Genomic DNA, 72,089 nt, shown 5'->3' on the forward strand with positions numbered 1-72,089 from the left:
CAAAATGTTAATGGAGGTGGATACTGCCATCAAGATTTTAATGACGGACATTTTGTAGGAGAAGTGACCAGAGAGAAATTGGTGGTACTTGACAAGAGAAGATGGCTGAGAAGCAAATGGCATGACCTCAATTACATGAGCGCCTCTGAGTTTGTATCGCACCTAGAGATGCACATTTGCACACCTCACTAAATGCATACTTGCTTGTGCACTTTCACAGACACATTAGTACAGGCCTATTCAAATGGCGGCCCGCGGGCCAGATGCGGCCCAGAACCAACTCCCGAGTGGCCCAGCCTCTTGTGGCCAAATTCCTACACTAGTACAGACCATGAACGCAACACTCCGCGTTGCTAGAAACCACCAAACCACAACGCAGCACGTTTTTTGAAAGTGCATCTAGTGGTGCTAGTAACGATGGTCCTATGATAGCAACTCTAAAACATGTCTCTCTCAACTCTGAAGTGTAAACAAAGACAAAACGGTCATTGATCTTGTGGAGCAGATGCGCGAGTCATTGCCCAAGTCAAGCTGGACCTTTTCGCGACCGACTTGAGTACGGGTCGGATGCTGCATTTTCCGACGCTCCACAAACACATCACATCCCCGGCACAAATCACGGATGTGATGACAGATTTCATTGCGAGGTTGAAAGAGAACTTTGGTCAATTGGATGGACTTGCTCTGCCCACAGAGGTGATGGGCTTTGTCAGAGACCCCTCCACTGTTGCAATGGAGGGGGGCGTATCCACCAGAGCAAAGGAAGTGGTCCCCTCCATCGACGAGGGGAAATGTACACTGAAACTTATTGACATGCATTCATCCGTAACCGGATGCCCCAAGCGCAGCGCACTAACGGGCCAGCGAAGTTTTGGAGTGACGTCAACAAACGGCAGTTCCCTTCGTTCAGAAAGTAGCGATCTGTGTGCTCAGTATGTTTGTATCAACATACAAATGTGAGTCAAGCTTTTCACACATGAACTCAATCAAAAGTAGCACTCGCTGCTCCCTGACTGACAGCACTCTTCACCAATGTCTTAGGATTGCATTGACATCCTATGAGCCAAAAATCACTGCTCTTGTTCAAAACTAAAAATGTCACTTCTCCCATTGAGAAAGTCAGCGATGACAAATCACACATGCGGTGATAGTAAGCACCTAGTTTACCATAGTAGACGTGTAGTGTAGTATTCATTCATGTTAGTTACCCTTATCCCTTGTTATGGGTTTGTGCACTGAAGGGTTTGACAGTTATTTTTGTATTTAAATGCACTTTGTAATGTGTCTGGGTCGAAAAAAATTACCTGAATATTTTTACTTCTAAAGCGAACACATGTAATGCTACAACTGTGCACTTTTTTTTTATGCACTGATGCCTCAGATTCTGTTAAATTAATGCTAATTTGTTGTGTTTTTATGCACTTTTGTTAGATGAACAATGAATACAAATGGCATGTTTTTCATCGCAAGTAATATGTGTTGGTTTAAAATGTGTCATTACCCGCTTTTTACAGGCCGCTGAATGTCTGGCCCAGCTGAATTTTGTAGTTATAAAATCTGGCCCAATTGAATGTGTAATTGAATAGCCCTGCATTAGTACATTAAAGAAAATCAGAGCAGCTTTGTAAGCTTTTTGTCTGTGAGCTGTTTAATTAGTTTATTCTCGTGTTAAAAAAACTATATACATATTTATTTTTAAAGGGAAACAACTGACTCAGGTAAAACGTTTTTTTTTTTTAAATATTTTGTATTCATTTTGTATTTTAATTTTTAAATGTTGGTTTTTTCCTTTTGAAAAACAACGACATTGTAGAGCCTTTTATCAGAATTTTCAAAAATAATGAAATGTTTTCATGATAAACCCAGTGGAGTTTTCTTGTAACAAACCATTTTGTTGCTCGCCAAATACGATGTGTTTCATTGATGTTTAACAAATGGGCCGTTTTCTTCATCATATCAAATATCTTTCAATTTAATTTAATTTGCTTATTTCTAACTGTGAGCGTGCTAGCATTTGGGTCCATCTTGTGTCTGCACGCCACCACATGACAAATTAAAAAAGGACCCACACAAGGGACACTTATCCTTTAAAGTAATAACTTTGCAGGACACCCTTGAGGACTACACTTTTAATTTCTGAAGGACTACCTTTTTTAATAAAATGTCACTTCAACTGATGAGTTTCTATTGATTAACAAACACTTTTTTTTCTTTGTTTACACAGTCTTTACTCGTAGAAATGCAGGATTGGGAAAGTCTTTGTCTGCAATCAAATTTGGAAGTTACAGTATGTAATTTTATAAGACACTGCAACATTATTTATATATTAGGGAAGTCTGTGTGAGCTTTGAACATGTGCTTATCAAATTTAGCACGATTTCCACAAACGAACTAAATGCTCAGCCAGTGAAAACATTAGTGGGGATGATCTTTACAGTATATTGTCTTGAAGAAAAGACCCTAGTGATGTCATCAGGTATCTGCTTCTTCTTCTTCTTCTTATTCTTCTTCTTCTTCTTCTTCTTCTTCTTCTTCTTCTTCTTCTTCTTCTTCTTCTTCTTTCTCTTCTTCTTCTTCTCGTCCATTATCCTCTACAACTTCACCAAAAATACAATACTAACTAACTTGATTCCTCTTTAAACAGACTTGCCTAAACAATTCCAATACAAAGGCTGCAAACATCTACAATGCCTGTGTGTGCTGAAGGAACCAAAGTGAGGACATTCCATCTTCTGTTCACTCGTGGTCACACAAGTGCAGCTACACATTGGAGTAATAATGGAGGTGAACAACTGGTCAAGGTCAGCTAGGCAACTTCTATCCATTACGCACATGAAAGGCGGGGGGGCGTGCTGTTCTGTTCCATATCAGCGAGATCATAACATACGCTCAAATACACAAGCGCACGCCTTCGAAGCACTTACACACTTTGCTGCCGTAATAATTCACGTTCCCTGGCGCATGCTGTGTCAATGTGATGCTCACTGTTGGGAAACACCATTCGAGGTGGTACGACTGCTAGTGGTGCATGTGAAACGTGGCCCCCCCATAGCTACAATCATTACAAATCTATATGTGTGTGTGTGTTGGCACTCAGTGGGAGGGAAAGGGATGCATGTTTGCCCCAAGCGGTCATAAGACGAGTGGCTGTTGTATTGAAAACACACGTCAAGAGTGTACAGGTAAGCATCATGCGTGGATGATGGGGCGGTGGGTGATGCGACTGAAGTTGGGCGGGAAAAGGGTTCGATTTGCCGCGTAAAAAAGAGATTAAAATGGAAAAAATGCACGTAAAGGGTTGTCAATGTCAACGCAATACGCTTGTGATTAAACTAGAAATACCTCAACATGCTAAATAATTATTAGGCAAATTAATCACAATCAGCAAGTTTGACACCCAAATTGCTCCCGTAATACCAGCAAGGATGTTTTCCATGAATTGCATTGCCGTGAAAAGGCAAAGAAGTGAAGCAATCAGCACAAGCTACATGTACTGCAGTGACTGGAGACCCCTGCACATCAGGACGTACCATCACTACCTCGTGTAACTCAACTAATCGATGACAAATGGCAACTGCCACTCGTTCTTTAGGTGTGGGGAAAACAGAGGAAAGGAGAGGATAGCAGCAGAGATGATTAGCCCTGTGTAGCGCCCATAATACAGAGGGTGATCGTAGCAGTCTCGTTGGTCCTGATTGATAGCATATATTAATTAACTAAATCGTAAAATCTCTTATTTATGCACATGTATGTAATCCAGTCTTGATTTGCTTATTATATCACCAACTTCTGCATAATAATTGCTTTTTTACAGACCAATACTTCCTTGATCGGCATAACAATAATTCACCTACACATTTTAGGAATGAATAAGTTTGACGCTAAACGAACAAGAAATTCCAAAAAATCCTCCTATTGCTTGAAATAACTGCAAAGTTAAAACAAACTTCACTCGAAACTCAAACTGAAAAATTCTCTGCCCCAGTTTCTATCACCCTCCTGGCTTTGCCTCTCGGCCGCTGCGACACGAGATGCGAAGCTTGGCCGCCACTTGACAGCTGCAGCCCGGAAAAAAAGACATTTCAGATAAGTCGAGCTCAGTGGGTGAACGCTCCCCCGTGGAGCACCGCGGTTTATTGTCCCAACAACCGGCGGTCATGTCACACCTCAGAGTGTAACTTAGCGTTGACACCTCACACACTGGCTCCATGCCCTGCGGAGGCTTAAGAACGCCGCTGAGCCGTGTTACTGTGTCCTGGCCAATGACACTCACCAGCAAGGTGACTCAGGGCTCGCCTGCTGTAAAATGGCACTGCTTCACATCAGATTGATAGTGTGTTTCGTTGTGTGGGGTGTGTGTGGTGTGTGTGTGTGTGTGTGTGTAGTGTGTGTGTGTGTGTGTGTATGTGTGTCCTAGCATTACTATACTTGTGGGGACCTAAATCTGTTTTCACAGTCACATGTGGGGACTCGCCGCCCTTATGGGGACAAATTGGAGGTCCCCATGAGGGGAATCGTTAATTTTAGGGTGAAGACTTGGTTAGGTTAAGGGTTAGGTTAAGGGTAGGGGTAAGGGTTAGGCATGTGTTGGTTATGGTTAAGGTTAGGATAAGTCTCCAGGAAATGCATGTAAGTCAATGTAATGTCCCTGAAGTGATGTATACATGGTATGTGTGTGTGTGTGTGTGTGTGTGTGTGTGTGTGCGTGTGTGTGTGTGTGTGTGGTGTGTGTGTGTGTGTGTGTGTGTGTGTGTGTATCCTGACCTGCAGTAGCCTCTCTCTCATGTTCCCTCTCTGGTTAACGGGTCAATTGGATGCATGATAGCCTGAGGAAGAGAGAAGGGACATAAATAAGTCTGCAGCAATTAGCCTGTCATTTTTAAAGTACCATCTCATTTAAAAAAAACAAACACCACTTAATGAAACAAAATACGGGGGGATTTTTCTCGTGTCTGAAATGTGGCTTTTATGAGTTGAAGTCTGCTTGAGGTAGGCATTTCAAAAGTGCCACCTCCACCCACTCATCCACCTGTAGGCTCTGAGTCTGTCAGTGCTACCATAACAAAAGCACAAACTAAATTAAGCATTTTTTTTTCTTTATACAAAATAGTCTTTTCGCTTTTGGTGAGTTTAAACGTGGGGCAGGTAAGTTTCTTTGTCAAAGCCCATAACACGTACTCTACTTCAGCAAATTGGACCCACTTAGCAGTCAGTTGAGAATAGTCCTTAGATATAGATGCACTGTAGGCCAGTAGACAGAAGTTAGGTTGAACTATTTACATGATGGGAAAACTAATGCACCTGCTGGTTTGCCACAGCCTCTGAGAGTGGTGGACTTTTATATTCTGTTTTAAAATGTCTGTTACACAGACATCCAGTGCACTGGAAACAAGATACTACTTGCATACTAATTTGCACCGTTAATATCAAAGTGTCTCTAATTCAACAGAACAACACATCCTAATTGCCAGGAGAATGTCCTTAATTTGTTTGGCGGCAGATTGCGAGTACTTTGCTGATTGACTTTGAGAACCCCACAAATCAAATTTTCAGTATTTGTTTTTGTTTTGATGAAGACTAATGAGGTGTCCTAATTATTCATAATGAGGATAGTTTTTTGCATGGATTCCGTTGGTTCCTGTCCAATCGGTGGATGTTTTTCCACCTGAAGCTCTGATCCAACTCAAATCAACTTTTTAGCAAACATCATTTAAATGGTAAATGGACTGTACTTATATAGCGCTTTATCCAGTCTTTAAGACCCCTCAAAGCGCTTTACATACTACATGTCGTTCACCCATTCACACCCATTCATACAGAGAGCAGTGTATGTTAGGACATGCACTAACATGCATACACATTCACACACCGTTGGCCATGCCATCGGGAGCAACTCAGGGTTAAGTATCTTGCCCAAGGATACATCGACATGTTGACTGCATGGGCTGGGATCGAACCCACAACCTTCTGGTTGAAAGACGACCGTACTCCCTCGCAGTCGCCCTGTGTAAATGTGTAAAGAGAACACATTCTGCTCAGATGTCCTGCCCCTCAGGTAGAATGTGCTGGAGTGCCAGCCAATCAAATTGCAAGTGGTACATAATGATGTCACTATGTCACGGACGTAAACAAATGAGTCCAATGGAAACGTTTATGGGGGGAGAGAGACTCCCTCTGGAGGATACTTATGTAACACACTACAAGGAAAAGGAAAACCCTAAAAGCATAATAGGGCCCCTTTAATATAAATCCAAGACAGTGAGCAGTAAGAAACAAATGGCTTGCCAGTAGAGGACATTTAAAGGTGGGCATGCCTTTAAAATGATCGCAAGCACCACTCACTCCGGTGCCAATACGCATATGAAGAAACACAGCCTTTAACTCGTAGATAAACAGAGCTGTATTTGGGATCCAAGCAGCAGAAAATAACACTGGAAATGAGAGCGTTTAAAAGCTTCCCCTCTGGGCGCACCATCATTTGGTTTACTGGGAAATGTAGTACAGTTTGTGTGTACTTCTGTGATTATACAGTATGCATGCATGTGTGTGGCTTGTGTCTAGGTGGGAGAGTGGAGGCATCCTTGGAGATTTAAACCTTGAAAACCCCCCCCCCCCCCGTTGATCCTTTCCTCTTCTTCTCACTCCTCTCTCTCCCGCTCGTTCTCATGGTTTGATTTGAGGCAGAACTCAATTCCTCAATTCCACACCCTGAGTGCTGTTGATAAGGGCCCCGCTCGCTGCAGTCGGGGCCCCAGAGAGGGACACAGCATGCACTCACAACGGCAGAAAATCGAATTCCTCAAGACAATGAGATCCATTTGTAGAGTTAAGCTGGATGAAAGACCCATATTTAGCCAGCCACTGTTTCTGCCAGCATTTCCCTGTTTCCCATTGTCGGCCAGAGGGAAATAAAAAGCTTATTTAAGAGAAAGAAAGTTGTGAAAAAGTGTTGTGACTCCGATAATTAGCCGAGAAGCCAGCTGGAGTGTTTATTCCTGTATTCGCAGTTATTCTATGGATGATTGACAGATACTTTCACCGCTTTTACAGAAATAAAAAACCAATTATCGTACTGTACAGTGGATTGCTGTTTACGAGGCTTAATGCATTGGGTGAATGGAATATAAACTGTGAGTGAGGAATGATGTATGAACGATGCCACAATCGTTATTTTCTTTGTGTCAATCAAATTTAGCTTTTAACAGAGAAAAATATAGCATACAAAATGTGCTATCTCTAAAGAACGACCTAATAAAATGAAACAAAATATACTGTAAATGGAATACATTTTGCTAATTGACAACAAGCAGCTTCATTTAGGATAATGAGCGTAAATGGGATACTACACTGCGGCCCATGAGTGTTCAGTGAAGCAGACAAGCATTAGTTCCAGTTGTTCCTCATTAACTGTATGTCCCATTGATTCCTCCAATGGTGCGGTAAATGGAACAGACCTCAGTCAATGAACTGCCGCAAACAATCTCTTTGATTGGGGGGTGACATCATCTACACACACACTGCCAGCTCTCGCTTCACATATTTTAACATATATCTTCTGGAGCTACACAGGTTTTAGAATGGCATGGTCGTCTTAAAAGGTACATTTGACAAAAAGTGCTAGGGGCAGACGGTTCAGTATTTTCAAAAATGTTTCCAATTACACCCTCGATGCTGCTATACAGTATATAAAACGTTGACACTCACCTGTAAAATGTAGCCATCCCAAAGGTTTATGTTTTGGCCTCCTGTCTCTACTTTGGTTCTATTTCTAACCTTTTTTTCTGAGAAACCATGATTTGTCCGTCATTTTGAGTAGATGACTCTAAACCAGCGATTTTCAAAGTGTGAGGCGCGCCTCCCTGGGGGGGCGCCAGAGAGCTCTTTCGTGAGAAAGAAATAATGAGAAACAGTGACATCTAGCTAGTTAACTTCAGCTAACTTTATGCGAGCGGCAACATGGATCCATTTTTTGTAAAACGGAGGAAGTATGACCACGATTATTTGAAGCTAGGATTTTCATGGACCGGTCCTGGCAGGGGCGGACTGGCCATCTGTGTGTTCTGGAGAATCACAGAACGGCCGGTCGTCAGCGGGCTGTTGACGGCAGGCTCGTTTCGCTGACGGCCGACACCGCCCTTTATTTAATTGAATAATACTTACTTTGATCAAAATCAAGTGCCGGTCAAGGCTGCAGCCAGAGGATGATCTGCGTTTATTCCTGTCTACATTGCATCCCCGCATCAGCCGCCTGTGCGCATCAAAGACGCAGACTCATTGTTCCCACTACAGTAGGGGTGAGTCATCAGGAGGCAAAGTTGACGTTCAGCGTGTTGCCAGGAGCATATAAGGATGTATCCACGATGTTGAAAATGTAAAAGAACACATAAAACACATTTTAAAACATAAAGATAAAAAGGTTTTAAAAAGTTGTTGTTTCGTGTTTTAAGGAGGTGACGCTACTCAGCCAATCAAATCGGTGCAGTCAGTGAGACAGCACTGGAGCCATTTCAAATGGAGTGCTCAAAAAAGAGAAAGGTAAACAGAAAACAGAGCATTTAATGACATTTTCTCTTACTGGACCTCTTTGAAATGCAATTGAATACCCCTGCATTATAGCAACAACAACGATAATAATAATAGCAATACAAATTGGGAGGGGGGGCACGGCTGTTCTTATGTTCTCTGAGGGGAGGCTCACCTTCCCACACTTTGAAAACCCCTGCTCGAAACAATATAAAACCTGTGAGTCTTGGTGGCTGTTGCTATAAAAGAATACATATGTGTCAGGTGTGTCAGTAAATTGACTCACGGCGCAGACTGTAAGCACAGAAACGGCATCTTCTAGTGACAGAACTTTAGGATCTTTGAGTAGATGTTTCTCGGCCACAATACACCTGGGACTTGGAGTCAACTTCTCATGTAACATCTTTATGTCACAAGTACCTTGAATTTAGTTTGAACATCCAGATATTTTCTAATGCAGTTTCAATCTTTTGGACTATGGAGAGGTTCATGATTATCCAAGCTGTGGAAGTGCTTTAACTATCAATCACGTAATACTGTCAATAGGAAGATACTGGGTCTTTTAAAACAAATGGCATAGGAAATAGATCCTCCTGCTTTCAAGTATGTTGACTTGAGCCGTACTGTAGATGTTTGTATTCTACAATTATCATCAGGATTGCTCCGAAGTCAATCCTCTAATCTAATAACTATTATTCTAATGCTGTGTTTACAGGTGGAGACAAAGTGAGTTTGGCGAAGGTTGAAAACATGTGGTCTCACTGATAACATCTGATTGTAAACAGTAAAGTGGTCCAAATTATAACATCAAGCTAAGAGGAATTCACCAGGGAAAGAAATCTACCAAAAGACGGGACGGACATCTAAAACATTGAAAACAAACGGCAGTCTAATGTAAAAACAACACAAAGTCTGTTTTTATATGCGAGTTATGGTGTTTCTTTCTTGCTTGGAGATAAAAGAGGAGGTGAAGAGCAGCAAACAAAGACTTGATGACTTGTGTGTGTTTGGCATGTCCAATGGGAGTAAGGGATGCAGTTTGTATTGGCATTGATTGGAGCAGTGCATTGTGTCAAGATTATTGCATTACCTGGCCTGACTAAATCACATTAGGAATGCGAGAGAAGAGAATGGAGTATGTCATACCCTTGCAGATACACACATCGTAGCCTCTGCCTATCTGCCCCTGTTTGGCAGCGTGCCAGGCAGCTACGAGAACTGCGGGAAGTTTGCTGACTTCACTGACAAATGGACTTTTATTTCTTGAAAGGAGAAGGCAACTTTTCGAGGTGATGATTTATGGTGTGTATCTGTTCTTGATGACTGCAGTGGTCCACCCTAGCTGGGTCTCGTGGATTTCAGATTCAACCTATTGTCCCGATCGTTTGAAGATGACATGCTTTTGTTCTCTAAAACAATGGCAATCGTGAAAATGCTATTTCCGTGGTAACTTTTTGTGCTGCGAGCGATATTCCTTGAAAAGTTCGCCCGGTGACCCCGTTAGAGGAAGTGTTCCTGAGAGGAAGTGACACTGCGGGCCAAAGTGAGGATCCTTTGTAGTTTGTATGCCTCCTATGCCTCATTGCCCCATGACCTACTTCATGCAGGCACCCTCGCAGTTTGCGGAGACAAATTGTGCCTCGTCAGTGTCTATAAAAACCAACGTTCCTCAGAGCCTGGCTCGAGCTGCTCTGGAGGTTAATTGACCCCAGGCAGTCTGCCTCCCTTCGCCCAAGTCAGGGGGCCACTTAGCCGGAGAACTGCAGCTCTCGAAGCTGGGCTCTCGTGTGGGAGTCTGCGCATTTCCCATTTCCTCCTGCCGTCTCTCTTTCCCCTCCATCTCTATTTGTCTGTCTCAGTCTATCTCTCGCTTCAGCTGTGTATACCTCTCCACGCATAATGAGATATTTCACTTCTCAGAGAGAGGTGCTAAAGGCCTGCTGCTAGGACCCCACCTGTTCACCGCGGGGCCCCTAACCTCCTGGCTGCCCTCATTAGAGCCTGGGTGAATGCTGAAGCTCTGCATTGTTCTGATACCATGATGATCGTAGCCAGAGTACATACTTAAGAAAATGCAATTACTTTGACTGATATTGCGATGTGATTGACGATATTGAAGAGTTTGATCATTTTACGGCGGTATTGTCATAACCATTGAAAAATATAATTAAATAATCATGCTTTTTTTAAGAGGATTTTCTACCAAGTCTTTATTTATAATTAACTAACCAATCAGAGCAGATTGGGCTCTGGTTTTAGACAGAGGTTGAAAAGAGGTGGTGCAGCACAGGCAGTATGATGAAAATAAAGGGCTTTTTGAGCATTAAAGCAGGGAGACATGTCCCAGTAGAGACACACAATACAAATATTAACCTGAACATTTGCATAAAAGGGCCTCTTTAAAGATCCTCTAGTATACTCTTTTTCATCAATATATTATAGTTCTCAGCTATATATAAAAAAATCATGTCTCTGAAGTTGTTGGCTCGAAAATACCCCAAATAAATCATGCATTGCAGTATCCCATAATCCCCTCTGTTTCAGCCCTGTTTCAAAAGTGCTGATTCTCTGTCTGTTACTTTAGATGAAAATAAGGAGCCCCTCCCCACGCCCCTCTGATGCGGCTTTCACACCAGCGCTTTTCAGTTTCTAGCTCCGAGCGGGAGCTTTTCTGGTTCAGCTCCGGTTTCCCTTTTCAGCTCCCGCTCTGTGCACACCGCCCACTGGCGCCCCAGAGCTGCCCCTGCTGCGTCATGACGTCACCGTTTACATCGCTGATTTGCTCCTCAACGGCACCCATTACGGCGCTCACAACAACAACAACAGCGTCGGTCGATGATCGTGTTGCTTTTAATCACACGAAGCCAGAATAAATTGAATAACGACTTCTCCAACCTTATGCTTTGCTCCAGAGTGCCGTGGTTCATTGTTTATTAATGTGTTTCTGCAGCATTTACCGACCGCTGCAGTGCTGGCTGCTCTTCCACGGGAGTTTATTCTCCCGTTAGCTCCCGGTTAGCTCACACTGCAGCGGCCGCTCTAAAGTATTCCCTGTCCGACTCACACAAGCAGCTGATGCATATCCCCAGTTCCCCTTAGCCTAAGTGAATGTGTGTCAGTCTGAATTGACACTGTTTGGTATCACAACGCTGTTATGAAAGTTTCTCTGGTATAAAACGGGTGATGTTAGCATAGCAACCGAAGCTAAACTGACTACTTGCATCCGATAGCTGCAATAATACAAAACAACACGTCTGCCTCTCCACAATGATCGATAACAGTGAACGGGTGGTCAAAGTAAGGTACAAATAAACAGAATCACACGAAGCCTGGTTAGTGTTGCCTGACTTTATAAAGTGTGTTTATAGGCACTACTGCTTGTAGGCAGGCATAACAGTCGAGTCGACCCATGTTCAGGGGAGGTGGGTTTAGTTTCCTGCACGCCTCGACGTAAGAGAGACGTAAGAGAGACGTAAGCGACGCCGCCTCTTAGCTCCAAAGCTCTTGCGTCTGGACCGACAATTTTTTGGAGCTGGAAATGAAGCGGATTCCGGAGCTAAGAGCCGGCGCCGCTCCGGTGTGAACTGGAAAACCCGGCGATTTTCAGGCTCTAGCTCCGAGCCGGAGCTGAAAAGGCGCTGGTGTGAAAGGGGCAAGAGAGATATCTGGTTAAAAATAACTCAATGGTGCTCTAGGAGGGGATTCAGGTGATAAGGGGGGGGGGGGGGTTACCTTGGTTGGTGATTGGCTAATGGTTACACAAGCCAACACATCGTTATGACATCATAAAGTGGCCAAAATCTGATCAGCTCATTTTCAGACAGGTTTTTATAGAAATGGATCAGGACAAAAAGAGAGCAAATCTTTTTTCTTGAAACTTTCAGAATCTCTTTCCACAGAGGGGACACATGTTTACATGAAAAGGTGGATTTTGGATAATAGGTGACCTTTAAGTCTGTTGAATATTGCTTGTAGGCTGAATGTCTCTGCAGCACTATTTTACACCTCACTTGTAAAAGCATTTTCCAAAATTAACTTCCTGTGCAGATGGAGCAATTCTACAGAGGATAGAAAAACTAATGAGTAAATATCACAAAAACCTTGGTGGACCACTATGGCCACAATCTCCAAAGCCTCAAGATGTCCAAACATGATAACACACATCACACACAAACCGAAGACCCATGGTTTTCTCTTCAGCAGTCAGAGAATTTCAAAAAGCTTCATTCTCTGCTGTGATAATTACCCATGCTGCTCTCTGATGGAACATTTGCATAATCATCATCAGCCATTCACAGAGGACACACAAAGGATTATAATGAGGCAACAGAGAAACAAGAAGAATTTCAGGGAGCCATTGAAGAGTCACAGCGAGGGGGCAGTCATTGTCGCCTGATATAACGAACAGAACGCCACCAAAAGGGGAACTGAGATGTAATGATCTTCTGTTCAGGGGGAAAAGAAATCACAAAAACGCTTAGGCCAATGTGTCCCCGAGTGATCGTGTTGCTTAACTTTCCATATCCTTTTTAGTTCGCTGAGATAATGTATTTGTGGAGAGTTGCTGGAGAGGTGAGCCGGAGAGTGGGAAGTACAACAAAAAATCCTCTTACACCCTAGCTGCAACAATCACAGTATGATTTGATATACTTTATTATATATATAGTATGCGGAAGCAGCAGGAGCTGTCAGATCCACCTGCCGATCCACAGTTGTTTCTCCAAACTTCGTTCTACTTGCTGAGGCATGAGTTCAAGTGCAATGCAGCAGGAACACTTTATTTTACTACAAAAATAATGTAGATTGGCATTAAAAAGCTTCTGTTTTTCTATACTATAAATATATTTCGTTGTATATTTATTTATCTACTTTTTTTTAATGTTTTGATATTTATTTATTTTTTCCTCGTGGATTCATCTTCCTATTATGTAATTATACACACATGAATTTCCAAACATTTGGACTACCTATGTTGCAAATGTATTATCTTTTCAATTTACACACGGCATCTATTGCACGTCTGTCCATCCTGGGAGAGGGATCCCTCCTCTGTTGCTCTCCCTGAGGTTTCTCCCATGTTCCCCTTCAAACTGTGGGTTTTCTCTGGAAGTTTTTCCTTGTACGATGTGAAGGTGTCACGGATGAGTGAAGGAAGCAGGACCCAAATGCAGATAACTCTAGAGAAACCCTTTATTTCAAGGATAACTGACAAATACAGAACAGAACACTCTCCGGTGAACTCCGTCACCAACAAACAATGACCCAACACTGAACACAGACAGAGACAAGACTAAATACAAGAAGGGGTAATCATGACAACGAGAAACAGCCGGGCAGGGGAGGAGAAACACAAGGACAACAGGTGAACACAATCGGGTAATCAGGGAGGGAAACAGACAGAAAGCAGACAGGCAGGAAATGGGGGTGAACACAATAAGACAGGAAACCCAAAGACAAGAAAAACACCAACACAGACAAAACTACAAGCGTGACATAACATGTGAATTGTGACAGAACCCCCCCCTCAAGGGACGGATTCCAGACGTGCCTAAACAAAAAAAAAAAAAAAAAGTCCAAAACCCCAAGCAGGGTGGGCGGAGGGGGTCCGGAGGACGGGTCTTGGGCTGACAGCCCAGGAACACAGTGGAGGACCAGGAAGGGGTCACGGGCGGACGGCCCGAGGGGCAAGGTACAGTCCAAAAAGGGGGATTCGGGCGGACTGCCCGGGGACAAGGCAGAGAACCAGGAAGGGGTCTCGGGCGGACGGCCCGGGGTCAAAACAGAGTCCAAGGTGGGGACCATGGAGGACCGAAGGCAGCGGTAGGAAGAGTCAGGGACCCGGGTCCGAGGGCGAAGGCAACGGCAGGAAGAGTCAGGGGGTCGGGCCCGAGGGCGAAGACCGCGGCTCTCAGGGGGCCGGGCTCGAGGGCGAAGACCGCGGCTCTCAGGGGGCCGGGCTCGAGGGCGAAGACCGCGGCTCTCAGGGGGCCGGGCTCGAGCCGGTGTCGACCGGACAGGATCAGGAGGCCGGGCAGGAAAGCGCTGATGGGCCAGTTCCGGAGATCGGGCAGAACCCGGTGTCGGCCGGACAGAAACCGGAGCTGGTCGGACAGGCTTCGGCAGGATCCCCCACGGAAAAGGACCAGAGCTGGCAGGACCCCCGGCAGGGGAGTAGACGGCGGGACCTCCAACGGGACAGGAGAAAGGGTTGGCAGGACCCCCGGCAGAAGAGTATTCTGCGGGACCTCCAACGGGACAGGAGAAAGGGTTGGCAGGACCCCCGGCAGGGGAGTAGACGGCGGGACCTCCAACGACACAGGACACAGGGTTGGCAGGACCCCCGGCAGGGGAGTAGACGGCGGGACCTCCAACGGCACAGGACACAGGGTTGGCAGGACCCCCGGCAGGGGAGTAGACGGTGGGACCTCCAACGGCACAGGACACAGAGCTGGTAGGACCCCCGGCAGGGGAGTAGACGGCGGGGCCTCCAACGGGACAGGAGAAAGGGTTGGCAGGACCCCCGGCAGAAGAGTATTCTGCGGGACCTCCAACGGGACAGGAGAAAGGGTTGGCAGGACCCCCGGCAGGGGAGTAGACGGCGGGACCTCCAACGACACAGGACACCGAGCTGGCAGGACCCCCGGCAGGGGAGCAGACGGCGGGACCTCCAACGAGACCGGACCTAGGGTTGGCAGGACCCCCGGCAGGAGAGTATTCTGCGGGACCTCCAACGGCACAGGACACAGGGCTGGCAGGACCCCCGGCAGAAGAGTCTTCTGCGGGACCTCCAACGGGACAGGACATAGGGTTGGCAGGACCCCCGGCAGGGGAGTAGACGGCGGGACCTCCAACGGCACAGGACACAGGGTTGGCAGGACCCCCAGCGGAACCTCCAACAACACTTGCGTAGGGGCTTGAATTGGGAATGGAGAGGGAACTCGAGCGGAGACTCGAGAGGAGACTGGAGAGGGGACTCCAGAGGGGACTAGAGAAGGGAACACGAGAGGGGACTTGAGAGGGGAACTAGAGAGGGGACTCGAGGAGGGACTAGAGGAGGGCCTAAAGGAGGGAACTCGAGAGGGGACTCGAGGGGGAACTGGAGAGGAAACTTGAGATGGAAACAGAGAGGGGACTTGAACAGAGACTAAAGAGGGGACTAGAGGAGAGACTAGAGGAGGGACTAGATGAGTAACTAGAGAAGGGAACTCGAGAGGGAAACTAGAGAGGGGACTCGAGGAGGGACTAGAGAAGGGACTAAAGGAGGGAACTCGAGAGGGAACTGGAGATTGAAACAGAGAGGGGACTCGAGAAGGGACTACAGAGGGGACTAGAGGAGAGACTAGAGGAGGGACTAGAGGAGTAACTAGAGAAGGGAACTCGAGAGGGGAACTAGAGAGGGGACTCGAGGAGGGACTAGAGGAGGGCCTAAAGGAGGGAACTCGAGAGGGGACTCGAGGGGGAACTGGAGAGGGAACTTGAGATGGAAACAGAGAGGGGACTCGAACAGAGACTAAAGAGGGGACTAGAGGAGAGACTAGATGAGTAACTAGAGAAGGGAACTCGAGAGGGAAACCAAAGAGGGGACTCGAGGAGGAACCAGAGGAGGGAACCCGAGATGGGACTGTGGCAGCTGGGATCGGGACCATGGCTGCTGGGGCCAGAACTGGGGCTGAAACCATGGCTGCAGGGACCGGAATTGAAGCCAGAATCATGGCTGTTGAAGCCAGAATCCTGTCTATAAGATCCAGCTCTGAAGTCGGAAACATGACTGTATAGGGCGCTCTTGGAGCCGGGACCATGGCCGCTGGGGCCGGCCCTGGAGCTGGAAACATGGCTGTATGATACAGTTCTGGAGCCTGGATAATGACTGTGTGGGGCGGTCTTGGAGCCGAAAACATGGCTGCGGGAGCCTGTACTGGGGCTGGAACCATGGCTGCTGGGGCCTGTACTGGGACTGGAACCATGGCTGCTGGGGCCCGTACTGGGACTGGGACCATGGCTGCTGGGGCCCGTACTGGGACTGGAACCATGGCTGCTGGGGCCCGTGCTCCTTGTCTGGCCTTGCGACGACTCCTCTTAGCAGCCGCCTGAATACTCCGTGGGCCTCCATAAGCCTGACGACTTCCAGCACATGACTCCAGAACAGGAACAGGAACTGGGACAGAAGCATGGGTTGACCCCAGACGGACCACTCCGAGACGTCTGTAGTCAGCAGGCTGGAAATCACACCTCCAGAGGAAGTCCAACATCCAGTCAGGTAGGAATTCCACCAAGTCGGGCTTCTCCATCGCCAACCGGTGCGCCTCTACCAGGGCGGCCTCCTTCAGCCGAACACTGGACGCTTCCTTCCACCAATCGTGGCAACATTCCAAAGGAAAAGAGAAATGTTGCAGCTCCACCTCAAAAGGATCGTCTGCTGGGTCCATTTCGGGTTGGGTCATTCTGTCACGGATGAGTGAAGGAAGCAGGACCCAAATGCAGATAACTCTAGAGAAACCCTTTATTTCAAGGATAACTGACAAATACAGAACAGAACACTCTCCGGTGAACTCCGTCACCAACAAACAATGACCCAACACTGAACACAGACAGAGACAAGACTAAATACAAGAAGGGGTAATCATGACAACGAGAAACAGCCGGGCAGGGGAGGAGAAACACAAGGACAACAGGTGAACACAATCGGGTAATCAGGGAGGGAAACAGACAGAAAGCAGACAGGCAGGAAATGGGGGTGAACACAATAAGACAGGAAACCCAAAGACAAGAAAAACACCAACACAGACAAAACTACAAGCGTGACATAACATGTGAATTGTGACAGAAGGTCTAAGGACAGAGGGTGTCGTATTGTCATACTGATATTCTGAACACACTGTGAAGACCACTGAGACAAATGTAACATTTGTGATATTGGGCTATATAAATAAACATTGATTGATTGATTGATTGATTGATTATTTTGATATCTGTTTTATTTGTTTCTCAATTTTTCTATATTTATTTATCTTTATAATATTTATGTTGTATATTTATTTATACATTTTTATTTAGTTATTGTTTTGTGTATTCAGGTACACTTTATTTTTACTTCACAATATATTGGCAACCTTTTTAATGCTGGGTCCAGGATGATAGAGAGGACGACTGGATTCGATAAGGTAATCATAAAGTCATAAATTCTTGCTGTGACTTGGCCTGAGATAACACGGCGGACTACACATTGGGCACAAACCAATCATAGCTCCCAGGTTATTCACGGCCTGTGTGAGGTACGAAGGTAACCAATGTTTTTTGGTCAACTGGCAGCAAAAACATCACTTCGTCATGTTTTACTCTTGTATTTGGTGTTAAAACGTTGTATAACATGTCTTAGATGCTGTCAAACGTGAGGAGAAAAACTAAAGTCGAACATGGTTGGTTTTCTTTCATAGTTTTTCTTCCACAGCACGGGATAAACCAGGGAACTGTTACGCAAAACACACATTTTTCTTCCCATTATCCTGCGTATGTCTCTTAAGGCAAGGCAAGGCAAGGCAAGTTTATTTATATAGCACTTTTCAACACAAGGCAATTCAAAGTGCTTTACAAAAAACGAAAGACATTAAGAAAATGTCATTTAAAATCAGTCATTAAAAAGAAAAGCTAATAAAATAAACATAAAAAGAAAAAATACATGGATAAAAGTTAAAGTGCAGTCTAAGATATGAATAGTTCAATTAAAAGCAGCGACAAAAAGAAAAGTATTCAGCCTGGATTTAAAAGTAGTAAGAGTTGCAGCGGACCTGCAGGTTTCTGGGAGTTGGTTCCAGATATTCGGAGCATAATAACTGAACGCTGCTTCTCCATGTTTAGTTCTGACTCTGGGGACAGAAAGCTGACCAGTCCCTGAAGACCTGAGAGATCTGGATGGTTCATAATTTAGCAGTAGGTCGGAAATGTATTTTGGGCCTAAACCATTCAAAGCTTTATAAACCAGCAGCAGTATTTTGAAATCTATTCTTTGACACACAGGAAGCCAGTGTAAAGACTTCAGAACAGGAGTGATGTGATCCACTTTCTTAGTGTTAGTGAGGACTCGAGCAGCGGCGTTCTGAATCAGCTGCAGCTTTCTAATAGTTTTTTTAGTGACACCTGTGAAGACAACATTGCAGTAGTCGAGTCTACTGAAGATAAAAGCATGGACAAGTTTTTCCAAATCCTGCTGTGACATTAGTCTTTTAATCCTAGATATGTTCTTTAGGTGATAGTAGGCTGATTTAGTAACTGTTTTAATGTGACTGTTGAAACTCAGGTCAGAGTCCATGACTACACCTAGATTTCTGGCTTTATCTGTTGGTTTGAACATTGCAGGCTGAAGCTCAGCGCTAACTTTTATACGTTCTGCCTTGGCTCCAAAAACCATTACCTCAGTTTTATCTTTGTTTAATTGGAGAAAGTTCTGACATATCCAGTCATTGATTTGTTCAATGCACTTACTCAGTGTTTGAATTGGAGCATAGTCTCCTGGTGAAATTGTTACGTACATTTGTGTGTCATCCGCATAGCTATGGTAACTTATTTAGTTGTTTTTCATTATCTGAGCCAGTGGTAGCATGTAGACGTTAAAGAGAAGAGGCCCCAAGATGGAGCCTTGAGGTACCCCACATGTCATATTTGTCAACTCAGATGTGTATTTACCTATAGAAACAAAGTTGTTTCTGTCCTTTAAGTAGGATTCAAACCAATTTAGAACTGTTTCCGAAAGTCCCACCCAGTTTTCTAGTCGGTCGAGTAATATGCTGTGGTCAACAGTGTCAAACGCAGCACTGAGATCTAATAATACTAACACTGAAGTTCTGCCACTGTCTGTGTTTAAGTAGATGTCATTAAAGACCTTTACAAGAGCAGTCTCAGTGCTGTGGTTTGGACGAAAGCCTGACTGGAACACATCGAAACAACTATTTAAATGCAAGAAATTACTCAACTGTTGAAAAACAACTTTTTCAATGATTTTACCTAGAAATGGGAGGTTTGATATGGGCCTGTAATTGTTCATTACTGAAGCATCTAGATCATTCTTTTTTAAGAGCGGTTTAATGACTGTAGTTTTCAGGGCCTACGGAAAAATACCTGAGTGAAGAGATTTGTTTACTATATGAAGTAGATCTGAGGCCATGCAAGGCAAAACATCTTTGAAAAATCCTGTTGGAATAATATCAAGGCAGCAGGAGGAGGACTTCAGAAGTTGTATAATGTCCTCTAGGTTTTTATCATTAATCTGATGGAATTGTGTCATGGTGTGTCTTAAGACCATTTTCAGGACGATACTATCGGACCCGAAAAGAAAAATGTTTGTTTGTCTCCATGGAGTGAAAATAAAGTTATTGATCTTTTTGCAAAGCATCTTAGGGACAAATCTTTCTCTGGAGTTTTTTTTATTCTTCACAGTCTGGGATAAACTGCATGGAAAACGTGTGTGGCACATCAAAGAGAATGGCATGAACAGGCCTTACAAACTCCCATGTGGCGTCTTTCAAAATAAATGCATCTGCACTTTGAAGTGAAAGAGCTTTATTTATGGATGGGGAGCTGAAAAGTAGGCAGACCGGTATGACCGACAAGAGTGGGGGGGGGGGGGATTCTATCATTCAGTCTGGTAAATGACTAATTGAAGCTCCATGATGTGCCGCCTCAAACATTTATGTTGTAATAATGACAGAGCACTCTAAATCAATAATTCAGGTTAAGATGATAATGTATGCATGCAGAGTTTGTATCACAACAGAAGCCTTACATGGTTTTTTCACATGTGAATAAAGTAGGTTAAACCATGACATGTGAAGGGAGTGTTTGAAAAAGCCGCCTGATTTGGTCAATTCATATTGTGTAAAGTTAAATGTGCTTCAATTGACGGGTATGCAAATAGTTAATTTATTACATGGCATAGTCAATGCTCAATTCTGATTGGTCGATTTGAGTTCTCTTACATTTTTGCTAACCGCTGCTAAGGAAAATCAAGGGACTATGTGGAATGATATCAGTCCGCAGAAACAACACTGGTCAATTTAACGTCAGCTGTGGACATCAGAAAACCCCTTTGAATACTTTTTGAACATTCACTTTTATATTTGTGGAGAGCACGTAACTTTGCATTCATGGCGGCTAAACTGTCCCCAGTAAGGAAAAGAAAAACAGAGTAAGAGAAGGAAATAGGTTAAAAGACAGAACACTTGGTGTCAGACAAATCAACAGAATAAGACAGACAGGAAGTGGATACGGTAAGTTCTCTGGCAGTGTTGAAAGACTGGTGTGACTACCAGATTTGCGTGTCTGTCCGATTTGAAAAAGTCCTATTTCGGTTGCCGTACGTAGCTGTCCAATATGGAGGACCAACTCGCGCTTGCACAGTGCAAATCGGGCAGTCACAACATGGATAATGGAAAAATGTGCTACCATCAAGTTGCTGTCGCCGTAGAACAGACTATTTATTTTATTGCGAGTCAACTTGTTGGGATATTTAGTAGTAGCCATGTAATACGCAGGATAATGTTCAGCAATGTTTGCTTCAGTGTTACTTCAACGCCTCGCTTCAAGTTGCCCGTTGCATAAACAATAATCAAATTGCCGTGACGCAGACGAATGAAGGAAAACGCAAGTGCCCAAATTGTGCATTCAGCCAATGAGAGCAACATATGCCCATTTCACTGTGCAGCAGGCTAGCTTATTTGAAGACTGCTTGCCAAACAGCCATCTGTGGGGAGAAGTGCCATCACTGAGATTTTTCTCCTCAGAAAAACATCCTGCCTGTGTCCCCCTTCCTTCCCTCCCGTCTCTCTCTCTTCCTGCAGCTTCCTCACCTCACTAAAGTCCCCAATGAAGGCACTTGTCATCTGTACACCTCCTTCTTGTCATGTTTTCTTTCCCCTCCTCTCCCTCCCCCCCTCCTCTCTGTAACTTTCACTTTTCCTGCCTCGTCTTCCTCGGAGCCGGCCCGTAGTGACAGCGCTGCCTCTTCCTCTGGATGCTGGGGGGCTGACAAGGGGAAGGAAGAGAGGCCCCGAAAACACTGAGAGACCTCCCTGCACTCTCACCAAGAGAGGTGTATAGGAGGGAAAACAACTGAATTAGTGGAGGAGAAGGAGAAAAGAGGCAAGTTCAGACAAAGCAAGAAAGAACAAGGGAAATATATGGTAAGATGGAGCGAAAAGGTGAGTGATTAAAAAAAGGAGGGGGTGCAGAGTGTGCAGCCGGGAAGGCTGTGGGGATATGAAACATCCTCAGGCAATATTCCTCAGTCTCAGTTCTCTCACGGTGAAAAGACAAAAACTTAGCTTTTATGCCGCAAACTTTGCTGCGTTGTAGACAAGGCTTAGGAGTAAGTGCAGTGCAGTGAGGATGATGAGGAATACAAATGTTAACTCTCCTTTGACTGCAAAACATAGGGCATTAAGTCGTTACTTGTGAGGTGTGATCTTTTTGACAAGGGCATCAGAGCAACCACCGTGGGCTGCCAGAGAGGTTGAGCAGAATGAACTTGTGGCCGCGCTGACCCGCTGACACACACTTCATCATTCATTACATTCATCTGCATGGTCTTTTCAGCAGACGGGAACATCGATCTTCCTCTAAAACGTCCTTAAACAGCGATTTTCCAATGATACCTTAGCAGCTTTAGCTAGAAACAGCAGGTATGTAAAGCTTTAGAATTCCTAACATGTTGAAGTGATGTGCTGTTTAGAGTCATTTCAAGTTCGTAGGCTCCCTTTAAGACCAGAACAAAAGAGCAAACGTTTAAGGAATGGATTAAAAAGTGTGATTATATGCTCCAACATAAAATGATAATTAGCATGATCGGCTAACTAGCGTACTTAGCATTACATTACATTACATTGCATTTAGCTGACGCTTTTATCCAAAGCGACTTACAATAAGTACATTCGACCAGGAAGACACAACCTTGAAGAAAACAGAATCATATAAGAACATCAAGTTTCAAAGAGCCAATCGTTTCAAGTGCTACTCAACTGGCTATCGATAAGCCAGTCCTTTATTAGCAGTGTTGGGTGTAACGCGTTACAAAAGTAACGTAGTTACAGTAATATATTACTTTTTGCTGTAACGAAGTAATGTAACGCATTACTAATGAAATGTGGGTAATATATTACCCGTTACAATGCTCAGTAACGCAGTTACAACACATTTTAACCCGAAATTAAATGGTGTTTTGTTTTTTAACAATGTACTAACATAGCGAGACATTCCGACACCAGACATACGTGCGAGTAGATTAGTAAACCAGGTGTTTACCCTTCAGGCCTCGCGCCGGGATCTATTCAAAAAAGAGAACGGGGCGAAAAATACTAACAACAAATTGTGTCAGGTGCGCGTGACCTGCTCCGCTGCGCGTGCATCATTTCCAAAGTGCTTCCACAGCAGTGACACACATCTGTGGATAATCATTTATACGAAAATTGTTAAAGCAACCATCACTAAACGCCAGCAACACTGCATCTACTGCAGACCGTAGCAACGGGTCAGATGGGGACATCACGTTACCCTCCGTTGTGGACACTAGCTTACTCCCGCCTGACTCGCCGCCCTCAACCCCGGAGCAGCAGTCTTCATCGCCCGAAACTACGCCGCCCCTCTGCGGCCCGCAGGTGCCAGCCAGGATACCACGGCAAAACAGAGCCTGCCCAGGTATATCTAAACAAGTACCCGCCTGTACAGTGGGGTTAGGTGGTCATTTTGCAGCTCGTGGTATACAAATAGACAAGGGCTAGAATATGTGAAAATAGTGCCATATTCTGCCCTGCCTGTAGAAATGTTGGGTAAAAAATAATGCATACAATAGCACAGATGCCTTCACCACGAATGGCTACACAAAGATCTCATATCCCAAGCTTCTCACCGAGCTAATGTTGCAGCTGAAATGATCTCCAGGTCACAAATTCAACCTCACATGATGATGTGATACCAGTTTTCAAGCACAGTAAATATTCTCTTCCCAGAGTATATGATGGGACCAAGGTGATGTTTAGTAGGCTACATGGTTTTAATAATACTTTTGCTTTTCAATGTTTGCCATTTCAAACCATGAGCTGGTTCAAATAATATTTGCCTTGATTTACAATATGTTCTCATTTGTTTTATCAGTACAGTTTTGAAGCTTTCGTGCTTTTCTTTGCCATAGTCCACTTTGGACTGTATGAGATATTTCAGGATTGCACTTTTAACTCACTTGAAATGTTCTCACTTGCTTGGTTTCAAAACATAACAAATGCCATAATCTGTTCATTGGGGACCATCAATGCTATTTTTCATTGCTGTTGCCGGCCACTATTGCTCATGTAAACCTGCTACTGCTGCGCCCCCTGTAACCTCAGATGCACCCGGAGTCATGTTGTTCTGGAGCCGGGCCTGCACACGGCCATATACTAAACAAAATACAGAGCCCATTCCGTGTCCTGTTAGTGTTTACTTCCTGTCTGCCTTCTTCTGGTGATTTATCTGACGTCCAGCGCTCCGTCTTTTAACCTCTTTTCCTTTCTCTTTCTTGATCCTCCTTAGCAACCTTCATTATAGTCCTTGAGAGTGAGAGTGGTCTGTACTACTCTATTAACAACGTGTCACATGTTAAGAATTTACAATCAGAATCGAGTATTCAACTAAGCCGTGTAATACAAGTTGTTAGTAGCCTTAAGGGCCTACACAGTTGTTATGCTGCTATACCACATTGCCCTTCATTGGATGTATAATGAGCTGCACTAAACTACATTTTAGCATTTAAAATACCTAGCCATTCTTTTGCGGTTATTTTGGTGAAAGTAACTAGAAAAGTAACTAAAGTAGTGTAACTCATTACATTTCAGAGAGAGTAATTTTGTAATGTAACTTATTACTTTCAAAAGAGAGTAATACGTAATATGTAATATATTACATTTTGGAAGTAACTTGCCCAACACTGTTTATTAGTATATAAGTGCTCTGTTAGCAGTTCTTTGTTAGTCATTCTATCACTCGAAGTGGAGTCGAAAGAGATGAGTTTTCAGTCTGCGCTGGAAGGTGTGTAAGCTTTCTGCGGTCCTGATTTCAATGGGGAGCTCATTCCACCATTTTGGAGCCAGGATAGCAAATCCACGTGTTTTTGCTGATGGGAACTTGGGTCCCCCTCGCAGCGAGGGTGCAGCGAGTCGTTTGGCTGATGCTGATTAGCAAATCATTAAATAGCCATAGTAACATTAACGTCTCTATTCACTGTTTGGAAGTGACTCTGTCCTGTGTGCGACAGGTTTTTAAGTTTACAGTAAGTTACCTGAGATAATGTAAGCGTTACATTTGCCAAATACAGTACACTGGCTAGCCCTCATCGCAGAAGCTTTTCCTCTGGTGAGGCTAACAATGAAAACACAATTTGAACAAGCCAAACAATGTAACGTTAGAAGGAAAAAGCTGTGATTTTCTTTTTTCCTTTTTATACTTATAATGCTCGGTGTAACAAGCTCCAAACTCCAAATAAAAACAATGCTGTTTCTTAATCGACATCAGTGGCGGCGCTAGGGGGTGGCTACTTGGGCTCAAGCCCCGGATGTTTTCTGAAAAGCCCCGGATGTTTCACTTTAAAAAAAAAAAATTCAAATTTTTTTTTTTTTTTATAAACGTCTCGGGAGTAATGTGCAGTACCGGAGTCCACCAGAGAGGCAGCCACTGTGGGACATTAGCCTGCGTACTGCGTAGCCTGCCCTGAAGAAGAAGTGATCCTTCCTAGTGCCTGACGAGTTTTAAGCTAATAGCCTATACAGTTATGGATATTAGAAAGTTATTGTCATCGAAACAGGTGCCACAAGCTGCAGCAGCAGCAGTATCAGCAGCAGACAACAATGTCATCACCAGCAGTGAAGAAATGGATGATGTTTCAGGTTTGTTAATCTAATGGTGATATCTGCACTCTGGCTGACTGAGTAAGAAGTGAAAAAGAGTGATGTAACGTTAATGTTATAGCATAAACATGGATTAACCACACAAAGTATACCCTTATATGTTAGTATGTATACAGAACATGACTACACATTATCCTAAGATGTAAAGTTAACCCTTCATACCTCAGTCTACTTTTAAGACACTAAAATAACGTATTCCATTTTGTTTTCGCGCGTGGAATTATACCGGCTCTCGTTTCAGTACACATGACAACAGAACTGACAGGCAACCCTCTGAATCTGATTGGCTGTGACTGCATCCACTCAGAGTGTCCGATTCAGAAACGTGACTCTTACACTCTTTACGTCACAAACAAAGATGGTGGATGAGAATAGATCTATAAAACGATAAGCAATGCGCCAGAATCAAGGTGAGACTATCCGCATCCTTTAAAACTCTACGCACATTCGTTTCACCTTAAAGGAATGGTCCACTCATTAGATAATTAATCAAGACTTCAGTATTTAGTGAAACGTTATGTTTAAACCATACCCTGAAGAAATCAGCGATATTCCCCGGTAAATAATGATTTTATAGCTCTTTTTTATCAAGACCTGTATATTCCGTCTGGCCGCCGCCATGTTTGCCATTTTCACTAGTCACGTGATGGTCATGACATCATCCATGCGTTCACTTTGTCAACACACGGAAATATGGTGGAGTATTTCAGTTCGGACTCGTCAGCAGAGGAACAAGTTTTGACCAATGTGAAGAGATTGGATGGGGGAATTCATCCATACATATCAGTATGACAATACGACACCCACTGTCCTTAGACCCTCACATCGTACAAGGAAAAACTTCAGAAGAAAACCCACAGTTTAAAGGGAACATGGGAGAAACCTCAGGGAGAGCAACAGAGGAGGGATCCCTCTCCCAGGACGGACAGACGTGCAATAGATGCCGTGTGTAAATTGAAAAGATAATACATTTGCAACATAGGTAGTCCAAATGTTTGGAGATGCATGTGTGTATAATGGGAAGATGATATAAGATACTATATGTATGCATGTAGTACCACCCTTGCTAGCGATTCCCTCTCTAGTTTAGCATACTCAGCTTCGTTGTCCCTGGCCATAGAATCATGATTTTATGGGGCCGGAAAAACTGGGGGGAAATACACACTAGCCGGTACTACGCTATAGGGAAAGGCCACCAAAAACTGTCCTGGCCTGGACGTTAAAACGGGGCTAGCCGCTGCAATGGAAATGCGCTATAACATACCTTATTCTTACTCCGAGCACTACTTCTGCTCCTCCGTCGCTTCACACTTGCAGAGGGCGATTTCTCTACTGGCCGAACTGGTGTCCTGGTCGGTGATTACACCAGAAAGACCGATGGTACTGCATCTCCATTGAGTAATGGTTGTTCTTTAAATCCCATGTTATGTTTGATCATACTCTCAGAGTAGTCGTCCGGAAATGTGAAATGTTCGCTGCATACATGAGCCTGTAAATCTCTCGGTTCGGGCCGGCCACATTTCGCTAGCCACTGCCTCCGAATGTACTTCTTATGCTTACCTTTTGGCAACAGATGGAACCGAGCATTCCGTGGATTGTTCCTATCCGAATTATGGCAATATTTCGCGATACAGTGAGGCATATTTGAATAGAGAAACTACAGTAAATAACATGGAGATCAACGTGTCTTCGAAAACCAAACGCATGGATTACGTCACGTCCGGGAAATGGCGGCGCCCACAGTGTTGATGTTATTTCGGTATATAATCAGTTTAAAATCACTGATAATGTCATCGGATTAAAAAAAAAAAAAGAGAGACTGGCAGAGACTGGTCTGTTTTATCGGATGATAATTTTTAAAAAATGAGTGTCATGAGCATACCATTCTTTTAATAAGTAATTGACTATTTGAGTGAGTTAAGGCATTAGTTTGCTTCATTAAAGGGTGTTAATGAGTGTTCTCCAGTGCCTTTTGTCCGCTTTTAGGGTTAATGTTGCTCTCAAAGTGCACCAGATTGATGCTTTCAACTTCAATATTTAAAAAAAAAATCTTTCCAGGGGAACATGCCCCCGGACCCCCCGAGAGGAGGCGACGACCCCCCTAAAGGATGTTCGGTCCACCCCCCACTTATAAAAAATAGCACTGTACCCCTGCACCCCCCCCCCCCCCCAACCCAACAACTCCTGGGCTAAGCCCCGGATCTCCTACAATCCTAAATCCGCCTCTGATCGACATGTATAATAGGAATGATAAATCTGCTTTTCCTACCTCTGTTGGAAATCAAGTAGGCTATATAATATTACAAATGACAAAGATTTTCCTGTGGTTTCACTGCAAACTACGATGCAAGATCTAAAGACAGGCATAGCAACTGTAACCAAGGTGGGCAGGGACTCGTGCATGGTCAATTACCTCAGAAATGTACCACATAAGTGAGTTTTTGAAGAAACTGCTCTACTTTTATGTTAAAGTTGTGCTTACTGTAAAGTGCATTTGGATAAGCGCTTGGAGAACTCTCCAGGCTTCCTTTTTCTGACCACACTTGCAGGTGGAGCCTCAGGCTATGAAGTGTGTGTGTGTGTGTGTGTGTGTGTGTGTGTGTGTGTGTGTGTGTGTGTGTGTGTGTGTGTGTGTGTGTGTGTGTGTGTGTGTGTGTGTGTGTGTGTGTGTGTGTGTGTGTGTGGGTGTGTGTGTGTGTGTGTGTGTGTGTGTGTGTGTGTGTGTGTGTGTGTGTGTGTGTGTGTGTGTGTGTGTGTGTGTGTGAGAGGTTTAGAGAGGTGTGTGGACGCAACTGACACATGTTGACTGCTTTAGAAGAACAAGGTCTGCGTAGCCAGCATGACAAGTTCCCCTCATTCTTTTGCCCCCTGTCACTCTACTCTCATTAGGAATGATTGGCCTGCCACACAACAGCCAGATATTATTCTAATGTGAACTAGGTCATTGGAAACTGTGGCACTATGACTCACTCAGGTTCGAGGATGCGAATTTCAAGCATTTGCCCATTATATCATTCCACATGTCTGCTTCTCTTGCGGACATAATGCAAATTGGTAAAGTATAAGTGAAGTATTCCTGTTTGATCGCTACATGAGGTACTGTACAGCTAGTAGGCATAATCTCTCCTATACATCTCATTATGTAACACTTATTTACAGAAGACATGAAACAGATTTTGTGCAATATCACAGATAGCATGCTGTTTTTGAACCCATTGAGGGTCATTACTCGCGGGGATTTTCGTACAGCACCCATCAGAGATATGATTATAAGGAAGAAAATACAATTTCCCTCAGTTGTTTATAAAGGGCACCGGGTTTAATTCAATCAGACACAGCAGGATACACAAGAACAATAAAGCCGAGCCAATATAGAGATAGGTTGCTTTCTTATTTTATTCTTGGCACATGCGGAGCAAATACGGAGGGGAAAAAAGAACGTAATTGGAATTTTAAGTCCTGAGTTTTGGAGTCTGCCGACGTCCAGGTTTGTCATTTCTTCGGGGGCTTTAACCAAAGCCCAGGCTGCCTGTTCTGTCTTAGACAGATAAACGCTGCAAGCCCAAACCTGCACTGCGAGTCTTAACTATTATTTAAAGAAGCACCCATGAGGGCTAATGTCTGACGTCACGGCTGTAGTGGGTGTGATTAGCTGGAAATAGATTTGGAATCAGAGCTAAGAATGGCGTCTTCAAGGGAACGTGATTGATGTGATCCTGAAAGGCCTCCAGCCCTGGAGAATATTCATAAATTACAACTTAGTGGTGCAATATTTCCATTTCCGCCACCAATAGAAATACAGTAGATATAAGTGAATGTTTGTACATCAAGGTTTTACTTTGCTCTTCTAAACAACCAGCGTCTGTTTCCGCTCTGGCGCAGAGGAAATGAGATTGCTTGAAATACAAAAATAGGTAGGCAGCAGTCGCCACAATGATAACACAGACAGGGAAAAGTCATTAAAAGAAAAAACAAGCTTTCACAGTGCTGACCTCACAGGTGAACTCCTGTCAGGTTAAGAGCAAATGTGACTGCGTGTAGGAATGAAGATTACATCATAGGTTAAAGAAAAAGGAAAGAATGAGCTATAGCTTAGAGAATGCAAATCTTTTAATCGGGAAGTTGTTCATAGAAGTCTGATTTACTTTATTTAACACAGATGTATTTCTTGAGTTCATAATGCAGAAAAAAAATCCTCTTCTTTCTAGATTTGGTTGAAAGATATACAATAAGTTAATACAGTGGCATGTACTTTTATTGTTATACTTTAAGTATTGTTTGCCTATACTTTTACACAAACAATCTAATTCTCAAGTTTTCTGTGAAATAATCCATCTCCACAATGATTTGACTTTACTTTTATGAAGTAAAGTATGTCTGATTCAAAGATTATACCACTTTAGAGTGTCTCGTCCCTGAACCAGCAAGGTGTTTGTTGCTGAAATAAGTTTCCGACTTTGCGGAAAACTATAATTTCAGGAGGAAATTGCTTTATGTCTTAACAGCATGCAACACAGCTGTATTTTCAGACCGCCACAATCAAGACAGACATTAAAGCCTCGGGGTGGTTTTGTGAAGGATATGTTTTGTTTGAGTTATATCGACAGTGGTCTCTTACAGCTTTTCCCGAGAGACCATTATCCCTCTGGAGACCTCCCCCATGGACATTCTTCAGTTAAGAAGAATGGAAGGATTTTGAAAACATATAAAGAAAATGATAGTTAACGTAGCTTGAGTTACGCAGAAAAATGCTAATGCAGGCTGTGCATACAGTGCCTTAGGAGAATGAACATATAGCTTGCAGACTAGAATACATTCAGGGGTTTTCTGGGAAATCATTTAATATTCTTTCAATCTTTGCATTTATCTTCGATTCCATGGCCAAAACCAATATCTATTGAATAAAACGTTGTATAATACATGGCTGCGGGCGGTACACAGAACCGGTTTACAGATCTGCACGGCCTCAGCAGAGCACACTTCATTTTCTTTATGTCACTTGTAAAAGACCTATAACTGTGAAATTCAGTCAATAAATTCTACTGGCCTCTGCGGCCTTTTTCTCCCCCTGCGGACACATCACTATAATGTCACCATGAAACGCTTTCAGAATATTCCCCAATCTCCGCAATAAACAAAAAATGAGCGAAAACATTACTCACACTGTAAACACCTCTGGCTTTTTCGCAGGGAGCTCCCACTTAACTCCAAAGTAATGTTTCATTGCATCAAATTCGATGCATATTTCTCACACTGGGGTATTTCTTTTTCTATATAATAATAATAATACATTTATTTTGGGGGGCGCCTTTCATAACACCCAAAGACACCTTACAGGGTTACAGATTTACAATTTACATTTACAATTTTACCTTACAAAGTGGATTTAGTGAAGTATCAGCCGGGGTAAGACAAGACAAACAACAGGAAATTGACTACAAAAGGACACAAAAGGACACAAAAGGACACAAAAGGACACAAAAGGACACAGGGTACAGATTATAAAGAAAATGCCAGTTTGAACAGGTGGGTTTTGAGTTGGGTTTTGAATGTTGTTATGGAATCAGACTGTCGGATGTGTAGTGGCAGAGTGTTCCAGAGAATATGGAAGATCCTAACTCCTCTTTGACACTGCCAAGCTGTGGAGGAGTTTTATGACGCACCGAGCGCACCCTTGACTGGCTTCATGAGGTGCGAAGTCACCACGGTCAATTTATACAGTGAAGGTTCAGGATACAAATGCAGAATCAGCTCTGGGTACGGTGCCACCTCTGCCCCATTCACCCTGAACATTTAAAATAGTTTCGGTTTCTTAAGAAGAATGGACAAGTAGGAGATCTTTCAGATTTGATTACATATAAGAGCTTAAGCTTTCAGGAAGAATACACTAGACTTAGATGCTTTAAATATTCAGAGGGTGTTTTTGAAGCATTGCAGAAGCTTGTTAAGAAAGGATTTGCTGTTGGAGGTTAAATACACTGACAGCCCACGTGCTAAAGTGTATTTTCATGTCTCTGTCAGTAGCTATATTCTACAGTGGAATAAAACAGAGGGGTGCAAAAATATACTTGGGTTAACTTGTATATACTTATCTATCTTTTTTCTGAAAGGGAGAAGTCAAATGCAAGTTCAAGACATAACTCTACCTACAAAAAAACGGGATGTTGTATTCTGCAACCTCTGGCTGTAGGTTTTATTTAATTAATCTGTTGGTAGTCTTTTACAGATGCAATAGAGACATCTGTTTGGAAAGAAGGATCTTGCATCTAAAAAGCTACATTAACACACCATATATTCCTTGCATTTTTCAAGAAGGCATTTCATAAATAAGAGGCACTCTAGTCTGAGTACAGAAGAGTGTCACTTGGTGAAAACTTCCCTGCCCCACTGCGGTTTGAAAATCACTGACGAGCCTTAGTACTTTGATGAAGTTGCACCTTGTACGCCTACTGATATGTTCATTTTCTATAGCAAATGTATTGTGTGTTTTCTAAATGGCAACATGCTGAGGCAGTTATAGAGAAGGACAATATGCTTCATCTTTTAAATATGGTGTACTGATATGGCAACTTTTTGTTTTTGAAAATATACATAAATGGTCGTATAATGATGCGACTTCCAAGTTTGAGTGCCCTAAAAGTGCATTCTTTCTATAAGCCTGCAGGGGACGACGACACTGGTTGCAAAAATAATTCAAATTGTATAGAAGTCTATGAGAGTATGACCCTACATTTCACTTGATTTATTTCCACGGTAAACATTTTCCCTATGAGTTTATCTTTTTAACCGCTAGTTAAAAGTGTTCTTTAGTACAGCAGAATGTTCTTTTTGTCAAATAGACGACAACGCTGTGAATGTCTTCGGGTGTGGCCACCTTGTGATTGACAGGTTGCTATGACACAATATTTGGGTATTCAGCGTTTTAGTTTTAGAACCTTGACTTTATTCACCTGACTAATCTCCATGCTTGTGTCACTTTTCATAAAAAAGAAAGAAAGACATTTCTAGTGAGTGCTAATCCTGTATGTTTTAGCCACATCATCCTAACTGTACTTTAATGCAGCTTACGTGTATGTCGAATCTTCCTAATTTTGTGGAACAAGGCTTGACATGATGCACAAGAAAATGATTCATGATGATAATGTATAACTGGACTTGTAATCTACGAAAGGGCACATTTAGAGAAATACTGGGCATGTTTAATATCGCAAAAAGGTATCAATGAATAATGCAGAATCTTTGGAAAAGACTCCTAAAAACCACTAAAGGAGATTTAGAAATGACCACAAAAGCATACGACCACTTTAAATAAAGAAAAATAACAGTTTACTTTTTAAAAAAAATTGATTTGTGTGTATTTCGTCTATTTAAAACATATTCTATTAAAACAACAGATGTGTCATGTAGCCTGTCATCCTGTTTGTGAAGCTTAAAAAAAACCTGACATTTTCTTTAATTATGGAGCCAAAAAACTGACCTGTATTTCACCACATATTAAACTAGACAAGGTTAACTCATTAAACTTGACCACATCAGTGAAGATGCTAATATAAAAGCTTCTCGCCAGCTGATTACATTTTCCACCATCATTAAAGCTGGGGTCTGTTTAAAGGGCATGTGTCCCATCATCACTAACAGAAGGCTGTTAGGAACTTAACAGTAAACACAAATCTTAAGTAGGATTACATAACATGCAGAAAACTAAATAAAGGGGAAAAAAGCAGAAAGTATTTGAAAAATAAAAATACTGAAAAACTACTTTAGTTTGAGAGAGCAGCACCTACAGTAGGAGAACATCATCTGCATTTAATTAAAGATAACTGTCTTAAAAGTTATTATATGTATTCATCAAGGTCGTCCACTTATGGGTTCAGTTTACCAAATAAAATATGTTATGCAATTTACATGACATTTCAATAATTACTGGTGATTCAAAGAGGAACTTATTGACCCAGCCACATCTCCTAGAGGCTTTACAGAAATGTGAATGACATCGACTAGATACAAGTAGACTAAGTTGTACAGTAAGGTTGTATATATTAAGACCTCCACCCAGCCTATCAGCACCAGTTAGTACAGTCTTTAGATCAGAACCTTACGGGCTGTCGGATGAGGTACGTTTCGTTTAGAGGCAGCGGATAACCCTGCCCGACCTCCAGGAACATCAGTTTGTAGAACATTGTGTTAGAAAATCCTCCTGGGATCTGAGTCGAGAGCTCTGGCGCTAACAGGTACAGATATCCATTTTCTTTCCTGCCTGCGTCTTCTTCCTCATTCCCCCTGCACTGCAAGAAATGTCCGTCTCAAATGTACTTATACAGGAAGGTGGCAGCTGCTGGTCAGGCGTACGAAGTTAGTAAATGTGCAAGGAAGTAGTGGCAAATCAAAGATAATATATAATTGCTTTTGTCACACATTCTGCTATATTGGTAAAGTCAAACTGCTGTCTTGTTCACAAGCATGTGTTATTTAACTACACTGAAACATTTGGCCTATTGTTATTTAAATTATCTGTTGAGTGTCACAATAATGAAAGTACTGTTTTACACCAAAAGGCTATTTGCCCATTAATCTGACAAAAAACAGAATGCTTTTTTGTGCTCCCAGTGAATCGAGTTTAAGCAGCTACAAGCCTTTTGTGACTTCACAGTAACTTGAAAGCCAACTACAGTGCAGTATGTAATGGACACAAGGAAGATGCTTTGACACCGCAGGCGGACAAATACAGATAGAAAACAGAGAGGTAAAACTTTCATGAATATTTGTATATTCATAGGTTCAGATTAGTTGGAGTGTAGATTTAGTAGAAAAACACAACTGACACTTTAAGGCTGCGGCCCCACGAGGACGAATTTGGTCGTTTGCGTTACTGTTTAGTGTCATATAGACCGTTCGGCCACACGAGGACGACCGAATATGGCACTAAACGACTGAGGAAACGACAACGGGTCCCAAGGTGGATAGAAATGCATACGCCACTCTCTGGGGGGTCAAACAGCTCCGTGCGTGCGCCCTATACGGACATTTTCAGATCACTGATAGTGATTGCGCAATAGCCCCGCCTCTCCCCACCTCCGCTTACCCCGCGCCAGTGCTGAAGTGTTTCGCCACCAACAACAACAACAACGGCGGATCGCAGAGTTGCTATCGTGCTCCGGACGCTATTGACCATGCTACAGTTGTTTGTGCAACATCTACAGCAATAATGATGAGGCAATAGCCCCGCCTCTCCCCACCTCTGCTGCTCACCCCCACGTCAAAGTAAACTGCATCCTGAATTCAGATTATTTATCTTTCTCTCGCGAGTGAAGTCTAATCTGACAGGACGGAGACACGCAGCTCTGCCCACCTACAGCTCCTCCCGCTGCAGCAAAACACACACTTCAAGTCAGATCATCGCCCTTAGCTATTTTAATTACCTCTCAAACTCCCTAAACTAGTTATAAATATGTTTATTTTTTACTGTCGGCCGGGTCACTCATTACTGGATCAGCTGCTGCATGAGACAGACACTGACGCTGTCCGAAGAGAAGGAGGAAAAAGAGAGGCTCCGTGTATTTTATCATTATATTATATAGAGTCGTTATTCATTTGTTTTAAAGCTCAATAAATAACAAAGAAGACCTTTGACCGGCACTTTTATAATTTTGTCCGGAAGATTTCAACTTTAATACACGCTGACTGGCGAAAAACTCTGCCCGGTTCCCTCGGCCCCCACCGCGGAGAATAAACAGAAGGGCAACCATGACAACCATGCTTCTTCGCTGCTTTTGTGGAGGAAGTTACAGCGCCACCTACAGGCTCCTGCATATGTACTGCAGCTTCTCCAGCGGTTGGAGCTAAACGGAGCGGTCTCGTGTGGGCAGACACTATCCGGATAATTATTGCATGTGGACGGAAGCCGTTTGCGATTGCGTTTGCGTTAATCCTATGCGTTTAGCCGTTTTCGTCCTCGTGGGGCCGCAGCCTAAGGCTGTGAGGTAGTTTGATCTTCTAGCAATTGTATGGTTTCAATTCCAGTCCCTGCAGTCAACATGTGGATGTGTCCTTGGGCAAGATAATTGACCCCAAGTTGCTCCTGATGGCATGGACAGCGGTGAATGAATGTGTGTTAGTTTCCCTGTGCAGGTGGCTCCTCTCTATGAATGGGGGAATGCTGACTTGTACAGAAAATGTAAATGTGCTCCAAGGGGTCGTAAATACTGGAAAAAGCTATACAAATGCAATTAATGTACCATTTATCAATCAACACAAATCATTTCTATAAACATATATTAGTCATTAATAGCCACAATTTGCAATGGCAATTCAAGGTGTTTTTTTCTCTATTACACTTTAACTACCATTTAATCATACTGTACACTTAGAACACCAAATAGTGTCTGTTTTCTAGCATCACTGAATGTGTTAAATCCCGATCATGCTAAGCTGCTTACTTGATACATTGTACACAAAACCAAAACCCTAGCTTTCCTATGGGTAATTGAGTTATAGTTAGGTGGAATGTAACAATGTTGATTTCATTTATAAGGTTTATAAGGCTACTGAGGGGGTTAATACGTGTCAACCAATGAGTGTCAGTTTCGATCCCCATTCCTTTAGTCAACATGCTGAAGTTAAACATGTAAGAAATATTTTGCCCAAGTATTATACCTTGGGCAAAATATTTAACCCCAAATCTAATTGCTCCGGTAGGCATGTCCAAGGTATTGCATTGCGTGTTAATAAATGTGTATAAAATAGCAAATTAATTGTAATGTTTAAACACATTTTATATGAATATTTCCATTTGACTTTGACTCCATTACAAATCTGTGGGAAATATTGTACTATTTACTCCACTACATTTATTTGACAGTTAACAAATAAAAGTTCTTAATTGTAGAATGAGATGTCAAATAAGGTACCCAACATCAGGGGCGGACTGGCCATTGGGAATACCGGGAGTTTCCCCGGTGGGCCGGTGCTGTGTGTGGGCCGGAGGGCCAACAAAAAAACAAAAAAAAAGTTTATAAGAAAATATTTGCCTAAATCCTACCGGCCCACATTTGTAAGTGTTCCGGCCCAGCCCAGCCCAGTGGGGTGTGGCCAGGATTGGGTTGTAACGGTGTTACGTAATCAGAATACAAAAATCAAGTAACTGTATTCAGCTCGCGTGATTACAGTTACTTTCGTAAACCTGAAGTGAATACATTTTGGATTACTTATTGGAATTATTGGTGGAAAGATTTCCTCACAACATTTAATATTCATTACTAAAGGTACAGCCGAATCATCACAGCGCACAAAACCGCGCAGATGGACCAAAAAGGACAGAGTTTGAAAAAAATGTGCGGGTCCGCTCAGTGAAACAATAACGACGTAACATGGAGGAACAAAAGTCTGCGTTTAAATCGTGTGTGTGTGTGTGTGTGTGTGGTTAAAACACATCAGCCTGCGGTCGCTCTTAGCCTTTCTATTGATTCTGAAGGTAAACACAGTGAAGGCGGTGCGTGAAAGGCGGTGCGTGAAAGGCGGTGCGTGAAAGGCGCTGCGCGCTCCTCTTCTCAGAGGCTGAGTTAACCCTCCCGCTGCCTCCTGGTGCTGCAGAGATGTCATGAAGTGAAGGAGGTTTTCCTTCTATAAAACAGCTGTGGGCAGCAGATACTGTGAGAGTCACAGACATGAATACATAGATCAAGGCAGACTGGTGCACACACTCTCCTGTTTTGCCAATCCGGTGCTTAAACTATAGCTCTACACCCCTGGCCGAAATGTCCTTAAAATGAAGTCCGAGTTCGACATTTTAATTAATGTCCTGCCAATACTGGCAGGACAGAAGGCGACACGCCCTTTCTAAGCATGTCCTCACATCCCAAGCTGCATCCCCAAAGAGTGTATTATGTTGTTACAACTGGGTTCAGGGGAGTGGCTGTACCCGTAGGATAGAAAAGTGGGAAGTGACGTCTGACTCAGAGGTCGCTCGGCTGTGGAGAAGAACGTGTTGCCCACATTCTGTTACTGAGTTTAGGCTAGTTAGCTAGCAGGTTTATTGTTTTGGGTGCAGTCACTTTTGCCTCCACTTGCTGTCCAAATAAATGTTGAAAGAAAAAGTTAATCTGTTTACAGTTCTGTTTCATATGAGTGTTGAAGAAGAAGAAGTAGAAGAAGAAGAAGAAGAAGAAGAAGAAGAAGAAGAAGAAGAAGAAGAAGAAGAAGAAGAAGAAGAAGAAGAAGAATTGGGAGGGATGAAACCCTCTTTAATGGTCACACATGCAGAGCACACAGCACACAAAAGCAAAAAAGATACCAGAGCCTGTTTTAGATATTGTAACTACGCAAGGAACAAAACTTGAAGTTGTTGCCTGTTACAAATACCTTGGTATTGTCTGATGCCTTGCTCAAGGGCACCACGGCAGGGCAGGAGGTGAACTGGGACCTCTCCAAGTAGAAGTCCACACTCCAAATGTAGGTCTGGTCGGGGACTTGAACCGGCGACCCTACGGCTCACAGTCCAAGCCCCTACTGACTGCCATAGATTTAGTCCCTAATTTTGCTCTCAAAATGGACCAGATTGATGCATTTAACTTCAACATTTAAAAAAATATCTTCCCGGGGGAGCTTGCCCCCGGACCCCCCTAGAGGAGGTGAGGTCCACCACCTGCCTACATCCCCTGTTAAATTGTCTCACCCACATTGAGGATGCTTCCTATGCCCATGTTTTATTCCATGTGTCAAGTCAGGCAAATTGGGTCAAAATGTTATTGCATCAATGATCTGTTAACATTAAAATCGCTAAATATATCTCGTAACTATTTTTCTCTAGGCAACTCAAGGGCTCAGGTAATGTGATTACTATATGAATAATGGTCCAAAAGAACATAAAATGCATAGGGTTTTTTGTTAAGTAACATACTTTCGTCGCCGGCCGATACATGCCGCGCATTAAGTGGGCCTGTCTGTCAATTAATCCCCGGGCCACTTTTTCCCCCCAGTCCGCCCCTGCCCAACATTATATAAAATAGTTACCTTGACCAATGCTAAAGGGATCAAGTATTCCAATGTATCACTTTGATGTTAGAGCCTGTATTAAAATGTATAAAAACAGCTTCCAACAAATGTGCAGCAGACAATTAAATATCGCCCATCATCCACTTAAATATGTCTTAAGTCAGCACTATTCACACCTCAGAAGAATGTTGTAAATATGGATATTTCTTGCAGCGTGCTTCACCTCCAACAGAATAAGACATGGATGAGAACAGACTTCTGTGATATGACTGACAGCTGCTCTCAGCCAACCAGAGGCGGGATGCTGCGAGCTTCTCTGGCGCTATTGGCTGTCCTCAGGAGAGCCGGGGTTTGTTCTCATATTAATGACTGCTGAGGAGACGGTGGTCCGCCTGATCCACTTGATCGAGGGGAGAGATGCGCCGTTAACAGACGCTGAGAGGACGAGAAGAGAAGGGCACGCGGGGAATCTTTCTCCACACACAAGCTGCTTTTTGGACTTCGACCTTTTTCCCCTTTCATGCAAAAGCCGTGCGTTTTGTGGAAGAATCCGAGAACTGATATCTCGCCAACTGCGTAAAATATAAGAAGACCACACATTGTTGCCTGGCTTTATGTCGCACGCTGGAGCTCGCTCGTCATTGGAGCGGCGCACTTGATGGGAATATAGACAGCACACACACAGGGCTATCATGGTTAAATCTGGTAAGTTTACTCTGTTTACTCCTTGAAATTGTTTCTGTCACTTAATAAGCGCGTTAGTATCGGTTCGTATGCGTAATACATTTTCCAAGTTGACGAAAAACGCTGTGGATGTATCCTGGCGGTTTAAATAACCTATCTTTAGCTTTTTTAAACAACAATCACCTATGCAAATGCAGAATTAGGGGATATGATATGACTGGTCTCGAACCCTCACTTGACGCGCTTTTGCGCAACTATGCAGGATGCGCCTTAACCAGACCGGATTTATGATGGACTCGCCAAAGAGCCGAATTCGAGAAAAAGAAAATTCGAGGCGGACTCTCTGTGTGCGTGTGTGTGTGTGTGTGTGTGTGTGTGTGTGTGTGTGTGTGTGTGTGTGTGTGTGTGTGTGTGTGTGTGTGTGTGCGTGCGTGCGTGCGTGTGTGTGGCAGATGTGTGTGGATTGAAGGACTGTCAGTTGTATGTCCCCCGGTTCTGCTTATGAGTTCACCACCACCACCAGACACGTCTCGAAGAAATCCACAGAATAGTGCCCCCCCCCATTTCATAAAACCTTCCTGTTGCAAAGTCCTCATCTACACATGCCACGAAAGTACGTTACGAATCTGGGCTTCTTTTACACCCATTATCACTTAAAGGTGGAGAGAAATGATCATGTATATTCAGCCATCAGCACATGCATGCAGGGCTTTTGTGCAATCAACACAGCCACTGAGAGGCGTCTTTAAATGCATCACCATCATCACTTTCCCATACACCCCCCCCCCCCCTTCCCTCTGTCCTAAATGCATGTCATCCAGCAGATGTATTACTCATGAATATTTCAAAGGCAGATAAACCGATATTGGCCGATAATGACAAATGTGATTTTCACCAACTACTGAATTTGCTGGCAGTAATCCTCATGTGCTTCCGATGCATGCCTGTCCATGTGTGTGTGCTTGTTCCCGGTGATGGATACAATAGATGTTGGCCTCCACAGTGCGAATGACTCACCCCAAAGCAGCTGCTCGATACGAAACAGTGAAATGCCACGAGAGCCATCATGCCCTAACACCAGATACGCTGAGAAAACCTCGGCCCACACACCATGCATTGTTCCCACCTGGAATTATGTGACTACCTGCTGAGCAGCTTATATCGGAATACTCAGCCATAAAAAGTGCACTAGAAATCCTTGAAAGCACATGTTAATGAAGGGTTGTTCCTGTGTACATTGAAAGTTGCACGCAAAACATAGTCCCAAACTGTTAGTGAGGTTACATTTAAAGTATGGATCCATGTTCCTCCCCAAAGGTGATAACAACAGAAAAGCAAAAGCAGTAATGGGTTGCTTTATTAATTTGGTCACATTTGTTCAAAACAAATCGATATTACATGTCCACACTGAGTCATACACTTAAAGCGAGTGGCTTTGCGAATTGCCTATTGATCTGCGTGTGAAGCAGTGTGTGTGTGTGTGTGTGTGTGTGGGGGGGTGGAGAAGGTATTGTGCCTGCAGTGGCCTTGCGGAGGCTTGGAGATCATGATAGGCAGCAGCACAGAGTGGGTGTTCCATATTAATTTCTCTATAGGCAGAGGGCTGCATGTGTTCCTGTGAACTGGAGAGGATGTGTCGGTGGCAAACTGCTACTACCGGTTCAGAGGAGCGTCGTCAGAAATCACATTAGTCTCCAGATCTTTTTTCAATAATAGTGGTAACAAGATACTCCAGGACCTATCCAGGCTCCTCAGTGAAATGCATGTAAACATATTCACAAGACGGCTGCAGGGGATCAGCATGTGCAGCCGAGCATAGGCTCTCTGATAGCATCCAGTTCGCAAGCAAACACAGGCACCCATTAAAATGGAATAAGCACACAGACGGAGGGCAAAAGGAACAAGGGGGACACGTTTTCATATTTTTCAAAATGTACTATCTGGTGGATGGACTGTAGCACACCCACATCATGTGCAAATAGACACAAAGAGAGAGGGAAAAAAAGCCAAGGATCAAAACTGTTTGATGGCAGCATTCGTGACGTTTTGCTGTTCGGTCCATATCAAAAGGTCATAATGGGATGTGACACTTCCTTTGTCTGCAGTGACATTTGTTTAGCATTAGCATTTTAAGTATTTAGCTAGAACACGTTTCTATAGTGTGTGTTGTAAAAAAAAAAGAAAGATCACATGTCGGGTATATTGTAAAAAAAGGCTGTTGTTCACAACAAAATAGCAAAACGAACATCACTAATTAGTCTGCTATAGTGCAGATTCATATCAGAGACGGACAGATAGCGACATATGTTCAGATTGCAGTTTCAAACATGAGCAGAGAAGAAGGAGGACATCTGAGGGCCACTGCTGTGCTGTCCATCTGTTCTGTGTTCAGATTGATACATATAGGCCTTCAGAGCATTAATAAAAACCTGTATCATAAGAATAAGTCTTCATGTATAGATACAGCTGCAGTGACTTATGCGTAAAGAAATGCATGATCCGATAGACATCCAAAGCCGGTTGGAAATATGCATATAAATGCAGATACAAAAAGCAATGTCTGTCTTCAAATCAGCCAATCATTCGCCTGCTGAGCCTTTGAACAGACACAAGGACATTGTGTCATTTGAAAGTGCCACATCTATCATCTGTTGTAGCTGAGGTAGAGTAGCACCGAATGAAAACAGAAGGAGAATGCCCATATCAAACCCCATGAAATCATAATAAGGAGGTCCGAGCCGGCGATAAATGCATTTCAGTGGCATATAATGATTGATTCCGTCTGCCGTAGGAGCTTATTCCCTGCAGGCGTGTGGCCCCTTGACCAGCCATATTTTATTCATATAAATATGGATAGCTGCGCATCACAGAGGCAGCACACATGCCACATTTGCACCTGCAGATTCAATTTGGCTCTGACTTTGAGGGATATGCCGCTGGCTCCATTCCCCTCTGCCGGTCCCAGCCCCCTCCCGTCCCTCACACCTCCATCTTTCATTTTGGCTAGCAGCTATACACGGGACATTATGCAGATTTTTGTCAAAAGTGAGTGCGATTATGTAGGGGGAGAAATGAGTGTTGGAATGTTCGCTACGCCTTTGACCTTATCAGCGCAGCCTTAAGCTGGATACCTTGGCTTAATCGTAATAGATGCAGCACTATGCGAATTAGACAAGGGGACCTAGCTCTGCTCTCTCACTGTGTGCTGCGGGATGCCAATGAGCTGTATGTTTTCACGTGTCGGCGAAGTTACACGTGTCTGCGAAACATGTATCTCTCCATGCTCGACTGTGCAGCTGTTTTGTTCTCCCTCACTCAGCCCAAGGGCATGTCTTGTCCAGAAAAAGAAAAAGGGCTGAAAAACCGGAGATTAAGGTCCTGTGGTTAATTTGGACCATTGATTTTACATTAACAGTCGACGTGCCTCTGATTCATGGCCTTACAAGTGCAGATGTAAGGGGAACGGTTTCCATCCTCTCCCACACGGAAACATACAGGAAGCTTCATTATGCATACACCCTGCATAGAAGGCTCACTTTAATGGACTCTGCTTTACCTTGGAGAAAGTATAATAGTAAATCAATGAGGTGAAGGGCAGGGGGAGGGACGGTAAAGCCTTCCAGAGGCACCCACCCACTATGGGGGCTTACCCAGATTTCTATCGGAAGTGGTATGGTTGCGTCATGGCTTCGTGCCAACTTTTAGGCCATTGTCCACTGGAAGCAATATAGATCAATCTTCTTCTTCTATCTGCTCTCACTTTTGACCTATTACCTCCGGAAACTCTACAAAAACTTATATAGAAACAATATCTTCGAAAAAATACCTGTCTACTTTTTTTTACGAGCAAAAACAACTGATGTGTTTCTTTTTAGACTTAGAAAATTCATAATTGTTTAATTAAATGGGTTTTAAATGGTTTTATTTGTATTGATAAATCTTAACAAGTCAAAACTAACCCTTCCGTTGATCACCTAACAATCTATTTGTTTTGACAGTGATGTTGGATCACCTCTAATGTTGCCAGTCTGCCAAGTGACGGCCCGTCAAAATGGTACTAGAATGTTATCCACAGTGATATATTACATGCAACTGTCTATCACGTGAAAATAATGGATAGTATTCTCATTTCAGCTGTATATGAAATGCTATTATCATATTTATTTGACATCAATGGAGGCCTGTAAAGATGGTGGAGTAGAGTGAAGCACATAAGCTTTGAGTAAAGATTGTTTGTCTTTTTTTTTTTTTTAAAAGAAGGAGCATGCATGAAATACATTAATCTCAAAAAGAGAGGGGATGATTTTTACCAGATTTGGCTATTTCCATCTGCAACCACTGGGCAGGTACACATATAACAAGCATGCCACCCTTAACACATTACTCATACTCTATCACACTAACAGATACAAAGACAGATTGCAGTTCATTTATCAGTACAAAGGTCACCGCTATGTGTCGGGTGGACGTTAGTGAACTGGGTTGTGGGCACTTGGCTCTTGCCTGTGGACTCGTCTGGTGTACTTTAGGGGATACAAAGAACAATACACGAGCCACAAAAAGACTCACACAGACACAATTGTAATTAGGAAAAAGGAGCTACTGAGAAAGTCCGTCTCTGCCGGCATATAGACTAGATTTGGCACAGCTGGGGTGACACGTATTGAGAAGGCAATTAGGCCGACAGCGAAGGAACAACGAGACAGTAGGAGGCCCAGGAGGAAGGACAGGAAGCTGGAGATTCACGGGGACTGAAACAAAAAACGGCTTTCTAAATAATACATGGGTGCATCGTGATGCAACATTAAGATAAATGTTTACTATAAAGGTTCGAAGAAGAGAGACAAATGCGAGATGCGGGGGTAGTAGTCTCATGAGAAAAAGGGAGAAGGAAGAAAGAGCCGGAGAGAGAGGGGGTGACTCGAAGAAGAAAGCCTTACGAGGCTTATTACCAGTGGATCAAAATTCCCAGTGAACCATTTCTACTATACACAGGCTATTCTCCTGAAAGAGGAGGCAATTCTGCTGCGCCCTACTTTCCACTTACATCTGACCTTTATGTTTTCCACCCAGTTACCACGGTGAGAGTAATGTCTACCTCTCAGCAGATGCAATACTGCCTTGTTACAACTTAAACCGTGCAGGCCTCATAATCATTTCCCCGAGGGCCAACACGCTCCCCACATGCATCTCTGTTTCTCACATCTCACAGACCTCCTGTCTGATGCCTGCCGTAACCCTCACAGTGCTTGTGTAATACATGGTTTTATTTTTTACATAAACGGTAGGTCAGCCCGACTCGCCACACGGGACATTCATTGAGCACCCAACCTGCGACAAAGCAATCATCTTTACTTCCCCGCTCCGCTTAACCTCACCCGAGCCCTGTGAAGCGAGGGGGAGGATTTATAACTCATTTCAATAAACAGCTTAAAACAAACAGTGCTGTCCGGCTGTTTGGCGGCCCAGCTGGCCCGAGTCTGGCCTGCCTGAATTAGCACCGTAGACTAGAGCCACCAGGACCAATGCTTTCGGCCCCTACTGTGTACACTCAGTCATTTAAAGTGGTCATATCTCACTGGTCTCTAATCAATCTGTATGTGTGCCATTACTGTCCGAAACTGCGACAGTGTTAGGGTATTGGAGGTGGCCCGATGGGAAAGTTAGTGTGAGGTGTTGCCAAGATATGGATGGAAGAGTTTTTCACCTTGACAACGGCCAAACCTCTTAAATGTTATCCGGCCATGTTGGGCACATATTTCATTAAATCTACTCGACACATATTAATGTCGCTGAGTCTAATTATTATTACTGATATTTTTACCAGACAAGAAGTAGGAAATGGAAATGTGAGACATTTTAATGAGGAGGTGTGCTAGGTTTTTCTGTAATGACAAATGTCACGCTAATTAAGAGTGTAATATGTATCTAACGAGGACTAATGACATAGTGGTTTATAATGGCGATGCAATGACATCATCATTTCCCAAACAGCTTCTGGTGGGAAGTGGGAGTGCTCTAAATGGTGAATAACAATACTTCCATATACAAATCTTTTTTTACAAATTCCCGCTCCAAGGTACAACTATATTATTATCATTCTGAGTCATTTCCTTATTTGGCCACTTCATTTATTTTGTCTTTCGAAACAAAACATTTGTAAAATGCAATATAATTGTAAATACTTAGGCAGTTGTACCATACAGTATACATAAGGAATATAGCATGTTACTTTGATTAAACATATACATATATTCATAATATAATTAAAACCTACCAGGGGCGACATTTATCTTTTTTTTTTAAAAGATGTAGGAAAATATTTCATTTCCTGATCAAATTACTATGCAATGTGGAAAGGGTACCTTGTAGTAACTAGTGATTTGATTTTTGAAATTCCCAACTGTCATATTAGTATCCTGTTTGGCATTTAGAGCGGTAGCAGGCAGCTGAAAACTCATTTTCCACAGCAGATAGCATCTCAAAGCCACATTTATTTCCGTATGAGTGAGTGGGGACCAGAGTTAAAAATGAAGCGAATATTGGATTTGGTGGCCAGAAACACAAATTCAAATAAATGCAAATGTTGCTCCTTATCTGCTGGCTGTGCAGTGTAAAAAGGTCTGTTAATAACTTAAAAAGGTCATATATTGATATTGTGCTACAATTTATTGCAGGTTTTCTTGGTGCAACGGAAAGGTGGTTAGCTGCATATCTCACATTTAACGCAGTCCTGAAACACGCCTGGTATTAGGAGCTTGTTTGCAGTAATGTTCGCAGTCAGGATTGACACTGGTGAAAGGGAAAAGCCCATGGGCCAGACTGTCAGCCTGCTACTGTAATGGTGGTGCTTTGGAGACCATTGCTTGAATGATTGCCCCCATCTTTCCTCTGACACCTGGGAACTCGTGTTAGCTCCATGAGTGAACACCTTAGCCTGACCTATAAAAGGCTTCCATTGGCTGCCCAAACAAATGTCAAAGTTTAGACTAAATGTGTGAGTGCAGTTAGAGGTTAGGTAACAGGAGATCCAATGTCATGCCCTCAAGGTTATATTAACAGCTGTTGATTATGTACTGTATCTCTCTACACAATCTCCAAAGGCTTTTCTGGGCACATATTACCAGCATCCACCCTTTAATTATATTTGCCCCAGCCATATTAACCACATTTATCTTCGGGTAGCCAACGCACGTTATTTCCACTTGATGCCAAATACACATCGATGGAAGTGGTTGTTGTCTCGCAATATTTAACCGGCTAATTCTTCTTCTTCATGGAGCCACTAATATTTCCTGCAATGGCATTAATCTCAGGGTCACCAGGGGTTAATACACTCTTTGACAAGTTCTGACTTTGGCAAGTCATTTTGTCCTCCACATCTCCTCTCTCCCTCCCTTCTCCAGCTCAATTACTGGCAACAGAGTAGCGAATTGTGGGAAATTAGCTCTACATCGCAGCAGTGGGTGGGTGTTGGGGGGAAGGGTAGCTTGACTGGACCTCTTACTAATAGGTTAGTACAAGTGTGTGGACCTAAGTGTGTGGATTGTCACAGCAGTCACGGTGCAAAGCCACAAGAATATAGACTGCCTCTTCACCGGGCTTCACACAAAGCAGTGGTCCAATACCAATTTACCCGTTTAACCGCCTGTGCATGATTCGGATATCACTTTAGATGAGGCAGTTTGGTACAATAATTCAACATCATAACAAAGGGCAATGAATGCAGTGTCTCTACCCTTAACAAGACCAATTTCTCCGAGTGTTCTTAATGGACGCTCCATTGTGGAAAGCTTTTCAATGTTGCTGATGTGTTAACAAATCTTGATTAAGTACGGTGAGCTTGTAAGATGTTTCACCTGTCATTAACATTCAGCTATTCAGAAAGCATGTATTGTATCAACCATTTGTGTAGTTATTTTACATATTCGGCTGGTCTCAATTGTCTCTATTCTAAACTGTCTATTACATAAGCAAGTCGTTGACTCAACACTGTTCGCTCGGACGGCCAGCATGCCTGAAGACTCAGTACATTTGCCACATCAGACACATTGCCACCCAAGTTGTCACCTCTGATTCAGTCGGCAGCCTTTCACTGGGACATCCAGGAGACTGTGCATTGAACCTGATTTACGTAGATGTGTCAACACATTTTATTTTATTTTTGGAACAATGAAAGGCATGTTATGTTTACATTATATACAAATAAGGACGTGCACATAATAATACGTATTATACATAGAGATAAATCTCCATTTCAAATGTCTTACCTAATTGAAAATGTCTCAAGTATAAATCTGCCTCAGAGTGCACTAGCCATTTGGTTTATTAAACATCCATAGTTATTGGATGTAATGGAAGAAAATGCTAAAGGAGAGTCAATGTATTACTTATGTTTACATTTTGTATTTGATTGGATGATTAGTCAAAATTAAACCTGTTATACTATGAATTGATGTCAACAGAAATGACAAGGCAATTTATCACAGATCCATTTAGAGCCACACAAGGTTTTAATAAATGACTTCTTCGTCTTGAGGCCATTTATCCTCATTTTGAACAGAATGAATAATAATTTGATGTTAACTAGAGCTAGTGCAGTTAGTTGAGGAATAGATTAGTTGATCATTTGAATATAAATGGGCCAGAAATTATAGTCAAATAAAATTGGTCCAGCTCTTCAAATGGGAATTAAATGATCTCTTAATCTTCTCTAACAGTTATTATGTTTGTGTCTAGGACAATTGGCTCGAAAACAACAAACAATAGAGACATAATTAAGTCATAATGGGGTCGAGACAGTGTTTTAAATATTTTATATATCAAGCAATATATCAAGTATCAAAGAAAAAATGCGCCCAAATGCTAACCCTAACCCATTTCAAACAGTGGTCCTATTTGGAAAACAACACATATGAATTACAATTGTTGTATTAATGAATATTTTTATGACGCAAATGTTGGATTAGCTTTAACAATATTGTATCCTCATTAATTAGCAGGGACATCTGTCCGGTTTTCTGGCCACACCATCTGGTAAAGCCTTTCTAATCCTAGATGTTCGCCAATGTAGAATAGCAGACAATATTACCATTAAACTGAAGACAATAATTATTTCTCGTCGTCAATCTGTCTCTTAAGTCTATCATCAACCCTTACCAACATTGGATGGTTAGACATCTTATTTATAGCCTTGTGTAAATGGAGCAGCGCAATTTTACAAGCAAGGAAAGCCTTGAAAAGAAAATATTGATCACAAAATGAAAGCCGTAACCTATAAAAACCTCCTCAAAGATACAATCATCGTTAATGGTAAAACAAATAACACACACCCTGCAACCCTGTCGGAGCTAACAGCAGTGACTGCACAATAAAGCAACGCTATAATAGTTAACCTGACCGCATTACACTTCTGGTGGGGATTACTAAAAGAGAGAAAGAGGTGAGAGCCAAACGCTGGCGGCTGAACAACAGACTCCGGCCTCTGTTTCCAGGGCACGGATCAACTGCACGGCCCACAATGAGGAACCAGTGCTCAGGGAATGCTGAACCTTGTTTATCAGAATGCTCTGGGTGTTGCAGCTTATTGAAGTGCCCAGCGAAATACCTCCCCCCTCTATCCCTCCAACAGGCTAGAGGTTGAGGAATGAACCTTCGGCGTGGCTTCGCTGGTGGGGTAAACTGCAGCCTTCCTTCTGAAGTTTTTATTTATTTATTTTTCCCTCATCTCCCGCGGCTACTGAGGTGGAGACGGTGAGGTCGATGAAATTAATCCATTCCTCTCCGTTCGTGTTCTTCCCTTGATGCTTTCCATTTCATCCACTGTCTCTCTCTGACTTTTCTCGTGATTTGCTGCGTGCTCTCACAGGCCCGAAATATCACAAGCACCATCGAACCCATCTGTTCAGTACGAGGCAGTTACATACGACAAATTACACGGTACACTTCAACTGTAGAGTTTCCGCCATAGCGTGGAGAAGTTGGTACATGAACAATGAAAGGGACACTACATAAATAAGAGATATCTCGGTGGGAAACATAAGTCTTTTTGAAATACAGCATGTGATTCCTGTCTTAAACAACTTCATGCTTGTATGAAGACATTTATGGACAGTTAAATCAATAGTGGTTCCTGAAAGCTTTGTGAATCACCTTTGATAATGAAATGACACATCTGGTCATGTGCCACATTTCATTAACATTGTTATTGCCTGAAATATATCCTTTGCCTCCAATACTGGGAACAGTTTCTGGCTCTCTATCAATTGTAACTTAAACAAACCCAAACATTGTCTTAAAAATACTTCTTATATATATCGAAGCAAATATTATCTGTATCTCTAGTTTACAGTGTTGTTCTTAATTGAACTCTGTGTACCTAAACAACTAATGGAATATGTACAATATGTATAGCCCTCCATTTTCACTCAGTTGTGTCCATATTAATAGTGCGGTAATATAACCCACCATATTTGAGTGGACATTATATAATACAGTTTCATTAAAACAGGTTGGAAAAAGTCAATGGCACTTAACCTACTCACTGCAAAGTGTTCTATTCATTTAGTCAATATAATAAATGCAAAAATTGGAATGAAAATGACGACGATTCATAAGTGTTAGAGTAGTGAATGAATAAGACATTTCGGACACAGTTAAAGTGTTTTTTTCTGTCTGTGATGGTTATTTAAAAATGCCACAGTAAGAACGTGTGGTAATCTCATTGTGACCTTTTATTTGTGAATGTGTGTCTAAAACCAGTTGTGTTTGCCTTGAGTCCTTCTTTTGTACACTTTAACATAGCTGTTAGAAATATGTGGCCACTGACTGAATGCAGGACCTGGTTTTTGATCAATGTTAATGTGCAGATTTGTTGATTGCACGGATTAATTATGTCAACACGTTAATGCATTTTCGCTTTGTCGCTGTCGGTTGCTGCGCCCTCTAACAAACAGGTGCAAACTGCATCTGTGTCAAACGCTCCGTTTGTCTGAGTCTCACTGCAGTGTGGGTTATTGCCTGCCCGTTTACTTGTTGCCATAGTGACTGACATATTCCAGTGTCTTGAAGCAGCTTGCCCTAAAGGCTAATGCTTAAACCCTAGGATGTCTGCCATTTAAGAATATTAATAAATCCTTCTCTTTAACCAATAATAGACTCACTCTTCTAACATCTGTGTTGAATGCCATCATTTGTTGGAGCACATTGCTGCGTCCCCAGAATGAAGTCTAGAAGGTCAAGCTGATAAAACTCCACTGTTTTATATCTTGAAGGGATCATGTACAAATGTCAACATGCGTCAGTTTTCCTATACCAAATGTCAATATGCCAGAATCCTTCTCTTATAACATTCCCTGACCACATCTAGTATCTGGTAATACTCACACTGCTTCTGTCTGTTTGTCTTCCACAGGTAGGAATGGACTGGGCTGTGGACTCTGGGAGCTAGTGACGACAATCAGTGAGGACATCCATCTTTAAAGAACCAGAACATTTCTCAGATTTTCCTTCCCCCCCCCCCCCCCCCGTTTTTCCCGCCTCCCGCCTTTTCGGGTCTGCCTGACTGCAGCCTTGGTCCCCCGAACCCTGACACCTGCAGGCAGCGTTGAGTGATTGGCCATTACGTCCAAGGGCGTCTACGCAGCAAGACAAAACAACCCCAGGGAGCCCTGCTGCAGAAGGTGGTGGCGGTGGCAGGGGCGGTGAGTCAATCGCCTCAGCAGCTGCAGCAAATGATTCATTATTTGTGAAGTTAACAGCTCAGAACGCTTAATCTACAAGGACCAATTTCTAACTGGAGGGAATCGGTCCAATATGAAGGACGTGTCATTCGTGGATCGTCTCTTTGTCGGCTTGGCCATGGCCTCTTTTGTTGTGGCCACAGAGGAGAGGCCTGATTGCCCGAAGCTCTGTGTGTGTGAGATTAGACCCTGGTTTTCCCCGAGTTCAGTGTACATGGAGGCTCAGACAGTTGACTGTAATGACCTGGGACTCTTTAGCGTGCCGGAACGATTACCGCTAGGCACACAAGTACTATTACTGCAAACAAACAATGTGGTCAAGATTGACAAACCCTTGGATTACCTGGCCAACATCACAGAGATTGATCTATCGCAAAACAACTTATCCTCCATCAGCGACGTCCACCTGGGGAATCTTCCTCAGCTGATGTCCCTTCACTTGGAGGAAAATTGGATACGAGAGTTACCTGACCGAAGTCTTGTTGAGGTGGCTAACCTCCAGGAGCTATACATGAATCACAACCTCATCGCCGACATTTCCCCAATGGCTTTCCAGGGTCTCAGCAACCTTGTGCGGCTCCACCTCAATTCCAACAAGCTTGAGGCTATTAAAAGAGAGTGGTTCGACCCAATGCGAAATCTTGAGATCCTGATGATTGGCGAGAATCCTATTCTTTCTATTGACGATATGAACTTCCAACCACTCAGTAATCTCCGCAGTCTCGTCCTCACCAGAATGAACCTCTCTCAGCTTCCTGACGATGCGCTGACTGGTCTTGATAACTTAGAGAGCATCTCGTTCTATGATAATATATTCCCAGAGGTGCCTCATTCTGCCCTGAAAAATGCAAAAAATCTCAAGTTTTTGGATCTTAATAAAAACCCAATTTCTAGAATACAGAGAGGGGACTTTGTGGATATGCTGCATCTGAAAGAACTAGGGATTAACAGCATGCCAGAGTTAGTTTCCATTGACAGCTTTGCCCTCAATAACCTCCCCGAACTGACCAAAATAGAAGCCACAAACAATCCTAAACTCTCCTATATCCATCCTAATGCTTTCTACAAACTACCACGGCTGGAAACCCTAATGCTGAATGGCAATGCGCTCAGTGCCCTTCACAGGATTACCGTTGAGTCCCTCCCAAATCTCAGAGAGGTGAGCATGCACAGCAACCCCATCCGCTGTGACTGCGTAGTCCGCTGGATGAACATGAACAAAACCAACCTTCGCTTCATGGAGCCTGACTCACTGTTCTGTGTGGAGCCCCCAGAGTACGAGGGTCAGCATGTCCGACAGGTGCACTTCAGAGAGATGATGGAGATTTGTCTACCACTTATCTCTCCCGAAAGCATGCCCGGGCAAATTAAAGTAAAGAATGGTAGCTCAGTATCCCTCCATTGCAGAGCTTACGCTGAACCAGAGCCGGACATCTACTGGATCACGCCGTCTGGCACCAGGGTCCAGCCTAACACCGTGTCCGAAAAGTTCTACATGCACCCAGAGGGAACTTTTGACATCTATGATATAACAGAAAAAGAAGCTGGTCTTTACACATGTGTCGCCCATAATCTAGTTGGAGCTGATCTTAAATCTGTTTCAGTAGAAGTGAATGGATACTTCCCCAAACCTGCAAATGGGTCTCTGAATGTCATAATTGAAACAGTGGAGACAAACTCCATCTTGATTTCGTGGAAGGCGAATCGTGGTACCCTGGCTCCCAACATTAAATGGTACACAGGGTCCGATCTGAGCCAGCCCACCACCGCGTTTACCACCAGGGTTCCCTCTGACGTCCAGGTGTACAACCTCACACATCTCAGCCCCGCCACCCTGTACAAAGTCTGTGTGGATGTCGGCAGCATCCACTACAACCATGACACCAAATGTGTCAATGTCACCACTAAGGGATTAGAGCTGGCAGCCAAGGACACAAAATGGGACACAGCAGTAATCACCGTGTTTGGTGTGCTCTTGGCTGTGATTTCAGTGGCATGCCTGCTTATTTATGTCTCTCTGAGGAACCACCATTTTTATGGGGATATAAGGAAATGCGAGTCCAAGGCTGCGCTGACACTGGAGGAAGCTACCGGAATGCAGTCTCCTTTCTTTACAAAGCTGTGGGTCTCAGGTAAAGGACTGCCAAGTGGAGTGAACGTGAAAGCCACAGTCATAAATGTATCTGACAATGCATTTTAAGAGGCACAGCTTTGTGGAGCACCACACACCAACTACACTGAATGGACTAGCCCACTGTCAGCGGTGGACACTTCTGTAGTACTGTTTCAAAAGGCATAACCCATTGCTGGTCCCCGGCTCGGACACACTGGCAAATCTTTTATCGGACAGGGATGGAACAGTTTGAAATAAGACTACGTGCTCTCCCAGTTTCAACCCCCAGCTGATGTGGTGGCTTGGTAACATCAAATCAGGCTCACATCAACAGTAGGGGCATTTACTGCAAAACAATATATTTCACTATCATCCATACAGAGATGCAGGCAGAGAAAAGAACGTGAAAATGAAGATGGTCAACTCTCTTGTAATTGACTGTTAAATGTGTTAAGAGTTGTGGAACTGTCCGTGTGGTCCCAAGCAATACCGTCTGTGCTTTGTCGAACATCCATAGACGAGTTAGAGATACAGTAATAACACCTGTCTATTATGGGAAAGGGAGATTTAGTAGAGTAGACAAATTACAGTGACTATGGTGTAAGCCTTTTGATGAAATATAAACCCCCTTTTTCTATTTAAAATGGATTCTTGGTTTTTTCATGGAAATATTGTTATATATTCTCTATTATGTTGATGTAATGACAAATCCTCCTCACCGTTTGAATGGGTTTTAAATTAAGGCAAGGAGCAGACTACTTTTGATTACAACGTCACATTAAGCTTAATGAAATTCAGCTTCAAAAAACGAGTATCCAGGGAGGACATTTGCCAAATGGCTGTTTATGCTGTGTAGTTCTCATTGCAATGGTGACGCGGGGAAAAAATGGAGGAAAACAAATATAAACAGGTTTATTAAAACTGAGGGGATTGATGTGTTGTCTCCTCACGACGCCCTGGTAAGTGCCTACAACAAGAACTACACGAGGTAAACAGAGAAGAAGAAGAAACAGCAGAACATGACCATGTCGTCATTGCAGAATCACAGCTATTCTCCGGTACTTTTAGTGGAAATACTTTCTCAGTATTTTTAGCATACATATTTTAAGAAAACATTTCGTTGTTGCTTTGGGTGTAAAGTTAAAAAGCCATTTTTATATTAACTGTACTATATGTGATCAATGGGCACAACAGGCTACTTAAGAACGTGCTAAGAAAAAAATAAATGTCATTATTTCTTTTACAAACAAGCCTACTTTTCTGCTTTGCTTTTTTGTTCACATGTGGATTATTTCAAACGGAAATGCACGGTTTATAACTATACTCCTTTCCTTTCATTGTCCACCAACCCTGGGGTAATGTGAACTTTTATATGTGACATTTCAACTGCACGCATGTACTACAACATGTTCATTAATGACCGAGTACTACAGAGGGAGCCTTTTGAGTCAGGCCACAGGGGAAACGCCAGGAGACTTCAGCTGAATGGTTGAATGGTCGTCCTAACCCAGGGAAGAAGAAACAAAAAACAGCAACAAAAGAACAGAAGTCATTAGCCGCCTCATTAAGAGCATGTTCGTCCTTCCTGGTCTGAATACAGTCCCTGTGCTGCACTTACAGCTGCTGCCTGTGCTTAGACAGGGACACAGCGTCCCTATGACACAGAGATAAAGTACAGTGCTGAAAAGTCAATGCCGTGTGGGACCGAGCCCAGTCTAAAGCTGTAGGACTCACATTTTATTTGTCTTACTGAATTATCTAGCACACGGAATATTTCACATGAGAAAGCCAAGCATGATGAATGGCTGTCAGGGGCAGAGTGACAAGGTAGATTTATCAAACGAGGCCTGGCGCTCATACATCAGGCCAGCCTTCAGCGCCATGGACAGAGGCTTTTAGAGCCGGGCAATCCGTCAAAGAGTTGAAATATGATGCCGTGTGCACCTCAGGTAACGCTCGAGTCAAACTGGGTCTATCTCTTTGCAAATACGAGCTCAAATACAGACGCAGAAACAAGCCCGACATCCCAATGCAACTGTAAAAAAAAACAAAATAGTCATGTGTCCACTATCAATCAAAGACTGTAGAAGTAGACAACAACGCGTTAACACAAGGACTGCACAATGAATCTCAATCTTATCAAAATTGCAATATGGACTATAACAAAACCCAAATCGAAGTAAGCGCAATATTTGGTAGGCTTAATATTTGAAAATGTAATTCTATATATTAAAAACACTTGAAACATCTTTATCGGGTAGAAATCCTGGTAAAAACAAATAAATTACCATCTCAAAAACATTTCCCCTAATATTGTACACACACACACACACACACACACACACACACACACACACACACACACACACACACACACACACACACACACACACACACACACACACACACACACACACACACACACACACACACACACACACACACACACACACACACACACACACACACACACACACACACACACACACACGCTCGCTCTTAGTGTGCATGCCTGGAGAAACACAACATGACAGCAGAAGAAGACTCGTAAATGAGTTTACCGACAAAACATGTTTCTTTGAGATTAAAGCAGCTCGTGGATATTAGCCATATTGTCCTCGCCATTTGGGTCTTCTTCTTTTGTTACCACTCATGATTTGATTACATACTTGAGTGGCTAAGCTGAATGTTATCCAGCCTATCCTACTGTCTGTTCCAATCCCACGCAATTCCACAATCTTGTTTTGCTAACCCCCTCCCCCCCTCTCCCATCGCCTTTGACACTCCATCCACTGGCACGCATTTTGAGTTAGGTAATAGCTTTTTGCTATTTTGTCTGAATTTGTACAATCATAGCAACCTATATTAGGAAGAAGACCCTCAGGAACTTACATCCCAGATGAAAAGAACCGGTGATCTGTCACCGTTTAATCCGCAGTGAGGACGGCAAAATTACGCTGAATCTTCAAATATTGAAAAACCACCTTGTTCTATTCCAGAAAAGCCATCTGCTCTGAGGCCGATATTAAAGCGTGCTCTGTGAAGGCTTATATAGATGGGTGTTGCTACTGGTTACATATTCATTTTATTTCCACGATCATTGTCAGAGGGCCTGAGATGGAAGGTGTAATTTCAATAGTGTATATATTTATTTTATTTTGAGTCAGTGGATGGCAGGTCATTTTAGTTTCATATTGTTATATGGAAAAATACACTACATAATATACATGTGTGAGCCTGCTTACATGTTATAGTGATACTCAGATTGGTTGAACACTCTTCTACCTACCTATATAACACATTATCTTAAGTTGTTATGAAGGTTTTGGGTTTCTCTCCCACACACTCCACACGAAAGGCAGTATGAGAAAAATAAAGACATTTATGACCATTAAAGTATGTACACATGTCAACGAAGAGGCACAAAATACAAATATGAACCTGAAAATGAAAATAAAGGGGTCATTAAAGCACGTGGGAAGGTACTATTACATTACACAAAGTATTTACACAGAAAACTGTCGGATTCAATTGAAATGTTCTTCTCTCGCTTATTTTGAAAGCATCAATTAAACATTTCCTTTCTGTGATAAGACAATAGAAATAATAACTAAAGCACTTCAAGGGCAGCAGAGAGCAAACACAGTTCACGCTGCTGCAGGCACTTTTATACGTTTGAATTATCAGCGTATTAAAGTTACAAACTTCCACGTAGGTCAGCCGGTGTAGCTACAGGCAGCAACATTTAAATGAAAAGTGAAATGTCAACACGCATTTACAACCCTGCTGCTGGCACTATGTTTAATGGCAATGCTTGCTTTTAAGTAGCTATTGGACGGAACAACAGGATGACTTATGAATTGCAATAACAAAGAAAGGATTGCTTTCATCTACAATATTTAGTTTTGACCTTTTTGGAGATATATTATCAACCTTTCTCAATTAAAGGATTTCATTTTTTGCTATCTTATCACCTTCTGATGCGTTTACACCGGGGGTGTTTCTTTTTTTTTTTTTCACGCGGGCCACAAAATATACGAAAATATACGAAATATAAAGTTCAGTTATAAGTTAGCTAAATCAATCAAATGTAGGTAAATGATGCTTGTGAGTGTTGGCAGCTCATCCCTTAAAACAGAAGCCTCAGATTGATAATAATCAGGAGAAATATGAAGGGTGTATTTCAAGCTTGTCTTGTAAATAAGTCATTGGGCTTTTTTCTTATCAACTATGTTAGAAAATGTTTCCAACTTGAATTGACTGCATTTATTTGAAAAGTTTTATTAACACATGAATACTACTGTGTAATATATTTACATTTATATTTAAGAAGTACAAGATAAGACAAGCGCAAGTTTCATTTGTGGGCCATATTACAATATACTTTTTTAATTTGCTGAGGGCCGATTCAAAATAGTCCGCGGGCCGCATTTGGCCCCCGGGCCGTAGTTTGGACACCCCTGGTTTCCACTGATGTTGCTCTCGATGACAGGTGAGTGTTTCACACACACCACGTATCGTCAGCCAGGAGTTGCCCTGTGCATCGTCATCCCGAACATGCATTGCTGTGTATTTCTTGAAAGGTAGAGACAGAATGTCACGGCGGATTTGATACGGCTCGTCAAAGAGCAACCAGTCGAAAGCCATTTGTGTATGTGCGTTTCTGCTCTGTCTGGCCTCTGCCTGTCTCCATTTCCAGAGCCATCACTCCCCGACGTGCAGCTAAATATGACGTGAATCGCCCCCGAGTCTCTGCAGTGCATAATCATGATCACGTGAGCATGCGCACACACACACACACACACACACACACACACACACACACACACACACACACACACACACACACACACACACACACACACACACACACACACACACACACACACACACACACACACACACACACACACACACACACACACACGCACATCTATTCACTTCCATCTAGAACTAACCCCTATGTGCACCCGAGAGTGTTTGAGTTGAGATTTAACATTTATACACTTCCCTTTGATTTACAACGTGCATGACATCATTATAATTCGAAACATAAACTGCAACAACGAGGCTTCTCGTGTTTATTAATCAGACATATTGAAAAATAAGCGTCAATAGGTCTTAGACTGCATATTCACCCCGGATTAAACGAGGAAATATTACACCACGAAGAGCTTTCCCGCTAATTGGAACCCTTTTTCATCAATTAGATGATTGGTTTCTGTGGCAACTGATTGATTGCTGCCTCCCTTTGTCTCAGTGCTATTTCCCTTATGAAGTCATTCAGCCGATCGATGTGGGGACTGATGACTTATTCACATGCATGTGCTCACATTAATGATGTATTGGGAATAAGGGGAGAAAAAGAAAGCATACGCCTAACAAGAAAGGACATGGAGGAACACCCTTTTCTTTGTAGGTTTGGTAAAGCATCGTCAACCTCATGACACAGATGCAACATCAGAATCATTAGCGCTACAGAGGCCATCGATATCCATGGCAGCACGCATTAATCACCAGCCAACATTCATGTGTTGGTGTGAAAAGGTGGAAGAGCCACCTACAGTTGAAGTCCCTGAGCGAGGACCCAGCTTTACTCGGAAACATCTGTTCACAACCGGCTGCAGGCGGATTTCAGTTGGGTAATAGTTGTTATTGCTGGGTACAACATTGTACAAATAATATTTGCAAAAGCATGCAGAAATGCTAATTTACTCACTGGTAATTATTCACTGGCCAAATTGACAGAGCATCTGTGCCAACAGTCACAGTTGTACATAAAACAAGAGGCGTGTTGGAGAGGAGGACATGGACGATAACGGGGAGCTTTCATCTCAAATGAGTTTGTAACAGTTTAGTAAAAAATACAGGAACAACAGGAAAACAATATTCTATACATACAAATGTTTTGGTGCCTCATTAATGTCACCTCAGTACTATTTCATCTTTACTTGTTATCGTTGCCCTTACGGGTTCTCATGAATTACAAAGCCAAACATTGCAGCTTAACATGATGAGCTAAGGGGGGGGGGGGGCTCTAAGCGGTTGACCAATCACAACAGAGCTGGCCAGCTGACCAATCAGAGCAGACTGGGCTCTGGTTTCAGACAGAGGGTGACAAGAGGTGCCCAGAGTCTGACTGGTGCTGCGTCATTGCGTCATCGTTTGCGTGCCTGCTTCATGAAGCCAAACCGCGCGGAAACCCCTCAGCTCACACCGACAACAACAACAATGGCCGATTGTGCTCCAGCTTCCTCTGCACCTCTTCGGAAGACCAGATTCCCAGTAGGTAGCTGGTCTCTTCAGTGGACCACTGCTGCTTGTTACGTTTCTCCATCGTTGTGTACAAACTGGATAAAAGGCGGGCTTCTTATTGTTGTTCAGGAGTTGATCCCGCCCCTGCCCCGCCTCGACGTAAGCGTGACGTATGCAGTGCTTTTGCTCTAGCCGGAACAAATGCTGGTGCTTGAAACGAACCGGATTCCGGAGCTAAGAGGCTGCTCCGCTGCGGTGTGAACAGGAAAACCCGGTGCTTTTCAAGCTCCAGCTCCGAACCAGCCCTGAAACACCGTTGGTGTGAATGAGGTATTTGAGTTCTAACCGGTTACCTTGGCGACACACTTTACCTCACATTGACTATATACAGTATTGATGGTCCTTCCTCCTTATCTTCCAACCATTTGGACGCAGACTTGCATTTCCCCATAACGATGCTGTTTAACAACCGGCATAAACGGAGCTTCGCGCGCTATCAAGCAGTGAGCGTGCGATGTCCTGTTCAGATGACGTCAAACCCAACAGGATGCCATAAATAAACTCCACAGAATCACACCACACACCTACGCAATGATTACATTCAGGCAGACTGTAGAATACAACCTCTTTGGACAATTTATATACTTATTGAAAACAAGCTACAAAATGTAATACCTTGGAAAATGCCGTTTTTTAATAGCCTTAATTTTCGCTAAATTGATTTATCAACTTTGAATACTTTTTAAGACCCCGCGGGCACCCTGTAAAGGTTTGATCCGTTATTCTAATGAAATTATCCAAAGCAAAAGTGTGCTCTTATTTTGAAATGAAGGGTTTTTTTTAGGAAAATGAAAGTAAAGCACCTGTCAACACTCATACCATTGAATGTCATGGCACTATGGGTACACACAGCACATTGTCATGGCAGCTGTACAGTAGTTCATTTAAAAAGTAGGAACCACCTTAAACATAAAATAAGACAGGACAAAACCCTCCATAAAGCAGATTCAAGGCACTATTAAAATACAAATAAGACATTACATTGCATGATTTGTTACCAGTAAAGTGAGATCTGATTTAAAGAGGTTGCCTAAAATCTATAAAGTAAATCTGCGTAATATTTATTTATTGTAGTTCTTTTTTTCAACAGAATGTGATTTTATTTGACGTCTTTTTGCTATAAATTGGCTTGGTTATTTTTGTCATGATTATCTTGATCTTGATGCAAAAGGTCAAGGAGTATGATAATTAACTTACCAAGAACAGTTTAATTTCCTAAATAGATGTAGCATGCCTCTAGAACAGGAAAACTAGATTACAACCAGATGCCCCCCCTTCTCACTGTTTAACTTGTATAAATCTGGTCATTGGTAGATATCTCTTCCTATCCTCAAGAAATGAAAAAAAAAAGCATTTTAGCATCGCGGCCCTTTGCTAAGCTCCAGAGGACGTGTGTTCAGTTCTGCAAGAATGTGGCAGCACAATGACCGTAATAAAATGGCTGCTCTTTCATCATAACGGGTGGCCTTATTCTTTGATGTAATGATGGCAGCGTTGGGTGGAGAGAGGGATGGATATTATTAGACGGGGGTCGAGGCTCACGTGTGGGCCATTCGGCGGAGCAACACATCAGTGCAGATAAAGTGCCGTTCCTCTCTGCCTCATATGTTTCACATTACTGCTCTTACCTGCGCTAATTTATGCACACCACACTCCTCAGATTGTGCCTCGAGGCCTCCATTCCGAAGCTTTCTCTGCGTGCGTCTTCCCGCCGCCTGTCAGATCTGTTTATGACGATATTTTAAACTTGCTCTCAAATTGAACACACAAATGGCGGCGGCGGTGTACCATCAATCATCCAGCCAGCCAGCCCCCCCTGGTATGTGTGGATGGTGGCTCTGTGTGATGGCGTACACTGTGGAGCAGCATGTGGCTCGCAGTGAGGTGACACACAACAAGCTTCAGTTCATTACACGCTCCCCTGGAAACTAGAACAACAACAACCAAAGCCCTGTTTTTAATCTACATTATCTTTTTGATTTTTTCCTTCTGTCTCCCGTTTTCCTCTCATCTCCAGATAAAACAACTCCGCCAGTTTTGATGTGATCACTGCAAAAGCGAATGACCGTTTCATATTGATGATAATTGTTTTTTACATAAATTATCCATCTAGATTATTTGCAATTGAAATAAGGGGAGCGGGGTAGTTAACAGTCTGGAAATCTGCTCTTCTCCATAATGTACGCATCGAGAATGACGTTTCGACTGACTGAAAGCTGTTCATCTATGAAATAAAAGAAACTGAGTGACCTACTAAATTGTATTATGTTAATGGTGGAATTAGCAGCAGACTGTGGAATACCATCACATTCATTATTGTGCCAATAACAAATGATTCTATCTTGAGGCCATGTTAAAACATTTTGTACCCAGTTGGGAATGAGTTGCTTAGCTGAAGACCTTCTGCGGATTACTTTAAGTTCAGAAAAGCAGAATGTGTCAAGAAAAAGTAAAAAAATGAATACGACTAAAAGCGCTTTATATGTTCTCTGTGTGCGAGTAGCTAGTAGAGATTTGCGCCATTTGTACACAGTCAAAAGAATGAAGCGTTCCTCAGTCCTCTGAAGTGTGTCCAAAAGAACATGGGCAATAACGAGGGCTTGGCTTCTCTATTTCTCGTAGTCCTGAAGGCCATTAACGGGGAAAAAAGCTCTTCGCTGCATCTCCATTCGGCGAAATGACTGTCTTTGTAACCCAATGGCCTTTTTTCCCTTGGAGACACTCGTTGCTGAGTCTTTCCCACTGGCTTCAAACGGAGGGTGTGAAAGTACCAGCCGCTGTTCGTGACTCTTGGCGGAGGATTAGCAAGGTGAAAAAATGTGAGGGGTTGTTGAGCCTGAGTCGCAAACATGAATCAGATGGAGATAATGAGGAAGGATCCAATCAAAGGAATAGGACTAGAACAAAGACAGGAAGAGATACCGTGATATAACTCAAAAGCCAAAGCCACATCAGTGTGTGATTCAGGTCGGCAGCTAATTGAATGGGTGCCTTTATTGTATGAGGTAAGATTCAACACTACACTGACTCACCTGATACTTTTACATCCTTTCTCTCACATACTGTTTTACCGTAAGCCAGTGCTTCCGCTCATCACTCATACAGCTGGTTGATTTCTTGTCATCTTCGCCCGCGCAGGGTATTTTCATAGTTCAATAGTCCAAATTGGATATTGTTTATGATGCATGATATTGAAAGCCGACAGACTCCCGAGGGACCGGCGACAGCCTCGTCGACTGAGTGAACAAGCTAACAAACAGATACAAGTGATTTTTGTTGATGCTCCGAGGCATCTAGCTCCCCGAGCACGACGAGGGGACATTCATTCTATATTTATGCCACCACTGAAGTGTCAGAAATATTGATGACCCTGGGCAGAAATTAGCCTGCTTGTCGAAGTAGAATAGTGCAAATGCAGGTTTTTTTTTTCTTTGCATCCCGCGCAGCGCTTTCAGTCTTTGCAACACTCGTCAAGTAAGCAGAAATTGTGAGTGAACAAGCACAAAGCCCCGACACACTGGATCATTGTCAGTCTAAAATTAAACCTAACACATCTGTCATTTTCTGTCCCTAATGCACAACAACGCTGCAAGGTTATAAAAAAGTACTCGCCTAATTGAAGTGAGACAACTTGTTTTCACTCTCTTCCATTCGGGATCTGTCACTAAATAGAAAACGAGGAAATAAACAAGACCACATTAACGTTTCTAACTGTGATCCAGGCGGAGGGAAATTGTCTCGGGGTCAGGCACACCCTGTTTTGTTTGCGTTGCCAACAGAGCTAGACAACTCTAATTCAAAATCTCTTTTCACAAGCCCCGGATATGTAAGTAAAAGATGAAAGGATTGATTCTTGTCTTGGATCGATTCCTCTATTTCCTTGCCTCAAAGTTCAGCATCAAAACTCTTAACCGTAAAACTGCCAGGCCGGGTGGAGAAAACCATCAGAAAAAATAACAACGAAAAACATCAGCGCCCCGGAGAAGACAATGGCAATTGATCAGGCATTCGGCGGGAGAGGTGGATGTCTCCGATCAGATTCATTAGTTTTCCGGCCGCTCAGACATTTCCATTTGCACACTCCAATTGACAAAATGAAATACCAGTTCGGCTCTCATTCCTCAGCACCACGCCGGGTAATCACTCCTCCACTGCACCACACTCCCCCCCCCCCCCCCCCCCCTGCTGTTCCTCCATCCCTCAGAGTGCAGCCTCATCATGACAGGGTATGAAACAGAAAGTATGTTTTGTTTTTGTGCAGAGGAGTCCGCCTGCCCCTGAGCATCCATTCAATCTGAGGTCACTTAAATCACCTCAGGGAAGGGCGCACTTCAACTTTCCATTTTGCTCCCATCACCACCTCTCGTGTCTGTGTTCTCTGTCTCCGTCGGCCTCTCTTGCTCGTCCTGCATACCTAAACAACTCCTCCGAAGTGCAGCCATCTCCTAGAATTATCATCAGCATCTCCCTGCCGGCCTATTGACTGGCCACACACTCGCGGGGAGTCTCTGAGACATCCATTTCATTTAAACGCAACTTTTTGGACTCCTCCACGTCAGGGCTCAAACAGGCTCCGTTCAAAAAGAGACTCTGAATTATACAAATTGAGTGGCGGGAGCGAAGGCAGAGTCTCGGCGGCTCCGTGAACCCAGACGACATCGGGTTTTCTTAATGATCTCATTGCCAAGCCACATGGAGACACATCGGATGATTATGCAGCAGAAATGCCTTTCTCTTTCTTATTTATGTATTTTATCCCTTGGTCCTCCATCGCCACCTCGTCCTCCCAAACATCTGTCACACTGTTGCCTCTCCATTCTCCTCTGTCTCCTCCTTTCCATCTTTCTCCATTCCAATATACATTCATCGTCCTCCCTCCTCTCTCCCTCGCCATACATTCATCTTCCCACTTTCTCAGAACTCCAGCCATTTGGAGCGGGCGGTGGCAACACGCCGAGAGACTTTGGTCAAATCTGATGATGCTCCTTTCCAACGGTGGCATTTAATCAATCCAAATCTTATTTTGGGGATGAGCAGAGGGGAAGTTGTTTTTTTCATGAGCTTCTCTATAATGGAATAACACAGCCTGAAGGCCAGGTCCCTCATCACCGGGGACTCGATAGATTGAGGTGATCGAGTTATTTGAAGATGAATTTTGAATACGGCCTAGCGCGGCCGGAAAAGTCATCACTAATTTGGTAAAACATAAAAATGGAAATTGGCTAATATTGCTTTGAAGTGGGGCTGCTTTGCATAACACATATTTAGGGACACTTAAGGGATTGTCGGAATAACATTAAACAGTTGGGGAAAAGCACTGTTTATATTACTTTTTGGCATTTTGTGTTGCCATTTAAAAGAGGAAGGTATCTATCCAAATACTAGATACAAATCAAAATGTCGCATCAACTTGAGTAAAAGCTTCGTCTGCTAACCAATCAGAGATATGTGTAATACATTCATAAAATGGGCTGCAAAGAAGAATCCAAGTGTCCTGTCTTTTTCCTTCGACTCCTCTCAGGGACAGGACGATGGCGGAGCTGTGAGACTGCAGGATATGAGCTCTGTATCAGATGCACTATCTGACAGGAGACGCAGCCTATTAGTTCTCTCACGACAGATGAATGGTGGTCAGGTGTCACACACACACACACACACACACACACACACACACACACACACACACACACACACACACACACACACACACACACACACACACACACACACACACACACACACACACACACACACACACACACACACACACACACACACACACACACACACACACACACACACACACACACACACATGATTATTCTCACACACACACATCAAAAGGGACACACACGCATCCTCACATGCTATGACTGCAGATGAGTGTTGTAAGAAGTATTCAGAGCCTTTGTTTAAATCAAAGTAATACAACATACTGTAAACCCTGGTGTACGTTTATATTATTGTTTTATTTGCTATATTTTATGAGCTTATTTCTGGGTTTGTGTAAAATATCAATATGAACAGAAACTCGAGCTGCAAAGGAATGCATTGATTCAAAAGTTACATTTCTGCTTCTTGGATTTATTGAAGTAGGAAAAATCAGTAAGCTAACCGAAAGCTGTACATTTGTTATTTAACATAAGGACTTCAAATCTGCTACAAAGTGCGGTATTTGATTGAATATATTTAGATACATTAATTTACTGTCATACTGCAGAGACACACATGCACTTCTTTCAATGGCATACATGCACACCGTATTTAATCTGCATTTCCAACAATTCATTTTGAAGTACCTTAGATAAGCATTGGTAAAGATAACGTTAAATATAAGGACATTAGATAGGATGCTTGGACATTTCGATAGTATACCAAAATCATAAACAGTAGCCACAACTAACAACACAGGACACACACATCAGCATGTTTGTATAAGGTCATACTCCTGCCATTGCCCTTGACTAAGGAACTGGCTTTAGGAAAATATCTGGTCCCCTGGCACTGCTCCCAAAAAGTAAGGATGGGTCAAAAAGCAGAGGACGATTTTCCCTAAGGGGGTTTAATAAAAAATAACTTGACACAAAGAAGACCAAAAGTGCAATCATGCCCGTACAGGACGTATCCAGATTCACACAGAGACGGATGCGGCTTTGACTGATGGTGTTGATGATGACATGGCATTGGGCAGGTCATGCACACAGATGGTGGACACCTAGCGATTTCTCTGGCTCGCTGCGGCGTGTTGGATTTGGAGCCGAAGCCTGACATTCATGCTGCGTCCTCAGGAACCACAAGTTCAAGAAAAAGGAGGGGAGAGAAAAAAAGTAACCGGCCCCACAGATTAACAGAACAGATGTTCTCACCTCCTCCATCACTGACAGCCGAACTCATGATGACTGCGGTGAAAAGCTAAGTTTGGACTTGAGTGACAGCCGTACAATGACTAAAGCTAGTCTGTGATTGTGTGAATCAAATGGAGTCTTTATCTAGATGGAGCTCCTTTGAATTCTGGGTCTCAATTTAGCCGCATTCACTCTCAGCAGGGATCTTTCAGGCTGGCAGGCATCCAGATAATAAACACTAAACCATTACATTGCTCTACCACTCTCACACTTTCATTTGATGAATACAAATAAGATAATAAAATGTGCAGGACATTAACCCCAAGAACTGTGTGCACTCTTGCTTCATTGATATTACGCCACAGAGGGGGGTGTTCATTGTGCCTGTGTTTTCTCAAGACACAGCGCACACAGTCACCGGAGAGAATAGCAAGGACCTTTGTTGTATTGATTGTGGCTGGGGTTGCTTCAGGATGGGCACAGGCTTGTGTGTGTCTCTGTGTGGCACTGATATTTGAGGCTTGGCCTTTAGTTGAAATACAAATATCCCTTTCACAGAAATAGCCATAATGCTTTTATTAGGGTATGACATGGTAGACCAGTGATTCTCATATGGGGGTACGCGGACCCCTAGGGGTACGTTGGGGTACTGCAGGGGGTATGTGAGATTTAAAAAAAAACACAAAAAAAAGTTAATTAAAAAAATACCATGCATGATTACAAAAATAATCGTAGTACAATAAGTTAAATAGAAAAGACAATTGTATATAAAGTATTCCTAGAACCACCAAGGGGGTCCTCATATAAACATGTCAAATGTGTGTATTGTATTTTATTGTTTGTATACAATATATCATTTTGTTCATTGGTTTGTTAAACAGATATTACTTCAGTTGAAAAAGTCCTTTGAAAAATCAGTTTAATTTTTTTTCGTTATGTTGGTTTTTTTCATGCATAAAATGAAAATATCCTTAGTTTGTTGTAATGCATGCATGAAGGAGGTAATACATCACACACTGAGGGAACATCCCTATATTGGAATTATTTGTATAGGCTTTTTCGATCAAAAATGTTCGGGGTCGGCCAGGGGGTACTTGGCTGAGAAAATGTTTCAAAGGGGGTACACGACTGAAAAACGTTTGAGAAGCACTGTGGTAGACAACACAAGAAGCTCAGGAGAAGCTTTCTCCAAATGTTGCCCAAGACTGTGAACAGGGAAATGTTCAAAGAATCTTCACATCAATTTACAAAATACCTGCTTTAAGGGGCAGTCTTCTCTCTTCTGTCCATACTCTATCCATCCATCCACCAAGCAACTCTCTAGTTATCAACTCATTATCCTAATAGCCATTATTCATACATTCATCCATGTTTCCATCTATCCAGCCAACCCTCCGTGTATCCATCCATCATCTATCCATCCAACCATGTATCCATCCATTTGCCCAGGAACCCACAAAGTAATAAGCTATCTATCTACCCAAATATCCATCCATCTTTCCATCCACATATGGACATTTTCAGCTATATATTTTTCCATCCAGGTGTCACTTTGTATATTTATATCTTTTCATCCATCCATCCATCCATCTATCTAAGGGACCATCCATCCATCCATCCATCCATCCATCCATGTAACCATCTGTGTGTCCGTTGGTCCATCTATCCATCAATCCAAGTAACCATCTGTTCATCTATCTATCCATCCATACATCCATCCATCAATTCATGTAGCCATCTGTTTGTCAATAATTCAGCCATCTATCCAGCTATGAATATAGGTAACCATCTGTTCGTCAATCCATCAATTCATCCATCTATCTATCTACGCACCAGAAACCAACCATCAAAGTGTCCATTCATCACCTACCTGTCTACCCATCTACTTATCTTGTCATCTACCCCACTCTCTTACACACTAACTCATTGTAATGAGATACACAAACCATAATGACAGTTTAAGGCAAAGGAAAGGGCCCCCATTAACAAACCAAGAAACAGCTCAGTGCACATGAAGAGACAATAAAGACCATTACACTGCTACTTTGCTCTTCTGCGACTATACTGTTAATTTTGACGATCAGCAATGGTGATGAATAACCCATTAACATTAAACGCTGAGGCAAACTGTACGTTGTGATTCAACATCCTAATGACCTAGATAGAAGATCTGTATGGACCCAAAAATGAGGCTAAATGTTTTAGGAATTTGGAGAATATCATGTTCAAAGTTGCGTATTTTGAAATAACTGTACAGTGGGAGCAGGAAATAATGAAACAGTGGTAGTGGAGGTGTGGGGGGGCGGCTATAATGGGCTTCTCAGATGACTAACCAAAGGACCCAGGCACTGTGCTGCTAATTAGTTTGATTCACCATCCATGCTTAAAGCATCGTGGTTTGTTTTTTTGCTATTATTTTTTCCCATCGTGTGTTGGCGTCCACTCTTTGAGGCTTCGCTAAGTGTGCCATCTGAGGCCCTTTGGAGAGGAAAATCAGAGTGGGGCCCACCCTCAGCCATGGTGTAAAAAGATTTTAGGAACCAGAGTAGCTTGAAATTAACTTTATTGTACGAAAGAAGAAAAAGTTCACTCGGATAAAGGGAGTAAACACAGAACAGGAAGTGCTGTCATGGCCTGGCTCTTGGCCAGAACAAAAAAGCGTGGAAAGGACAAGAATATATAGGAACATAATATGTATTTAACATGAACTCAACGTAAACAAAACCTAACAAAAAGGCAAGGCAAAAGTATAAGCGACGTGGCTGCTCTCCCAGAACAGGTCCTCTGCGGGGAGAGAGATCGAGACTCTGGCTCAGGCCTTTCAATCCTCTGGTGCGAGCAGCCAGGTGTCCTCAATCAGCGCTGACACAATCAGAGGGAGGACATTAAAGGGCCATACACACGCCACAGGAGACAGTAAAGCAGGGGTCGTCACAGTGCCAAAAGATACTGTTGGGAGAAACAAGATGTTGCAGAACACTTTTCTTATAAAGGATACTTTCCAAGCTGGTGCACATTGTCCCCGATGACAGCGACAACAATTATCGAAACAGAAGCAAAAGATTAAAACCATTATTTACTTTAAAAAGGCAGAAACTGTGAAGTTCCGCCATGTGGACGAGTTCAATAAAATTCATCACCTTTGTCTAAAAGCGGGCTGTAAAATCAATGGAGTTTGGGCTCTAAGGAGACTGCTAGTGATTAAATACTGAGTAATCAATAATGCAATAACCTTCACACGGGTATGTAGCCACAATAATCCCAGAAGCCCTGCCTTTGTATTTTATGCAATATTGTGGCTTTTGGACAATGTGTCAGAAATTGCTTTGGAAGGTAGACATGATCGATCATTTAACGACTGTATTACTTGAAATAAAGCTGTTTTTAGTCAAAGTAGCTAAACAATCTTTGGGGATTTTGGTTCCTCTTTGAACCCTTTATGTTATAAAACCCTGATTTGTATGATGTTTGAACCAATACTACAAATATAATCTAAAATCTGTATTTTTCTGCTAACCTATGACTTGGTTGTCGACTTGAAGACGGTTTATGTGAAATTGACGCTTTAAATGCAGTTTATTTTCTTCAATCAAGAAAGTGTTGAAGTGTTACAGCAGTTCAGTAAACACATCATTTTAAAAACAGTTTTTACTCTTCTGCTGACTTTGGAGTTTCCATTAGAAATTCTCTTCCACAGAAAATAAATGTGCTCGGTTAGCTTCCCGGCACAATGACAACACCCAAACTGATGTCAGTGGCCGTGTTAGCCCCGGAGCCCATCTTCACCAACAACAACGTTAGAAATGGAATTCTGATGATTTGACAATCAGATAAAAAAACACATGCGGCGCAAAATAAACCTAGCAGGTGATGTAGTGACTGCTGTGGTGCATTAAGCAAGACATTTAGGGAAATAGCTGCTGCCTCGTATGTTTTCAGTATTCAGCAGGAGTGGAGTGTGGTAAAGAAAAGCTATGTTCCACCTGCCTGAGACAAGGAAGATGCAGTCAGTCCAAGTTGTGAGGAAGAGTGGCCTGGGAGTATAATCAGATCACAAAAAAACTTAAAACTCTGCAGGAGAAAAGCAGAATAACTCAGTTTTGAGTAGAATATCTTGTATGCATTAATTATATGCAAAACCTTAATTAAAGACTTGCACTTGTTCGTCTTTCATCAGTGGAAGCTTAATAAAATGTATAATTAGGAAAGACCCAGAATCATACTTGACAAAGAGGCGATGAGAAAGACTATAACTGAGTGACAAGATGAGGAATAAAGGTTTTATTTTGTATTGTGTGGTATTGGTTTCCCTTTTGCATTGCTACTTGTCGTCTATGACACAAAAGCAGTGTGATGAGACATGTAGGGCAGGTGATCAGCAGCTGACAGCGGTGGGTGTAAAGCATAGGATGTCAAGCAGCGCCGAACACAATGTGTACCACAGTTACGGCGATAGACACCGAGTAATTAGTATCGCAAATAGTTTTCACACGTTCTAATTTGTTGCATTGGAGAAGACCATGCTAACAAGCAAATTAGCTGTTGGCAAAGGAATCAATCTGTTTTTTTCTACTGTAGAACTGCGTTTCAAGTCTCTCAGGTCCGTCTAACTTTCCCAGGAAGACATCAATGTTATTGAGTGCCCTCTCCCCTTCCCAAAGACCCCCGCTCATCACTGCTATAGGGGGAATCTCGACTGTCTCTCGCTTATCTTCTCCTAACCATTCATATCACCCTGACCTGACCATCAATCTTCCGCCATTCCCCCTCCATTACTGTTTGTTTGTTTGTGTGTCGGACCCTGAGCTGTCGTTGGATTTTTTCAACCGTCCATGTTTCCCCTCCAACAGGCCTTGAAAGCTCTCCTGCTCACTGTCTGCGGCGGCAGCGATCTCTTGCTTGAACACGTCTGTTTGGTCTCGTGTAATGGAGAAACAGAGCGGGCCGAGAGCATCGAGAGGTCTGCCTCGCTTTCGGCTCACAGTTTATTGCGGTTGATGTATCCGAAGACAACCGCTGACAGCTCCGCAGCCCTTTGAACCGCACATCAAAGGATGACAAAATGCTGGGCACTGTGTGGCAATTTGATGGGTTGAAATGAGCCGCTGCCATCGGTGGACTATCACTGATCTGAAATTCAAAAAATGTATGGAAAGCCTCTTTTATCAAATTCCAATAAACATCTATTTAAAAAATAAACTACTCCGTGAGTCAGCACTCAAAAAGGGAATATTCCCACCCGATGGACACAGAGGCCTGTTTGATTGAAAGTAGAAAGTTCTCTCGACTGGCACAAACTCCACAGCACATTTGCATGATATAAGCCGTCCCACTTATCAGCTGCTGCAAGAACGGCTGGATCTTAACTTTAATAGTTTTAAAGTACCAAACACACACAGGATGAAATCCTTTCTGGATCCCATTATGAAAATGTGTGCTTAAACACTGCGGGGTAAATAAACAGGTGCCAGAGATACGTCTTTCTGGCATTGTCAGTGGCACAGTAATCTATTCCAAACATTTACAGAGCAGGGCAGAGACGCTCTCAAGCTGCGGCAATCATTTGCTCCAGCACACTCTGAAGGATAAGAATTAAGATCAAATCACGATGAAAAATATTGTCGCATGTTTTTACCCGGCAACAAATCAGGACAGTATAGCTCGATTTGGACATGTACGGTAACAGTAGTGTATGTAATAAAACAACTGATTTAGCAAAACTGCCCGCAATTTTGCAATTAATAATATATTCAAATAATATTCTCTGCTTTTTTTCACTATTTTAATCATTGTTAAATTGGTTTTGTGATTTGGTGAACAGTACAAGCAGACTGAGAATGTCACATGGGCTTAACAATTTTATGGGAGATAAAAAGTTAAATAAATAAACACATAATAACAAATAATAAAGTAAAAAACAATATAAGAAGTAAATTGTTTGTGTGTTGCCCATATT

At 42.8% G+C, this 72,089-nt stretch overlaps 1 protein-coding gene across 1 annotated transcript; it reads left to right on the forward strand.

The window, feature by feature from the left end:
* The first annotated feature begins 38,845 nt into the window (after positions 1-38,845).
* Positions 38,846-54,223, forward strand: LOC117468257 (leucine-rich repeat neuronal protein 3). The gene is made up of 2 exons (XM_034112272.1): positions 38,846-39,140; positions 50,533-54,223. Exon 2 carries the CDS (start codon positions 50,934-50,936, stop codon positions 53,058-53,060), a length of 2,127 nt encoding a protein of 708 aa, XP_033968163.1. The 5' UTR covers positions 38,846-39,140; positions 50,533-50,933; the 3' UTR covers positions 53,061-54,223.
* Positions 54,224-72,089: the final 17,866 nt, after the last annotated feature.

Source organism: Pseudochaenichthys georgianus, chromosome 23 (assembly GCF_902827115.2).
Source record: "Pseudochaenichthys georgianus chromosome 23, fPseGeo1.2, whole genome shotgun sequence".
Lineage (NCBI taxonomy): Eukaryota > Metazoa > Chordata > Actinopteri > Perciformes > Channichthyidae > Pseudochaenichthys > Pseudochaenichthys georgianus.

Excerpts from the sequence above, each read along its gene's own strand:
- LOC117468257 (XM_034112272.1), top strand. The coding sequence starts at position 50,934 with ATGAAGGACGTGTCATTCGTGGATCGTCTCTTTGTCGGCTTGGCCATG.